The sequence below is a fragment of the Phragmites australis genome, chromosome 6, assembly GCF_958298935.1.
Source record: "Phragmites australis chromosome 6, lpPhrAust1.1, whole genome shotgun sequence".
In the NCBI taxonomy this organism is placed as follows: domain Eukaryota; kingdom Viridiplantae; phylum Streptophyta; class Magnoliopsida; order Poales; family Poaceae; genus Phragmites; species Phragmites australis.
In genome coordinates, this window is record NC_084926.1 from 19,017,325 (window position 1) to 19,089,345 (window position 72,021).

General features: G+C 42.1%; 5 protein-coding genes across 5 annotated transcripts; 3 read left to right on the top strand and 2 right to left on the bottom strand.

Moving 5' to 3' along the window:
- Nucleotides 1-214: 214 nt before the first annotated feature.
- LOC133922042 (protein BIC1-like) lies at nt 215-1,403 on the bottom strand. Its single transcript, XM_062367199.1, has one exon. The coding sequence runs from the start codon at nt 1,023-1,025 to the stop codon at nt 531-533; it is 495 nt and encodes a 164-aa protein (XP_062223183.1). The 5' UTR covers nt 1,026-1,403; the 3' UTR covers nt 215-530.
- An 8,009-nt stretch (nt 1,404-9,412) lies between these two features.
- On the top strand, nt 9,413-10,368 carry LOC133922045 (germin-like protein 2-4). The gene has a single exon (XM_062367202.1). It carries the CDS (start codon nt 9,540-9,542, stop codon nt 10,224-10,226), a length of 687 nt encoding a protein of 228 aa, XP_062223186.1. The 5' UTR covers nt 9,413-9,539; the 3' UTR covers nt 10,227-10,368.
- A 4,983-nt stretch (nt 10,369-15,351) lies between these two features.
- Nucleotides 15,352-20,364, bottom strand: LOC133922044 (uncharacterized). The gene is made up of 5 exons (XM_062367201.1): nt 20,094-20,364; nt 17,070-17,323; nt 16,757-16,968; nt 15,896-16,157; nt 15,352-15,803 (listed from the first exon to the last, which is right to left on the bottom strand). The coding sequence occupies exons 1-5, from the start codon at nt 20,170-20,172 to the stop codon at nt 15,507-15,509; spliced, it is 1,104 nt and encodes a 367-aa protein (XP_062223185.1). The 5' UTR covers nt 20,173-20,364; the 3' UTR covers nt 15,352-15,506.
- Nucleotides 20,365-28,051: 7,687 nt separating this feature from the next.
- LOC133920523 (putative potassium transporter 12) lies at nt 28,052-30,579 on the top strand. The gene is made up of 5 exons (XM_062365136.1): nt 28,052-28,958; nt 29,906-29,949; nt 30,036-30,152; nt 30,240-30,290; nt 30,519-30,579. The coding sequence occupies exons 1-5, from the start codon at nt 28,873-28,875 to the stop codon at nt 30,536-30,538; spliced, it is 318 nt and encodes a 105-aa protein (XP_062221120.1). The 5' UTR covers nt 28,052-28,872; the 3' UTR covers nt 30,539-30,579.
- Nucleotides 30,580-63,329: 32,750 nt separating this feature from the next.
- Nucleotides 63,330-64,729, top strand: LOC133920524 (CEN-like protein 2). The gene is made up of 4 exons (XM_062365137.1): nt 63,330-63,670; nt 63,756-63,817; nt 64,079-64,119; nt 64,320-64,729. Exons 1-4 carry the CDS (start codon nt 63,473-63,475, stop codon nt 64,535-64,537), a joined length of 519 nt encoding a protein of 172 aa, XP_062221121.1. The 5' UTR covers nt 63,330-63,472; the 3' UTR covers nt 64,538-64,729.
- The last annotated feature ends 7,292 nt before the right edge of the window (nt 64,730-72,021 follow it).

Sequence of the window (72,021 nt, forward strand, 5' to 3'; positions counted from 1 at the left end):
GCACGCATAGATGAACTAAAGATGGCCAAGCTATGAGTACATGCGACACCACTCGTATTTGGATTTCAGAGCTTATCTACAATTTACTCATCGCTAATCAAATTTGGCGACGGTTGATGGAACAGATAATTCGATTGAATAGAGTAGGATCAGATAAACACAATTCTAGCTAGCTTATATATATGCATCCAATATTAGCAAATTAGCAATCTCATGAACATGACAAAATGAAAGATGCCGATGGTTTAAACAACAGCTTGAATAATCCACTCAGCTGTCATGGAGTATTTGTTCGAACAATAATATTGTAACATGCCTAAATGGTGATCAACTAGTTAATTACATCCACCAGTACTAGTCAAGCATGAGTAGAGTAACCGATATTACTTCATGGGGTACCATCGACCAAATTTATACTCCGGCTAATAGATTCAAATAGAGATCGAGCTCGTAACGTACGTACGCGATCACTTGGAATGAGAAGAAGCAAAAACAAAGCAGTCTCAACTAGCACGCTCGAGGTTGATCGATCACGAGCAGCCGTTCTGTACCCGGAGCGGGCGCCCCGTGGAGCCGTGCGCGGGCCGAGGGCGCGCGGCGGCGCACTCGGCAACGAGCGCGTCGCGGGCGGTGAGCAGCCCGGTGGTGGCGGCGAGCGGGCGGTCGAAGACGGCGCAGTCGACCCAATCCTTGAGCATCCGCTCCTTGCCCCACATCTCCGGGATCCGCACCCGCCCCGCCATCTCCGTCCGGTGGCGCTTCAGCCGCTCCCGCGCGCTCTCCTCCCCCGCCGCCGGCCGCCTCGCCACCTCCACGCCGACGCTTTCTGCCGCTTCCGCTGCTCTGTCCTTCTTCTTCTCCGCCTCTGCCTGAGCCTGTCTGGCCGCCTCAGCCGGCGCCTGGGCGGACTCGAAAGTGCCTGCCGCCGGCGCCCGCTCCTCCGAAGCAGGGTCGCGAGCCATCGCCGGCTGCAGCTCCTCGGCAGGTGGCCGCTGCGTGCATGGCTCAGAGTCGGACGGCGCCATGCAGGCTCGCTCCTCGCTGCGTGGTTGATTTCCCGGCGCGATATAGGTGCTATGGTGTGGTGCAACTGGCGGGTATGCGAGGAGGAAAAGATCGGGGATCGGTTGGTGGGAGAGCAGGCGCGCGGGCGGGTGGAGGGGTTGTGTACTACTAGACGTTAAGAGGCGGGACGGGCGGGCGGGGGCGGGGGCGCGCGCGCGGGGCTCGAGATGTGATGGACCTATGGTGCGCGGGAGGAGAGCGTGGCCTCGCAGGGGGCGTGTGTGGCTGCACTTAGCCCAGCTACGTGGTGCGCGGGGGCAGGAGGATCGGAGCACGTACGTACGCTGGCGCGGGCAGAATATACATGGCTGCGCCGCGCGATGCTTGATTGGCCGGGGCGCGTCGTGCGTGTCAGCAGGTGGGCGTGGCGTGAAGCTGGAGCTGGACTGGTTGGCCGCACCAGAGCCATTGGGTTGATGCGAATAGCTCTGGATTTTTTGAAGGGTCCACTTGGCTACGCGGCTGCTCTCAGACGGCAGCCTCCCGCAGGAGCAATTAATAATTTGCTACTCTTATAAGCGACGACAATTCTACTCTCTCGAGAGTAACAGTATATGAATCATCTGAATCACTAACATTAGAACGATATAGTAAATTGTTAATTACTCAATCCCAAGAGTAACAAATTGTTAAATAACCTCATCGGCCGCCTTGACGTTCAGATTGGCAGCAAGTGTAGAGTCTCTGCTTCGCAGTCCGAGTCATCTCCGCTTGGTGCCCAGAAACTAAGGTGTCGTTGGTTTTCTTTGTGAAGTCTATGCTACATGTATCGAACCCACCAGAACATTGGGAGGTGCATCATTTATGTGCATACGTATATTGTAGTACTTTATGTTTTCAACAAAGCTCCTGGAGCAGGATTCTTGAGTGGACGATGTTAATGCCACAACGGATCGAACGTGACCCCTCCCAGCACCCTTTCTTCAACTTCCAGCCTATCGCTTCCTCCACCTCCTACGGTTTCCGCCGCCTTGTCACACCGTCCAATTTCCACCGCCGTCTCGACCCTCCCGCCGCTAACCACTCCGATGCTGCGCTCTCACCCTGAGTCCGCCCACGGTCCATGGTTAGCACCGGGTCAGGCGGCGCTCCCTTCACCTCGCCACCCCACCCACACACCACCGGGCTAGCCTCTCGTTGGGTATCTATGTTCGGAGGGAGAGTGGGCCTCACAATCGTCGTATTCATCTTCGGAGGTGCAATAGTCTATTAGAATTGGGTCATTCACTCTTTTAAATTTAAAAGAGTGAATAACCCGATTCTAATAGGCTATGACAGTTTCCAAAAAATAAATTTAGAGGAGTATGCAACACTTGGCTCTTCTATTATGACCCGTCACTAATGTGCCTTCTGACCAGCACCAGACATAAATCCGTCATAAATGAGTGATTATTAGTAACGAATTGTAACATAATCCATTACTTATGATAATGATAGGTCAAGTTATGACCCATCGCTAATGATTAGATTATCAGTGATGGGTCATCTAATCTAGTCATTAGTGACGGGTCGTCCTAAGTCAGTTATTAGTGATTGATCAAATTGTGACCCGTCACTGATGACCTGATCATTAGTGATAGGTTGTCCTATGCCAGTCATTAGTGATGGGTCAAGTTGTGACCCGACACTAATACCTAGGTCATCAGTAATGGATCGTCTTAGGCTAGTTATTAGTGACAGGTCCATCACTAATGACGGTATTCATTAGTGTAGAACTTTGGTAAGGGTTCTGCTTGTGGTATTTTCCATCGATAAAAAGATGTGGAAATTGAATCATACGACTGTTTTGTAACATGCTAGTCTTTGTCTACTCAACAAGTGTTCCCTGCTCAAATAAAATATGTTATTTTAGCCCTCTATTTAAATGCTCAGCAATGCAAATATGATCTTGAGTTATTCACAAATATATTTTTATTTTTTTCTCACTTCGGTAGCATTAGAATAGGAATCATTGTACATTTCTGCCTAAGTTTGATATAAGGGGTGGCGGTTATATACACAAATGCGCATTCTGAAACAATGTAGAAACTTTACAAGGCGAGAACTCAATCTTTCAGGCCAAATTTGGCCTCAAAAAATTTGCTGAACCCTATAAAGTAGGGGAGAAATGGATGTAACTTTTTCTATAGATATCTGTAAAGTAAAAAATATGAAAATCGGAGTTTGTATGCAAAACATATGCCTATTTTACCAAATGTACTCTTAATCACCTATCAAATTGTGATCGTTTGTATGAGATATTCAAAACTTCATCATATATTAATACAAATTTGGATAAAGATTACGACCCGTCACTAATATCCAGTCATTAGTGACGGGTCAAGATTACTAATATGCAGTCATTAATGAGGGGTTATAATCGTGACCCATCATTATTGATGAAACATTAGTGACAGGTTATGATTATAATCCGTTACTAATGATATCACTAATAATCTCTTATTAGTGATACGTTTAGAGTGATGAATACAAGACTCATTGCTAATTAACGATTATCACTTGTTATTAAAAATGTTTTTCCACGTACTGTGTTCTTGCTAGAGATATTACATTGCCTCACTCATTTTGTAGTCTAGCATCACCTCCTCTCTCTTTCTCATCTGCCTCGCTTGCCCACACCACTTCCCTCATATTGTCACCACTAGTGCCGGCTAATACTGCCTGTTGTAATCAACCGCGCTCGCCATTCACTACTATGCACCACCTAGAAAATCATAGAACTCATATCTACACCTTGTTATGGATCAATCTCTCGATCGCTATGACGGTTCAACAATTTTGGGACTACCCATCCAAAATGCTGATACTCAAAGATGACGAATGTATGTGAAAGTTATGGGGTCAATTGACCCCACACCTTTTTACTAACCCCATCTAATACAATAATACTTCAAATTAATTTTAAATCACATATAGTTTTAGATAAAAAGACCTAACTAATGATACTCATGATATATTGGCTCCGGCTCCTCCACTGATCGTCTGATCCTTGCTAGGAAGGACCCCTGGAGATAAGCTCGTAGGCGCAGTAGCAAATCGCAGGCACTTGTTAAAGCCCCAGAAGCCACACCCTTTGCGTCCTCACCAAACGACATCTGTAGGGGGTTTTTTTTTTTTTGTGCAAAGGGTGGCTTCGGTACTGCCCTAAGCTCAGGTGTGGCACAACTGTAGGCGTCCGCGCGAGACAGAGAAGTGGAAGAAACTATTTCTGATGCGCCCATTTTGCCTTTTTCCTGCGACAATGACCCATGCAATTTGAAGGGTGGGTGTCGCTTTTATATCACCGGCAACTGAATCACCGGAAAGTTGGAGCTGCCGGCAGCTCCTTTCTCGAGCCCCTGATATGGGCGGTCTATATGTGTGTGGTTATCAAGGCGCCGCCAAGGATGTGTGGCCTCTGAAAAATCGACAGCTGCACACATTTTATAGATGCAAATGGGCTAATGTAAATGTGCCATTTGCTTTTGGAGCTCAGTCACTCATATTGGCACAAAACCTTGATTGTTTGAGTGAGCTATGCAAAACCACAAATGCCTATTTTGCAAAAGTTACTAGCCCTTTCTTCCAGCTAAAGTAATAATATGCCTATTTCTAGAGCAAAGATCAAGATCCATTCATGACAACTCTTTTTTTTAGAAGTCTATTTTTATTCCTCAAATTATTTTGTTTGTTCATTTAACCCTCAGAAGAATTTTTTTGTCTCACCTAACTCCCTGAACTATGAAAACTTAGTCACAACTTCACTCTGTAACACAATTTGTCTTTTCTGTTTCTCCTTATACAAGTCATCTTTAAGTTGAAATTATGTGGGATGAGAGAAGACATCATACTCTATGTTACAAAATATTTTGAGAATTTTGTGTGACAATTTGCATTGGTTGGGAGCACTTGAGATCCTTTTAACCCCTTAAATATAAAAATGCATGCAAATTATCATGAAAAAATACGAAAATATTTCGTACCATAAAGTGTGAGATCATCTATCACCTCACAAAATTTCAACTTAAAAAATGAGTTGTGCAAAGAGAAAAACAGACAAATATCATTAGGGGTGAAATGACATGGTATTAGTAGTTTGATGGGTTTTGTGAGACAAAAAAGAAGTTCAGAGGGTTAAGTGGATAAAAAATAGTTTTGAGGAGTAAATGAACTTTTCCATTTGGTTTTTTTTTTTTTTTTGTTGAGAGAAAGCCCCTAACAACTTGAGGCTTCAACTTGGAGGAATTGGAAACTAGTGGCAAAGATCTTGGAAAATGGAAATGGACAAGGCTGTATGTATCAAGCCTGTTATTTCCGGTCCTCTCTAAATGCATCAACAGGAACTAATCTAAAATGAAATTGCATCAACAGGAACTTGACAGATACATCGCAAGTCCATACAAAAGCATTAGCTTAAAGAAATAAAACTACGATGGGTGGTAAAAGGATTTCGAAAGGCAAGCGAGCCATGTCATTCAGCCACAAAATGCTACTTGTTTGCATCAGCCAGATTGCCATAGGTGCAGCAACCAGCAAGTCGCTCTCGCTTTTCTTTCTTCGGTAGCGTCATTGAGATATGACTTGTTCATGTGCGAGCCGCCGAAGTCATTTGCAAATGGCAATCTCGTAAACAGACATCCACTGTTTTTTTAAGACAGGAACAGACAATAATTTTTTTATTTTTTTAACATAAATATTATAAATATATGTATCTATTTTGAAAAATTATAGATCTAAGACTCTTGTCGACCTTCCAGGCGATAGGTTTAAAAAATAAGAAATATTACATTAATTCAAAATATTATCGAAATCATCACGAAAAATTATGTGATTTAGAGGATGCTATCATCTAGCTTTTAAAAAATTTTAACCCAAACATTACTTGTGTAATGAGAAAAAAAGACAAATGCTCTGAAATTTATCCTTTTTTTTTCTCATTGTACAAGTTGTATTTTTGTCTGGCATTTTTTGGAGAGCTGGATAATATCATCATCTACACCACAAATTTTGTCATGACTATTTTGATAGTGTTTTAATTGAAAGCATTGGAACATAATATTTTTTAAAAATTTAAAATTATTGCCTGCTGAAAAGACGACACTAGTCTAGATCTGTATATTTTTTAAAATGGACACATATATTTACAATTTTTTATTTAAAAAATACAAAAATAAAAAAGATCGAACAGACAACCACTGCCGATACCGTGCAGGTTATAATGGCCGATGAGCCTACGAGACAAACCAGGCCCAGAGTGCCTGACCCATCCGTAGCCCCAAAACGAGGGAAAACATACATGGCCCAAACTGAGAGAATGTTTGGCCCATTGCTCCTTGTGGTGGAGTGGACCACTGTTGTACTACTGTGCTCTGATCCTCTGATCATGTTTCCTATTCATGTTCCCTAAAAAAGTTCTTTTTTCTATTCCTGTTATCTCTCATTGAAAAAGTTTCATATCGAGGGTTCTGCTTGTTCATTCCAAAAGTGTGCTTTTGCTGGAAGCATCCGCACGCGATGCCACTTTATTGTAGTATTAGTTAGGTACTTAGGTTTGATGAAGGCAGGAGAGTATAGTAACTGAACACTAATCACTATATATGCCTCACCTCAGTGCTCGCAATGATGCAGGAGATGGAGAGCGCCAGTTGCGTCAGTGGCAAGAGATATCCGGCGGCGGCCGATGCGGTAGCTCTCGGTCGGGAGCGGGCATGGGCAGTCTGCTACGCCACGAAAGCATCATTGCCGAGATGAGATGCTGGCATAATCGTAACTAACGAAAAGCGAGTACGTACGCACGGGTCACCACTGGCCCAGCCCGTACCAATATTACCTTGCAATTTGCATGCATGTCGTGCATGATTAAGTAGGATTAGAGCAGGTAAATAGAAATATTAACAAATATTTTTTGAAACTAATGGTGTTCTTCTATTTTTCCTATCTTAAAATTTAAGTTGAAGCAAAACAGAGACAAAGTTCAAAAGAAAAGTATCAAGACAACGTGACTCTATAAATGAATATGAACCTTGGATTCTATTTAAAACCATTCTATATATCTTAGTATTCGAAAGTTTGCACCTTGCAAAGAAACTAAAGAGAATAATCACCGGATAAGGAAACTTTTCAAGTTGATGATCTAGATGCAAGGGAACTTAAGACTCTCTCATAAATATGAATGAATGCGTTTTATACTTTTTGTAACAAAAAGAATAACTTCTCAAGGTGAAAGGATTGCAGCTCAAAGACAAAAACAAAAAATAATACGAAAATAGGAAAACTTGCAAGAAAGACAAGAGAACCAAAAGAAGGAGACTAGAAAGAGATAAACACGAGCATATGTAAGAAAATAATATTTATTAAGCACAAAAATCAACCATATTTTCGACAGATTACTAAATTATTTCTCTCACAAAAGGTCTAGCATATTACAAAGACTAGGTATATCCTCTCTTCTCCTCTAAAACTTATCACTAGGCTCTCAAATGGCTAGCTCCCCCTCTCTCTACAGCCATACTCATCTATTTATAGGCCTAGTGAGATGACTTGGTTCTTAAGTTTTCTTTTCTCAAAATATCATTCGCCGGTAATGCATTTCTACATACCATCAGGGTATTTTAGTCTATTTTTTGCTTCATCCATCGAATGACCACAACTTCTTCATGACTTACTTCGTCTTGCCGCAAGCTCGTGATAATGACACGTGACCCTCCAGTCCTCCCATGGTTTTGAGGTCAAACCACGAAACCCTAGCACGTTTCTCAAAGTGTGACTAGTCACCACTAACTTCCACCTGAAACAAGTGCTCCAATATCAACGTGTGTCCTCCGTCTTGCGATCTTGACCGCTGGCAAGTCCTTCATGCTCCCGATCCCTCATTTCATCTTATCACTTGTACTGACATCCCCTTCGCTTAACTTTATTAGCACGCCGTCTTCATCAATCACCTCATGCTTCGCTTGACCTCCACCTGTACCGCTAAGATCACCCTCGACTTCGCTCGGCCTTCTTGATCGTCTGGCCAAGAACCCGCTTGGCCCCAATCATCCCACCGTCGATCGCCAAGATGCATCTATCACCTGCACACCATGAGACAAGCAAACATATTTTTTCAACTCCAAACCACCATAAGTTAGTCCAAATCAAAATTCAGAATTGAAATCCTAACTTGTAGAAACTATGAATGTTGAATGGTGCAGTGTGTTCACCCTCTGAATACCGAACCATCCAATAAGTGTAGCTTTATTTTGCGCACTGAAAATTTGCTCTCTACAGAAAACACACCGGTGCAGCCTTCCAATGTGTTGGGCTTAAGTCATCGGAACATCCGGTGCATACAACCTCACTAGACTTGCCTTCTGCAGCCTCTCTATAAGAATTGCTCCAGCAAAGCCTCCTGTGTTCAGTGACCTACTCACTGGATCATACGGTTAGTTCAACATCACGTAACTTCATTATGCAGCCTCTCTACAAGAATTAATCCGGTGTAACTTCCGGTGTTCACAAACCAAAGATCCGGACTATCCGGTGTATCACTTCGAATTTGACGCCAAAACTTATCTTCGGAAGAAAATGATCCAGCGTCACCTTGCCCCACACACTGGACCATCCGATATGTAGTATCTGTTTTGTCTCCAACTAGAAATGCTCCGATGCACTTCACAACCCGAACGACGAACCATCTGGTGACTTGAAAATTCAAGCACCGGATAATCTGATGAGGCACAAAACTCCCAAATTTAGACAAAGTTTGCCAATTCCATTCTCCAACTCTAGTTAGTCAAGAACAAAAACACGCATCAACAAATACATACTAATCAAGGTATAACTTAACTCTAACGTTATCAATAGTTTATAAAAATCAAACCAAGACCTATCTCATCTTGTTTCTCATATTCCACCAAATGAAGCCATCATCAAACCATTCAAGTATCCATGAATCATGGACAGCAATCTGGGTCTGAAGGTATGGCCCTCCTCACACGACAGAATTACATCAAACGTCACGCATCTCTCTCTTTTGTTTAAGGACAATCCATTCAATTCCTGGAAGCCTATTCTATGTACAGTGGATGATAGTATGAAGAAATACTTTTCCGGTCAAGAATGGCGCCTGCCAGCTCCACGGTCTTCGTTGACTCTAGATCCTGTACTCCACGCTTTGTCCTGGTTCCATTCCAAGTATCTTGTTCCTTTCCTCTGCCCCCATCACCCAACTGTATTTCCAAGAAACCGGCACTTTAGCAAGTCACAATTGCACATTAACAGCATGGATAAAATGTAAGGTACATACTGCACGATTAAAAGTTACACGTAGGGCAGTGTGTTACAAATTGTAGCATATTGAGTTGTTGTACAACATGTCCCTATATATACATCACCTCTCCTGCTGTCCAGGCAAAACTGCATTTGCATCTAGCCGAGCCAGTGGTAAACACTGAGAGTGTGACAAGTGAGACCAGCTGACCCGTGAGAGAAGCGACCGACACTAGCAACCAAGAATGGCGGCGCATCATCTCCTCCTCCTGCTCGCCGCGCTTCTCCCAGCGGCGGCCACAGCGGACCCCGACGCCGTGCAGGACTTCTGCGTGCCGGACGCCGGGCGCAGCCGGCCCGTGGAGCTCGCTCTGCTCCCGTCCTACCCGTGCAGGAGCCCCGCCAACCTGACGGCGAGCGACTTCACCTTCTCCGGCGTGCGCTCTGCGGGCAACTTCTCCGCGGACACGGGCTTCGCGGGGGTGTCCGTGACCCCGGCCCAGTTCCCGGCGCTGCACACCCTCGGCATGTCCTTCGCCCGCGCCGACCTCTCCGCGGCGGGGGGCGTCAACCCGCCGCACTACCACCCGCGCGCCACCGAGACGGCGCTCGTCCTCGCCGGCCGCGTCTACGCGGGGTTCGTTGACTCGGGCGGACGCATCTTCGCCAAGGTTCTCGAGAAGGGGGAGGTTATGGTTTTCCCGCGGGGCATGGTGCACTTCCAGATGAACGCCGGCGACGAGCCGGCCACGGTCTACGGCAGCTTCAACAGCGAGAACCCAGGCATCGTGCGCATCCCGGCGACCGTGTTCGGGTCCGGGATCAAGGACGGCGTGCTCGAGAGGGCATTCGGGCTCACACCGGCGGAGCTCCGGCGGCTTGAGAAGAGGTTCGGGCCGCCCAAGACCAAGACGGCGGAGATGGAGGATTAGCTAGTTACACTACTCTAAGCTGATTGATCGGCCATGGCGGCCGTGCGCGATTAATTACTAGTTTACAGATAGACCTTGTGAGTTGGAATATATTTCTTTTGATTTGTTAATGTTGCATGAATTATTTGGCGGTGGTTGTTAAGGATCGATCGGGTGTAATGTTGGTAGGTACAGATTATAGACGCTACACAGACCCACACTCACAAACAAAATTCTATGTCGCGCCTGTGCTCATTACCCGTCATGGGTACGAAACCGTGCCTGTGTCCTCCATCCGTGGGCAGCAGCCCTGTGTTCGCCAGCTAACAAGGAGTTTATACAGGGAGTTTTTTACAGTAATACAAGTATATAATAATAATCTCATCAAATTTAAATATATAGGGAAAAAAAACAATTTCAAATTCTTGGTGCATCATACATTCCCACACATGTAGGATTGTTCAACAACACAATTACACAAGATGATTTCCCTAGGTCGACCTCCTCATATTTCCCTATATATACACAGTAGTCATCGTAGTTTAGACTCAGATTTAGCTTATATTATTCTGTTTTAGACAGTTTTACCGTTTATCAGTTTGTTGAACCCTAACTCGAGTGCTTCATTGGTAATTAGCAATATTCAGATTGCATCTACCTGTTCTTACTTGTATTCTCGATTCGCTTGCAGGAAAAACCTTCTTGCCGAAGTCAATCGTGTCTTGGTATGGTTGATAACCACAGAGTAGTAGTGTAGTGGTTGCGAGGGTTCTCGATTTGTTCTGTTCAGAGCCTTTGGATCAACAACATCGAAGCTAACTAATTGACTTATCATATCACCTTTCGAAAGATCGGGCAAATGCGTATCAAGTGGTATCAGAGTCTCGGTTGCCTATTAGGTAATCTCAGTTATCCCTTTTGTTTTATCGTTTTCCATTACCTAGAGTCTAGACAATTGCCCCCACAAAAATATCTAAATCTTAGTTTTTCCGCTGTCCAAACCACTTTGTGCCTTCGCAATTTTGTTTTCAGTATTCACGTTGTTCAGTTTGAGTCCACCGTCAGTGTGTTGGTTGCTAGTCGAGTCATCGTGATCTAGTTTCTAGTATCGAGTCTTGCTGTTTAATCGTTGTGTATCTCGATCTGGCCTTATTTACTATAGCCGAGATTGTGTATATACTTGAGTTCGACCACTAGTCGAGTCGACCATCAAGTCATGCTCGACCACTAGTCGCTTTAACTATCTACTCGAGTTCGATCACTGGTCGAGTCGACCATCAAGTTGTGTTCGACCACTAGTCGTTTTAACAATCTACTCGAGTTCGACCACTAGCCGAGTCGACCATCAACTCGTGTTCGACCACTGGTCGAATTGACCATCTACTCGGATCGACCACTAGTGGCTCCGACCACCCATTCGTGGTCCCGACCAGCCACTTTGACCACCCACTCGGGGTTCCGACTAGTCACTCCGACCACCTAGTCGGAATCGTCCACCTTTTCGGATCCGACCATCCTATCAGGGATCGACTACCTAGTCGGATTCAACTATCCACTCGTTTTTGCCTCCACAACCTAGTCGTAGTCTATCTATTCTGGCTGCTCTTGGACACCCTACGTACTCACCATATTGAGCATTGTCCGACAAAGTTCAAGTATCACTCGATAGTCCAAACAGAGGTAGCCAAATTTTAGAGAGAGAGAAGTTTGTGACCCAAGTACCTCAATGGTCTTAGAAAATGCAGTAGAAGAGTTTTTAAGTTTATGTCACATTCGGAAAAAAAAAGAAAAAAAGAGGAAAAAAAAAGCAAGCAAGAAGCAAAGAGTGCCAAAAAAAAACAAAGAGTGCAAAAAAGAGAGAATCAGTTTGTATTGCAAATTTTGTTTCATTGTGCTTGTGTCTGTTATAATTTTCGATTTTATTGAGCTAGTTCTAGGAACGTGTTCGGGCCAGCACTGTGATGAATACTGTGGACTTTTATTTAGCTTTGCTAATCTGATTTTAATTATTACCATTCCTTGCTACAAAATATTGCCTGTCCAAGCTATATCTTCTCTTTATCAGAATAGTTTCTCCCCTTGCAACTATCTCACTCACACCCGATAAGGTATCACGAACCAGCCACCGGTTGTGCCAACTGCGGTGATTGGTAAGAACACTTGCAAGAGCATGGTAAGACGTTTGAGAGTGTGTGACTCCACCTCCACCACCTAGCAGTCGATAGGAATAATTTATCTTTCGTTGTTTTCTATCTTCGACTAACCATAGCCGGAGAAGCATAGGAGGTGAAACAGTGTGTTTTGAGGGAAGAACTAACAATGTTGTTGGATGATCATCGACAAACTATTAATGACGACATTGACAAGAAGCTTGCAGGAACCAATACCGCATTGCAACGACTCAATGAAAGCATTGCAATGCTCAAAACACACTTTGATCGATTGATTAATCCACCACCGAATAATGGTGAGTGGATCCTCATGGTGCAGCCTATGAACAAGAGGAGTCCATCGCGAATGATGAAATTTTGAGACAAGAATGTGACGCTTTTGATGAACGACAAATGAACCGATTGAACTTCAACCGTCAAGGTATGAGAGGTAATAATTTTCAGCAGCATAACTCACATATTAAAAATGATCCATTTGCTAAGGTTAAGTGTACTATACCATCTTTTGAGGGTGCTTATGATGCTGAAAAGTATTAAGATTGAGAGATGATGGTAGAACAGAAGTTTAATACTCATTTAGTTCTAAAATGCATAGAGTTAAGCCACTAGAGAATTTAAATTTTTTGCAATCAACTGGTGGAATAGGATATGCATTGACGGATTAGCTCCTACTACTTGAAATGCTTTAAAGGTTACTATGCATAACAGATTTGTTCCACCCCTTTTAAACGTGATTTGCTTAGAAACATGGGTAACGATGATGTGCCCATGGCTCCCTCGGATACACACATGGTGATTCGTTTCTTATTGTTCATATATTCTTTGTAGAGAATAAAATACTATTAAGTTTTATGTTGTTTTGTTGCTTAGAAACATGGGAAAAGAACCATAACCTCATGCGGACGTCACCCCTCGAAGGCCAAGTCTACTCGGACTCGAGGCTGAACTCTAGTCATGGTCATGGTCGAGTCTCAGGATAGCACGCCAGTAAAACGGGTATAACTCTCTCATACGAAGTCCATTTTAGAGAATCTTGGACATTATGGTTAAAAAAATCAATAAAACAATATGTTATATTGCTATCAAAATTCAAAATACTATGCTAATAGTCATGAAAAATTCTTTAAAAATATTTATTATGGAAAATATTATAATCTATCTCCTCTAAAAAGTTTCAACTCAAACAATTACTTTTAAAATAAGAAATAAAAAAGACAAATTTCATTGTAGATAGAACTATGTACAGTGAAATTTGTCTTTTTATTTCTCATAGTAAATATCATATTTTTGTCTAAATATTTTTAGAGAGTTAGATTATAGTATTCTCTACAATATAATTTTTTTTTCAAAAATTTTCATCACTATTTCGAAAGTGTTTTGAATTTTTAGAGCCATGGAAGTAGTGTTTTTAACCTGTCACAATGGATTTTACATCTTTATATTTATAAATCTATCATCCCTTCAGCGGACGATAGTAGTGTAGAGAACTATACAAATTATATTTGAATTAAGCATTTGAATTATCATTTAAGAAGATGAGAGCTATCACACGTCCATCTCTTAACATGCTACATGTTAACTCACATCTCACAATAACAATCGTAGCCACAAAAGATTAACACGAATAGAATTCCGGTAATCCTGGCATCTGTTTTATACCCGAGATTGGAACACACGCCGTTACAATAAGCTTTATCACGTCAAGCATAATAAATAGCGAGTAATGTAAACATATTATAAGGATTTAGTTTATCACAAGTTCAACAATTTAAGATCAACAAATGGTAGGAGAACAAAATACAGCAGGTTCAACTCCTAACATGTTAGAGTTACTATGCATCAAAATTAACGTCTATAAAGAACAAAAGAGATGGTGTCACTTGCTATAAGTCACTATCGAATCACCACAAGTAGCCTTTCACTACTCTTGTCCGTCACCGATATCGATGACCATAAAATAACCATACACTATCTCATCCTCACATAGAAAACTCAACAAAGTAAGGTGAGTACGAATGTACTCGTGAAACTTACTCTATAGTGGGTATATATAATAGCCTGACTTTAAGGATTATACATTTGAGGATACATAGCAAGGAATTGGTCACAAGGTTAGATAAATTTATATACAAGAGCCATTTAATAACTCAAGAGTATGAGCATATATGAAACTTAATAACTTGTAACCTCCTATCAAGAGACTATAATCATAACCATAATTGTCACTTGAACGAACTCATCTCAACATACCATCACTAGCCAGTTCCTAACATAACATCGAAACTCTACGGTTGATGCAGATGGATATAAGCATACTCATAACTGAGAGCGTGACAATTCGAATTGATCTTACACCCTGTAGGGGTATATCTTTACCCATATAACTTGGATCCATCCACTTAGCCTCTGAGACAACATTCCTCAAACCCGGAACTACCCATTTACGCTTGCCCTATGGCGCCGGGGTTACCGTAAATGTGTCCCATCACTAATGACTGGTCTAGAATAACCCACCATTAATAAACTTATCATTAGTAACAGGTCACAACTTAACCCATCACTAATGACTGACTAGGATGACCTATAGTGATAGATCACAACTTGATCTGGCACTATTGTTATCAGTGACGGGTCTATATTTGGTCCCGATCAGAAAGGACATTAGTGATGCGTCTTTATTGGATCTATCACTAATAGAACATTAATGACGTATATTGAGCAGTCGTTATTAATATGATATCTCCTTTGCTGATTTCTTATGTAATGACTAGGCTGAGGCATCGGTATAGCACGGCCCGAGAGCTAGATGAGCCGTGCTTACAGTACCGGATCACATGCCGGGCCATTACGAGAGAGAGTGAAACGACGAGTTGTCTCAGATAGAGAATGAAACGACTAGTAGTGAAGTATGAAAGGGTACTAACTAGTATGCACCAGCAAGAAGTTAAGAGATCAAAGAGCGACACTGCTGCAACTTCAGTGACTACGATCATAATAATCATCATCATAAATTATTATTATTATTTCTCTATAGGACTCTGCTACAAGAGTGTAGTAGCAATCACTCCACTCCACTACAAGAGTGTTACTACACCGAAAAAACTCAGGGTGGACACACACATATACTATATCAGTCGTCCCCGAGCAGCAGCGACTTGACGATGACGTCGGCCATCCCGTCGGCGATGGGGAACAGGTGCCCGGCCGTGGGCAGCTCGTGGTACTGCACCCACGGGAGCCTCTCGGCGATGTACCGCGACAGGCCAACGGGCACGATGAGGTCCTCGGCGCCGTGCCACAGGTGCACCTTCGTCTCGCCGCCCGGGAACGGGTTCTCCATCTCCAGCGGGCTCCAGCTCCACTTGCCGAACCCGATCATCATGTCACGGTGCAGACTCTCGTGCTCCCCCTGCTGCCTCGTCTGGTGCTGCACGTCGCAAACAAAAACAAGTTGAGCAACATGTGCATCGTATCATCCTTATCTTCGTCTGAAAAAAAAAAACATGTGAGCTAGCTTACGGCGTAGGTTCTGTAGGCGAACTTGGGGAGGATGGCCATGTCTTCTCTGGACATGATAGCGGCGTTGAAGGCGATGACGCTGGAGGACGGGAAGAACTTCTGGGTGTTCCACCAGTAGGTGAGCCAAGGGGCGTGGTGCGCCATGCGGACGGCCCACTGGTCCTGTGGGATCTGCACGTACCAGGCGTCCCAGGACACGTTCGCGGGATACCCGGACCACCAGTAGTTGCCCACAGGGCCTAGGATGGCTACGCCGGAAAGCCTGCAGGTTTCACGATGCAGCCCATGATCAGATACAATAATGATCATATTTATCTGTGTATATAGAGAGAGGGGGAGAGGGTCGTGCTTCACTTTACTAAAATCGTGCTCGTTTTCGGTCGACTTTAACCTCGACTTTGTTTCGTCTCTCCGTGACACAGTCCGATAAGCTCTCTCATGGACGCCCACTTGTTCATCTCTAGCTACGTCCCTACTGTTGGATTTGCTGCCGCCTCCTCTCCCTCGCTAACTCTCCTGTTTTCGAGCTCCTTTGCCACCACTACTGTCCACCGGTTGTTCTCCGCAACCGGCGGCCGGTAGTGCTCTGCCCATCGTCCATCACCTCCGCTAGGCTGATCGCCCTCCCAAAAGCCCCCTTTCGAAGTCCGACAGCACAAAAACCAACATCGACAGCTCAAAACCTAGAAACCCTAACCACTAATCTCACTGGCGGAGTGGAGCTTCCGTTTGAAATCTTGCGATTTCCGTCAACTATAGCGTAGTAAATTGACGGCCTAAATGGCCTGAAGCATTAGCACATCAGAAGATGTCGCCGTGAAATGCTTGGCAGGCGGTGCAGAAACCGGTGGATGGATGTACCTGTGCGGGATGTACTTGAGGCAGCTCCACATGATCTCGCCGCCCATGGAGAACCCTGTGAGGTAGAACTTGGGGCCAAGCTCCAGACTGTCGGCGAGTTGTTCGATGTCGAACGCGATGCTCTTCTCGGTCCTACCCGGGTGCGGATCGCTCTCACCGTACCCAGGTCGGTCAAAGGAGAGCAGGTAGATGCCCAGCTCTTGTGCCAGCTCCTGTTACGGTTTCCAATTCAGTTCCCAGAACAGCAACCACTAGATAAGATTTTTCAGTCTGACAGATAAGCAAGGTAACGTCATCTCAAACGTATATATACCGGTGAGACTTGGAGCACGTCGTATCTGCACGAGTCGAATCCGTGGACGAAGATGATCTTGTACTTCGCCTCCTCCTTGGGGACGCCGGATTCGTGGTAGGCCAAGTGCCTCCCGTCCTCGAGCTTGATTCTAGTCGACGTCACCGGAGGGCCGCCCCGTGTTCCAGGGATCTTCGGAGGTGGAGCCTGGAGCTGCCGGTACAGCAGCGCCAGCAAGAACACGAACGCCAGGCGTGGGATCCTTTTGGTGATGCCTGTTAGACAAGAAAATACATTGCGTTACACTTTCGAAACCTTAGAAAACGAATAGCATGCATTTTTTATCTTTGGCGATTCAATCCTTGTGTGCATTTTGCATAGCATGTTGCTACGGGATTGTTAATGTTTAGCTTTGGATTTCGTATATGCTGTCCGATCCTCATGTGGGCACATGTGTGTTGGAAAATTGTTATGCTTGTGTCAGATAAGACAGAACAGAGCTAGCTTTCCAAGAAAAAACAATTTTTATATTATTACCTCCGCAATTAAAATTTAAAAACTTTAACCATTAATATACATAAAACTATTAAAATTTAATATATAAAAATAATAGTAATGAATTTGTTATAAAAAATATTCTATATCATCTATTTTTTATCAACTTTTACCAAGAGTTAGTTATTAAAAGTAATAGTTAAATGTGCTTGTTAGAGATTATGTTGGTGTCTTAAACAAGAAGTAAAAGAGAACGAATGTAATATTTTAATAAAGTTGAAGCTATTTTTCCACAGGAGAAACAGACAAATTGTTAATGTAGATGTGAGGTGTCGCCTAGACGCAAGCACGAGGAGATAATTTAAACTGCCGACATGGACGCTTGTAGCCATGCATATGGGCTAACTTATCGATGGTAAACTCCCATCCTAGCATCACAATGTGACTACGACATTTTTTAAATGCATTAACATACCATGTAGCTAGTTCCGCGAGAACAAGTATTCAAACAATTGAAAAGCACACTGTTGTCGAAAAAACAATTCTTTGTTGGAGTACGCAACTGGTGCGGAAGGCTTTTAACTTCCAGATTCGAATATGTTCACAGAACTAGAGAAAGTATTTGTATACAGACTCTGTTTTCAACTGGTTGACAATTTGAGCACAGCGCACGTACGTTACTAGGAAAACCGCGTGTTTTTGGACGAAACGTGTCCAATACACCCTTGATAATATCTCCAACGCAAACGGTGTGTTTTAGCCGCCTTCTTCTCTCTCTCTGAAGCAGTGTTTTAGTCGCCTTTCACCATCTTCACCGCCCGATAAACGACATGTTGTACAGGCTGCAGAGTGCAACGGGGATGCACAATTGAACACTAGGACTAGCACCGAGAGAGAGAGTATTTGTATACAAACTCTGTTGGGCGCTTGTGTGTGGGGTGTTTGAGTCATCTTAGATTTTTTTTCTTCATATAATGATATGGAGTTCTTCTACGGGTTCCAAAAAAAAAAAAGACAGGCACCGAGGAAGCGTGCCATTTTCGAATGCTCGATCTCGATTCAGAAGGAACAGTGGTTCACAAGTCCAACTTCAATTCGCGTGACCCTGTCCACGTATTTACCTTCCTTGGAATAAGGTCCTGTTTGTTTCAGCTTCGGATTGTAGCTTTTAGTTTCTACAATCCGAAGCTGAAACAAACAGACAGCTTTTGGTTATAGTTTTTTAAAATCTGCTAGTTGGATTATGGGAATCTGAGAAGTTGATTTTTCTCAACTTTTGATAGATTATGAAAGTCTATTTTACTAAACTGTCCATCAAAGTTGTTTTAATCTACAACCTAAATTTTTTTCACAATCTAGCTTCTATAAACTGCTTTTTAAAATTTCTAGCTGAAACAAACAGACCCTAAGAACACCCATAGATCCATCAAATGGACAGACAACATCGTGGTTAACGCCCGAGTCCGCAAGAAGCCAAGGAGGGCATAGTTGGTCATTTGCCTAAATCATCGGGTTCACACCGCACGCAGACAACAGCCTCGATGGCTCGATCCGGAGATCGAGCCAGCAGAAGACACCCGTGACTACGTGAGCGTACTTTCGGCTCTAATCTTTTCTCCTAGCACCTGAACCGTCAAGGCGTATGGCACTGAACAAGCTTGCAGCTTCGCGTACGAAAAAGAAGCTTGTAACTAGGAAAACCGCGTGTTTTTGGACGAAACGTGTCCAGTACACCCTTGATAATATCTCCAACGCAAACGGTGTGTTTTAGCCGCCTTCTCTCTCTCTCTGAAGCAGTGTTTTAGTCGCCTTTCACCATCTTCCTTGGAATAAGGACACCCACATGGACAGACAGCATCGTGGTTAACGCCGGAGTCCGCAAGAAGCCAAGGAGGGCATTGTTGGTCATTTGCCTAAATCATCGGGTTCACACCGCAGGCAGACAACAGCCTCGATCTGACACCCGTGACTACGTGAGCGTACTTTCCAGCCCTAATCATCCTCAATTATATTTTCTTTATTCCATTCTCTTTTCGATTTTTTTTACTTTCCTATTTTCTCTTATCTCTAACAATTTCAATTCAAGAGGAATCGTGAAGAAAAATGAAAGAAAATCCTGTCCTGCACGAAATGATCTTGAGAATACTTTTGTGACGGAAACAGTAAAGAAAAATAGTTGTAATGCCGAAAAAAACGAAAATCTCTTTACGACGAAAATCTGAATTATGAACAAAATCTGTTGGCCTTAGTCTAATCTTTGCTCCTAGCAACTGAACCGTCAAGGCGTATGGCACTGAACAAGCTTGCAGCTTCGCGTACGAAAAAGAAAAGTCAGGAGCAAAAGGGAAGAGAAGAAAACGAGAGCTCTTTCCATGTGGCACGATCCAATCCTGGCCATTGAGCGTGAAATCTTAATTTTACAGTAGCTGTCAAAATATCAAAGCCACCCGATCGCTGCTACTCGAGACAATCCCTTGTTCGTGGTGCGCTGATGAGGAAATCACGAGACAAAACACGCGAGAGGCTGGAGGGGGAGGGAGACGCGCGTACCAGAGTCGGAGGCCTTGGGCGGCGGCGCCTTGCTGCCGTCGGCGGTGCTGGACGGCCTCTTGCCCGAATCGGCCGCCATGGTCTCTCGGGCGAGAGGGACGCGAACGGGCTCGAGGCCGGCGGGACGGGAGGCAGCCAGCTGAGACGTGTAGGATTATACTTGACGAGCGAGAGGCGAGGCGCGCGCGTGCCATTATATAGCTAAGCCACCCCGCGCGGCTCGGCTGCGGGGGCGGGCACCTGCCGACCTGCTGCCTGCGTTGCTCTCCTCTGTCGCGCTGTACTGGGGCGGAGGCGGACGAAAGGAACGGGCGCCGCACGCCGTCCGCAGTCCGCGGCAGGTCCTGTCTCCTGTGGCGGCCCAACTAACACGAGCGAGCGTAAACGGACCGGAGGCGACCCGGTCGCCTCGTCCGGGGGCTGCGTGCGCTAGGGGCGGCACACCACGGATGCAGAGCACGCCGAGTCCAAGTGGAAAAAGAGCCCTCAAAACACGCGCCGCACCGGCGGCGTATCAGTTACCAGCAGCCGCGCGCTAGAGCTTCTTTTGAGACGGTGAAAAGTTTGTGGCGCGGGAGCGTGGGCCTACGATTTAGGACGCTCCGCGAGGCGACCTGTGGAGTCGGTTGCGCACATGGGAGGTACGGGGATTACGGGGAGCGAAGCGTTGAACTGACCCCGTGAGCTGAGAGTTGCGGTAACTTGCGACCGGCGGCACGAGTCAGGGCTATTTTGGTCTGAGTACTAACAGGCTAGGTCAGTATGATACTGTTCGTTTAAGTTTTTCTATTTTTAATTATTTTATATAATTTATTTATATTTAATATTGTATAAAATATGTGGTGTAATGGTAGTAAGTTCAATTCTTAAGCGAAAGATTGTGTGCTCGATTTTTGGTGAGTACGAATTTTTATGATTTTTTCCTATTTTTTTCAAGCTGATGGGCTGACAGGCAAAAAAAAAAAAAAAACCATCAGACTTGCTAGCCCGCTATCGTGCCGCAGAGCGGCATGACACGACCCAATCTCAAGTGGACCGTGCCTGGACTGGAGCCGCGGCACGTAAGCCGGTACGGCACGGCACGACCCAACACCTAATGGGCCTAGCCAGACCGTGCCTAAATGGGCATATGTCGTGCTGGGCCGAGCCGTCCATTTGGCCACCTCTGCGTCCAAGAGTGGCTATAGTGGCGTATAAAGCTGTCTAAATAGGCCGTGCCTATTGGGCCGGTTCGAGAATCGGCACTGTAGACACGACCCAGGCATGGCACGATGCAACCAGTCATGTCTAGATCGAGCGTGTGGCACGATGTGCCGGCACGACACGACCCGACTCAGTTGTGCCAGCATTAGCACAGCCTAGCCTGGGTTGACACGGGCATGGCACGGACGGCACAAGCACGGTTTGGCACACCTAGGCCCATCTAGGCACAGCCGGCCCGTCAGGCGCAACACGATAGTGTCCCGTCTCTGTATGGCCAGGCTGGCACGGCATGGCCCCCCAAGAGCCATTACGCGTGGGGCCGGCTCGGCAAGGCACGGTCGGTATGGGTGGTCTACGCTAGTGACCTATGCACTGTAGGGAACACGTTAGGGGCTCATTGACGGCCGGTGGTGGATGGAGCAGCGTTAGATGGCAGCTGAAGTGGGCGGTGGTGGTAGAGAAAGCTCGGGTAGTACCTCCCCACTACAACGAGCTTTCTCCCTGCAAAGAAAAGGGGCCAAGGGCACCCTGGACATCACGTCACGAAGGTCGACCTCACACACAACGCATACGCACACCGGCGACAAGCGATTGCCCGACAGCGGACACAAGAGCACGGCAGCTCACTGTTACGTGCTAACAGGGAGCGCTCGGGCAACTACACACTACCTAGGAGGATACGCGAGGGGAATGGGAGGCTCATCGAGTGTAAGAATGGCGATGGGCAGGGCGGCGGCCGGTGACTCGTTGCAGAGGCAGTGACAGCGCTGCTTGGCTACTGGCTCGGGTGAGCTCCCATTGGGCTTTCGGCAAACGGATGGTGGCACAGGGACGACAGCAAAGGTCTGAGTCTCCTTAGCAGCACGTGGTCGGCGGATCAACGGCGGCGAGCTGCGGTGGCGTACAATGGCGGCGACGGTGGTGGAATGGGGAAAATGGGAAAAAAGAGAGACTGGGGCTGCGCTATTTATAGAGGGAGGCGGAGCAGTGAGGCGATGCGGTGCATGATGTCATGCAGTCGTTGGCGGCAGCGCTGCGGTGAGATGGCAGAGTTGCGCCCACCATTTTTCCCGTGGCATAGGCGCCTGCGCCGGCCACGCGCGTGCGTGGGCGCGAAAATCGCATGGCGCAAAGGCATGGGTGATGCGAGCATGGGCGAGGGAGTGGAGGGGTGTCGCGGCTGACTCGGAGAGGCAACAGTCCCGGTGGCGCAGGACAGTGTGACATGGCGTCACGCTCGAGGGAGGAAGGAGAAGGCGCAGGCGAGCGGCATATGTTTCACAAGCGTACGACGTAGATCACGCACGGGCGAGCATGGGCGGCAGGCTTGCGCACACGAGAGCGGGCCGTGAACACGGGAGCTGGGCCTGGGTGCGTCGGGGAAGGGGGAAAGGAGGCCGGGCCAGTTGGCTGGGCTGTGCAAGGGAGAAGATCCGGCCCGAGGAAGAAAAGAAAAAGGGGAAAAATTGGTTTTTGGAATTAAATTCATATGAGATATTTGAATTTGAATTTTACTTTGGATTTGGATCATTTCAAATAAATATGTTTGAATTATGATTTGAACTTGAATCTTGAGCTTCCTAAGATGATTTGAATCAAGGAATTTGAATTTGAATTAAATTTTCGTCCAAAGTCCAAACCCCAATAAGCAAGTGAAATCTCAAGAATGCAGTAGCACAACACATCCTGATTCACGCCTGTACCCCAACTAAAACAACCTCCCAACCACCCCAACAAGCCAAAACCCACCGAATCTGACTACCCAGCACAAACCCTAAGCTAATCAACCAAAACTATTCCTTGATCCATTTCCTACCGCTGACACCCCTCGCCAAATCTGATGAAACGAACCAAGCAAGCGAGCCCTCGAGGTGCGAAGAGCTGCAGGAGGCTAGGGGAGTGACAGGCTCGGTGGGAAGGTGATCGGCGATGTGTGCCCGGATGCGACGACGCTCGAGTCCATGGGAGGACTCGCTGGTGTCGGGCCAACGGAGAACCCATGCACGCAAATGGAAGAGGAGGACCCCGCAGTGCTCACCATGGCTCAGATTGAATAGGAGGATCTCAGTCATGGTGGTTTTGTCGGTGAAGGGTGGAGCAACTCGCCGGAGTGGAGGAAAAACAGCGGCGGCGCATGAAATCCAATAGGAGACGGTGGGATTCGGTCGATGGAGCATCGTGCGACCTCCCCTTGGGCTCCTCTTTGCTCGGCAGAGGTAGATCTGTGCTTGGCGTCGTGAATTTAGTGGCGGCGCGTCAGACTTCCTCTGCGGTGGGCGGCTTTGCTCGCTATGCTCTGTGTGCGGCAGAGGTTGAGTGCGGAGGGAGATAGAGAGAGCACATGATGGGGTGGAGGAAAAGGAGCCAGGCCTCACTGGTGCTCGACGCAACACCACTGGATAGGGGAGGCAGCGAGCAGGGAGGAGGCGGCGTCGCTTGGGGCGGGGATCAGGGGAGGGGAGACGTGGGACGGTTACGGAGATCGGAGGGGAAGGGGATCGAACGTGATGTGCGGAGATGGGATCAAAGGACCACATGTTAGAGCGTAGGGAGGAGAGGCAGGACGTCATGCCTAGTACAAGAACCACTACATACTTTTAAGTAGTAGAGATATTTCAAATATATATTTCTTGGTTTTATATTGGTTTAAATAATTAGATTTTTTTTAATTTGGAGTAATTTTTTTAATAAATTTACATGCTAAAACTCAGGATGTTACACCAGCTGGGTTAACAGGTTGAATGGGCATCGCTTGGCCTGTTTAACCCGTTTATTTTGAATTTTGTAGCCTTTTTTTTTTTACCGTATGGCTCTACAAAATTTGAAAAAATATGCAAAAATTACTATTTTTTAGCTATAAATAGAGAACCACCGTACCCTTCCATTCCAGACCAGCAACAACATTTGTTCTTTTGTTTTCTCCTCTCATTCTTATCTCAAAGCTCCTAAGAATTTGCGATAATTTGACAAAATTAGTTTGATTATTGCCAAAAATCCGAGAAATTCCAACACCCTCATCCTGCTATCTTGAAGAAATATTGGTGATTTTTTAATTGTTTTTCTTTCTTGTTTCTTCCATTTTTGTTTTTTATTTGATTATTTCTAACTCCGAATATTTGAATTTTTTTATGTCATTCAACGTTAACCATGGACGCCGATGGTCATGATCATGATAATACGTTAATCGATCATGATTGTTTTTCTTCATGGACTCGATGGGGACTATGACTCCTTTGATAGCGGTGCTGCAGGTGACAGACCAAACGATGACTCTCCAGCAGCACCTCTATCGTCAAACTCTACAAGTGTACACATGTCAGCAAGCATCGGCTCTAAAAGATCAAGAGCCACTACTTTCAAAGTTTAATAAGACTTTAAAAAGATCTATATAGAGGAAGACGGGGTAAATATCAGGTATGCGAAGTGTTATATTTGCGAAGCCCTCAGGTGGAACGAGACACTTGAAGAGGCACACCACACCTTGTAAGCGAAAGAGTAGGGTAGCCATAAAGTAGACGGTGTTGCAGTATAACTCTGACGACTTTGTTTATCATTGAGAGTATGACTCCGACAATACTTAAAAAGAGCTACGCCGCTTTATTGCAAGAGCGGATCTACCACTCAACATTGATGAGTCTGCTGCATTTGAAAATTACATTAAGCAAACTCATAATCCTAGGTTCACGTATATTTCTAGACAGATAACTAGTAGTGATATGGTAAAATACTACAATACGTATCATAGCAAGCTTAAACAAATATTACAAATATGTATATTTTCAGTTGCTTTGACCTCGGATATATGTGCAGGTAGAGCTAAAGAGGATTATTTTAGTGCGGTTGCTCATTTTGTTAATAATGCTGGGAACTAGAAAAGAGAATAATAGGTTTTTGGTTGATTGACAACGCGTATACCGGTAAAAATGTTGCTGAAAAAATATCTCGAGTAGTTGAAGACTTTAGTTTCACAAATAAAATATTTTCTATCACTTTAGATAATGCCAGTGCAAACTCTAGAGCAATTGATATTCTTACTCCGTTATTTAATATATATGTTGATTTTTCTTATTATATCAACATTGTGCTTGTCATATTATCAATCTTATAGTAAAATTCAGTTTGAAAACGCAATACCTAGATAATTTTCGTATTGTAATATCTTTTGTAAACTCCTCTAACTAACGAATTGCAGCATATAGACAATACTATGTTGCGATGAGTGTGCGTCCAAGTAAATTTACTGTGAACATGTTGGTAAGATGGAACTCTACTTTCTTGGTGCTAAAAAATATTATATCATATAAGAGTATATAGTAAAAAACTGAAAATAAGCTGAATCACGAATGCAACACACTGCAGAGAACATTGAGCTTGAAGCTTCATTCAAAAATTTATATCCAGATGTTGATGATAATATGTAATTTTCAATTTTCTGAGCTAGGTTATACTCTTTTTTCTTTTACTAGAAAGATTTTTAATGAGACAACCTATCAATAAAGCTTATTTTTAGAATTAATTATATGCCCCTATTATTTCTATTATTTATTTTTTTATGATTTTTATTAATTCTTTTAGAACGACCGGGACTCGTCATCCACCTCTCAATCTCTCATCTTGGCCTATAAATAGCCACCATTTCAAACTCTTCCAGTGAACAACAAAGCTACTTGCTCACTTCAACAAAATAATTCTATATTTCCATTCATAGATCATGACATCGAGAACTCATGGGTATGGTCATGAGTGTGGCAATATTTTAGAAAGGTCTTTAGAGAAATTAACGAGGAACAGTTAAAATTTGCTAAGTGTAATATATACAATCATGAATTATATGCCAGATCTATTAATGGAACGAGACACTTGAGAAAGCATATTAAATATTGTAAGTGAAATTCTGGGGTTTCTAAAAAAAACATATAAGTGGTTGTATTTTTTTTCTTTTAGTAGAAAGGTTTTTAACGAGCTAACCAATCAATAAAGCTCATTGTTATCTATTTTCTATAATTTTTTGATTTTTTTTGCTATTTTTATTTTTGGAGTGTTGTTGGGCCCTCCGTGTTTTCACTGTGCGTCATGCCTCCACCGTGCCGGACAAATCAGCGTGTCGTCGTAACCGTGCCTAGACTGGCCTAGTACGGTACGGTAGTTGATAGACCGTACCGTGAGCCAATAACGTAGCACGCGGACCGATAGAGCATGACTCGTTTAATTAAGTAGGCATGTTAGGCCTCGTCGTAACTGGACTGTGCCAGCCGGACCCGTGCCAGCCTGATAGGTCCATTTGGACAGATTCGGAACTGGCGCCTTCCACTTAGATTGTCTATGTCAAAAATCTTCATCGAATGCGACCGCTTGATGAATGCTAGTGCCTATTCTGCGGTGAACAGAAAGCGACACCGAAGGTGAAGGAAAAAAAGAGAGAAAAACACAAACTTTTGCAGTTTTTTTCCACGAGATGTAGTAGAAGTCCTTGTTATAAAATTAGTGGTTAATGAAATGTACTATTGGGTTCCTTAAATCATGGGAGTACGTCTACTACTCCTGAGCTACAAAGCCTACAATATAGTCTAAATACCACAAATTTACAAAACCAAAAACATATAACGCGGTGAAATGGTTTTGGAGGTGGTTGTGCTATAGTAGCAGTGAAAATACGCTAGCCATTGCAAATGCATGGAAATCAGGTGTTGAACTTTTCGAAAGTTATCACGTGATAGGGTAAGATTTTGGCGCATGAATGAATGAAACTTGTACCAGTATTTTTTTTCTTCTGAAAACTCTAGTTGGTCCGAAGCCAACATAAAATATATTAAAGCCTTAGGACAGCTAATAGGGTAAAATTTTGGAGAAAGAAAAGGGGAAAATATGTTCAACTTCAATCAGGGCCTATTACAACAATCTTTCTAAAAAAATACAACAATCTACAATCCATTCCTTCATTCCTTGTCAACGCTGTTGCGGAATTCGAAAACCCCACAATAAGGTGTCATCTCGGCTATTTTTGATAGTGGCGATTTGCATGGAGAGTTAAAACTAAGCAACAGATCAATTCAAAGCATCAATACAAGCAAAATAAGGTCGTCAGTACTGAGTGTGACAGTATGGTATTCTCATTTCAGGCCTTCTGAAACTAGTTTTGAGTTTTATAGCAGGCAAGAAACTAAAAAGTAAGTGGGGCACCTAACAGTATAGTATATGACACTGCCTACAACTATTTATATGCCATGCATATATGAAATGGAAAGCATATACCTAGATTTCTTCTGTACTTTTAAAAAAATATTAACTCAAAAACACACGTACACACTCACATCACCACACGTATATCTCCCCTACTTAAAAAATGAGTAGTGCATGTACGATCTGCCAGAATATTCCTCTGTCGATTCCTACATCGTCCATCCGTCCGCGTGCGCCGACATGTGGGGCCGAGCCAGCGCCCACGCCCGCGCCCACAGCGTCCCAACCGCTCCCCCGCGCCTTCCTCGCCACCACCTCCCCCCGCGTCATCGCGGCCTGGGCTCCCCCGCTCTCCCGGGTTTTCCGCGCCGCCGCCGACTCTGCCACCGTTTGGTCCTGCTTCCTACCCCGCGACCCCCCCGCGCTTCCGCAACCTGTAGCCGGCACAACCCTCCCCCATCCTGCTGCAGCAGTCCAGATCTGCTGCAACCCACCCAGAAAAAGTCGTCGCCCACCTCCATCCACAGCAACACTGGTCGCCGCCTCCTTGGGTCCTACCTCGAGCAACAGCGGCCACCTCCTCTCTCCACCACTTCACTGCCCTCTCGGTGCGCCGTCACCACCGCGCCACCGTCTCGGTCCTCCACCACCGCTGACGACCTGCACAGAAAAAAGGGGGCACCGAAACCCAAGTCGCCGCCAGCACAGAAATCGCCGCCTCGCGCCTGCTGCTCGACCGCCTCGTCGCCCACTTCTTCGATCGCGCCATCAAGGCACTCGACCTCTGCAACGTTGTCTGCGACGGGCTCGACCTCGTCCGCCAATGGCGCAAGCATCTCGCCATCGCCGTCGCAGTACTCGCCCGACCCCGTCGCGCCGGTCGGGGAGGCCCAGATCCACCGCGCCCACAAGGCGGCATCGTCCCTAGCCGCCGCAAGCGGCAAATCCAGGCTGCCTCGAGCAGGCGCGGGCTCACGTGGCAGATCTACACGGCGCGGCCGTGGGATGGCTCGCCGTCTGCGCATACGTGGCGTGGCTCTGGGATCTACAGCACCTCGCCGTGCTCCATGCCGTGCAGGCACTCGATAAGATCAACACCGCCCTTTACCGTCTCTTCTCTCTCCCCCCAACAGCGGCAAGAGGGCAGATCGGCTCCACGCGGCGGCTACCGGCCAGGGGTCGAGTGGGTACATCACCGGCGGGGACGAGGCGCTGATTTAGTTCCCCGGCGGGGAGACACTCATGGTGGACGCGATCCTTGAGGCACCCGGGGAGGTTGAAATCTTCCATTTTTGGTCGTTGGAGAGTTCCCTGGTGTGAGGTCTTGAGGTTGGATTGTGACCGGGAGGTTGAAGGAGACTAATAGCTTCGATATCGGATAGCGAGATGACGAATCATGGGAGCATATGGGAGTTGGATCAGAACCTTGATAAGCCCATGGATGAGGAGGCTAGCAGGCTCAAAAACATGTACAGAGAAAAGGTCAGAGATTGAACCTTGCATGTTAAATTTGACCCTTCTTTTGTAAAAAAAAAAAAAAGCTTTCCTGGACACCTATCATGGTTTCTAGCTTAGTCTCTGCTTGCATTTGGAAGAAAAATGAGTAATTTTTTTTGTATGGATGATTCAATATGTGTTGATGGTTTGGGGAACCATTTCGATTTAAAAAAGATTGGAGATCGTATGATATAATTTCTGTCACTGTTGGTTTCCCTATGTCTTTTTGACAATGTGTATATATCGTGTTCTAATTAAGCTCAAGTCAAACTGAAATCTGTTTATTTTGTTCATGCAGAAGTTTTCATCAATTTTGTTACTACGGCTCGCATTTCAGAGCTTGTTGTAGTCCTTGGTGACTTAGGTACATCCCCGTTGATGTTTTCTACAATGCCTTCCCTCATGGAGTAGATGATGATGAGGGTGTTATTGGAGCTCTTTCCTTGATCATTTACACCATCACTCTCATTCCTCTGATGGAGTATGTCTTTATTTGTCTTGGGGGCAAATGATAATGATCAGTGAGACATCACATTCTGTCAAAGCTTGGAATGTGTTGCTTCCTTTTTATTTGTTTGCTGTCTGTGAGAAATATGAATACAATTGTTAGAAAAAATTGTATGTTCGTAAAATACCAGGATTTGAGTATGAGATAGGAATTTACAAAGATTATGCAATTTGCTATTTGATTAGGTTGGCAGAATCCCGTAATAGAACATTAATATTGTGTTTGAGTTTCTATTAACAGGATTTAAATGAGATGCCAGAGTGATTGCTAGAAAGCACTATTCTAATCATGAAATCTGTAGAAGGTGAGGTACTGAGTTCATTTTATGTTGTGCTTAGAGAACAGTTATTGAGACCTCATTCATTTGGCATAGTTTGTTTGCACATTTTTCAGATGATAACTTTGCTAAGTCTTTTGTTCACAGGTGGCACGTTTGCTCTGTATTCTTTACTTTGCCGGCATGCAAAGGTCAGCACTATTCCCAACCAACATAAGACAGATGAAGAACTAACAACATATAGCCGACAAACTTAATGAAGAGAATTCACTTGCAGCAAAAGTAAAGAGATGGCTAGAGGGACGTGCATATAAAAAGAATTGTCTTCTTATCCTCGTTCTCGTTGGTACCTGTACAGCCATTGGAGATGGTATCCTTACTCCTGCTATATCAGGTATTCAGCATGCAACCCTTTGGTAAAATCATAGTTTTATTAGTAAACCAAATTGGAACTTAACTTGTATATTTGTGTGTTCTGTAGTTCTCTCTGCATCAGGTGGAATAAGAGTTCAAAATCAGAAGATGAGTACAGGTAAATTTTCTTTCTTGTATGGTTATATTGGTGTTGGTGTTGTCAACACTGGTCAACTGCTAACTGAATTTAATCGCCATCTCTTTCACTTCCTTTATTTTGGTAGCTTAGGAAGTGGTAGATGTTGTGTTTACCATGATACTCAACTATTGTCATTAAAATTTCCTCGATACATGCAATTGGTTTCCTAAATATGTCAGGCCAATTATTTTTCATGTGTTTCACCAGGTCAACAATGTTATTTGTGAAAATTTTTGGCTCCTGTTGCAACGCACGGGCATTCAACGCATGTAAGTCTACCCGTTATAAATTTTTTTGACTCTCGTTGCAACGCACGGGCAATTAACTAGTACTCATTAAAAGAAAATTCCGTCTAGCCGATCCGTCAAGCCTCTAGTTTCACTGGGTTACGCCGTGGTAGGGGGTTTACGGGCGAAAGCCCTAACATGCATCATTGTCGATGACGGTGGCAGTCACGTGCATCATTACCTCCTGGAGGCGTCGTGTCGAAACTTCCTCCTGGGTTCTCTCTGGGTGGAAACCCTGTCAAGCTTCCCGGACAGATGACGGTGGTTCCTTTGTCGCTTTCTTCCTGAAGGCGTTGTTTCGGAGAGTCTCATTGTTCCTTATCGTTACAACTGGCAGCACCCTTTTGCAGGACACACTCTGTTATTCTTTCTCCTATTCGGCTGAGCTTCCCACCACCTTTCGACATTTCACGTCAGTGGTTGTGCTCTGACGTCCTAGGACCCTATCTGTTGTGCTTGTGGGTTGACGTGGATTCGTCATCTGAGTTGATAGTTAAGCGTGGGAGCAGGGCTCCGCCTGTTAGGGTTCTGGTCGAGGTGCTAGCTGGGCACGATTGCTTGCGGGATGATGTTGCTTGATGTGGGTGTCGTTGGTTGTTCAGATGTGCCGCTTGGCCAGGTTGTATGGCGTTATGTTGTTGTTGTGTGTGCTGGGTTGTATGCTGCTTTCCAGATCTTTATTGTTCGGTTACTTAGGGGATTGGGGATTTCTTTCTGTGTCTTATGTGCAAGTTAGCCTTCGCCGGTTGTAATGCTATAGTTAAGATTTTTGGATCCGATTTTTCTTATAAACTAGATATTTTCTTCTTAATATAATGACATGTAGAGCTCTTGTGTGTTCAAGAAAAAGAAAGAAAATTCCATCTCAATAAAACATATAAGAAACAAACCTACCTGAGATTTGATCATAGATAGGAGTGCAATCACCTTCACTAACCATTCAAATCAAAGCTTGATTCTCATATTCTTCTGTATTTGTATAGTGTTATCTCATACATCAAATTAAATATGTTACCTGCAAGTTTTTTTAGGATTTGAGCTTTATTTTATTTTATTTTAACATGCATCGGAGACTTGTAATATGCACAGCATCCTTTGATTTGCTTTCACGGCCGAACTACGGCATCGTACTGCCCCCTAGACAGACTTCAGAACACAAGCGTCAGACTATCTCGTGGTTTGTGAAAACATTTTTCTTTTCAGAAGCATGATTCCGTTGTTTTCTTGGTGGCTAATTAACTAGGTATATTTTCTTTTCAGTACCAACGAACTCATTGCTTTCTCTTCGTACGGTTTGCCCGTTACCTTTGCAACCGAATATACGAATATGTCACGAGCATGTACAATGGATGTTTAGAGTGAGTGTTTAGGAAAAAACAGGTTTTTTCTTACTGTAGTAGCATAGGTACTTAAACTGAGGGCAAAGTGCTTATTTAAACACCATTATTTATATTAATATTAATAAGATAGTTAAATATATTTAAACGTATGTAGTCTATGTTTATATTAAAAATTATAATTTTTAAGCACTCAGTTCTCGTTTACATTAAAAATTATAAATTTTATGTAGGTATTTAACACTATCTTTTCTTAAACATCTAATCATAAACACCTAAACCTAACATTATTCATGCCCTAATAGTCTCGAGACCAGACGATGAAAGCAACCGTTCTCTGTTCTGTTATGTTCTCTATTTCTCTCCAACAATTCAGACTCGTTCAAGATTTCCAACCATGTCTCACGCTTCTCAGCGTTCACCTTACAACTGTTGAAAAGTTCAGTTCTTTGCGCTGAACGTTGTGTCGTTCCGCCAAAGCACCGTCTGTCTGTTCTTCCTCATACTAGTCATATCACCAGATTCAACATCTTTTTTTTTTCTTTTGGAAAGAAGGATCCAACATCGTTGTACAATCGGTATTGTCCTTCTAATCCGACAGATTTGCATCACCACGAGGTGAATGTTTTTCTTTAGTCCTCTGTTACTTCAACGCTTAAGTTTAAAAATTAAAGTAGACTTTTCCATTTTTCAAATTGATGTGATCCATGCGATGGAAATTATCCCTAACAACCGGCTTCAAATGACCTGCTCTTAGGACTGATGTTGGTGACTGTTTGAACATGGGCCTTGCTTCTAGAAGAGCAAGGAGCATGAATCGATGCCGGTCTCCACGTTCCCTCCTGAAAGTCACAGGGTCAGTAATACTTACCATCGTGCTATGAATTGGTGCTGGAGTTCAAACTTCAACAACTGAAGAAGGGACTGAATCAATGCGGGATAAAAGACGATCTCAGAGCTGACGTATCAGCGACAGCTCTGCACTTCCTGTCCTCCAAAATTAAATTCTGATTAACCATTTAACCATGTAGTATATTACTTTCGTTCATCGTAACGAGTAAAGGGGCCCTCGCAAATAAGAACCGATGTTTTTTAAAAGTGTGAAGCAACGATAAGTGCTTCGTTCACTGAAAAGGAGGTCCGGGACGCCTGTTTTTCAGCAGAGTTTTACCCAATATTCTAAATGTAATTAAGAGGACCTGATGCTATTGTTCCATGCATTATGAGAATCTTCCGCTATATAGTCTAAACTTTGAGGAAATCATTCTTACACCAAAAATTAAGAAAACACGTCGCATTCAATAATATAGATCTATTTGACTATTAAATGTTACCTTTAAATTTTTTACAAAGGTGATAACCAATCACATAAACAACATAGCGGATGGTATTATCCGTCCCATCCAAACGATTTTTATGCGTGGTCGTAATATTCTGTGGTAATTCTACATGAAACAATACATTAACTCTATCAAAAGAATTTAAATTATGTCTTACTAAAAATTGATTTTGAGAAGGTTAATGACAAAGTTAAATAGTCTTTTCTGCTACAAAGCCTCCGGATTAAAGGTTTCTCACCGAAATGGTGCTCTTGGGTTGAACAATTCATATCTGAAAGAAGTGTGGCCGTCAAAATTAATGATTCAACCGGTCGTTACTTCCAAACTAAAAAAAGATTACATCGGGAAGATCCCCTTTCGCCAATATTATTTAATATTGTCACGGATATGTTAGTAATCCTGATTGAGAGAGCGAATAAGCAGGTCAAGTAAAAGGAATAGTTTCTGACCTCGTCCATAAGGGTCTATCTAGTCTTTAATATACTGATGATATAATTCTTTTTATGGAACATGACTTAGAAAAGATTAGAAATATGAAACTCCTGCTCTGCGCTTTTGAGCAATTATCTGGTTTAAAGATAATTTTTTATAAGAATGAATTGTTCTTTTTTGATAGATAATGTGACCCAATAACCTAATACGAAGATTTATTTGGATGTGCTAAGGGAGAGCTCCATCTGCGTTATCTGGGTATTCATATACACTATTGCAAACTTCGTAACTCAGATTAGAAAGGAGCTGAGGAGAGGTTTGAAAAAAGGCCGAGTAGTTGGATGAGTAAGTATTTATTGTCAGGAGGTAGACTTGTCCTTCTCAACTTTGTCCTTAGTAGCCTGCCAACATACGTGATATCTTTCTTCATGATCCTTCCAGGGGTACTCAAAAGACTTGGGCTACTTTCGCTCTAGGTTCTACTGGCAAAGTGACAGTCATAAGAAGAAGTATCGACTAGCAAAATAGAGTATCCTATGCCAGCCCAAGGATCACGGGGGGTTTAAGGATACTAAATCTCAATGTTCGCTCTACTTTGTAAATGGTTATTTAAATTAATTTTCGAGGAAGGGATTTGCCAGAACCTTGTTTGAAATAAATATTTGGGGTCAAGACCTCTTTCGTAAGTTAGTTGGAAGGCTAGGGATTCTCATTTCTGGACATGTTTAATGAAGGTAAAGTGATATCTTTTTCGCTTTGGTACCTTCATAGTTAAATGGCCCGAAAAACAGATTTTGGGAAGATACTTAGTTAGGAACAAACAAGACATAGTAGCCAACATTCTTCAATCCTCTCCACCAAATACCGCTTTCCTCTAAGACCTGAGTGGACCCAAATTGAATGTGTGGAACAAGATGCTCCATCGCCTTATCAATATCAATCTTTCACAAGAACCCGATGAATTCTAGTGGAATTTGAACAAATCTGAAAATTTCTCAGTACACTGGGCACTCATAAATAATGAAGAACCTGAAAGGAACAAGAAAACTTGGAAAATAAAAATACCACTAAAGATAAAAAATCTTTCTTTGGTACATTCGCAGAAGGGTTCTTCTAACAAAGGATAACCTAATCAAGAGACAATAGCAAGGTAGTCAAAAGTGTTGCTTCTCATAGAAATAAGACGATTAAGTATCTCTTTTTTGATTGCCCGTTTGTAAAATATGTATGGTTTATCATTCAAGTGGCTTTTAACCTTTACCCACCGTGAAGTGTTTCAAATTTGTTTGGCAATTGGCTTCCTGGGATTAGTAAGTAATGGAAAGATAAAATAATGGTAGCGATAGCAGTGTTTTGTTGGTCATTGTGGCTTTGCAAAAATGACATGGTTTTTAATAAAAATAAAATTAACTCTTCTTTGCAGGTTATCTATACATGTATGTGATTGCTTCGTTCATGGGCTGTGTTGCAACGACAGGAGCACCCGCATACGGTGGCATCAGTATGTATTCTTATGGAGCAGGCAGTCAAGGAGATCTTTACCCGGTTTAGATAGCAGTCTAGACTTCGGATTAAAGCTCCACTATAGCTCGATAGCTGGCCATTTTTTGGCTACTTTCTTTTTGTGACCGTGTGCATCTGTGCTATTCAGAAACCGAAAATAAACTCTTATGTATTTGTATCACCGTGATGTAACACCAAGTAAAACTTACTTTATTGAAAAAATGATAAGTGCTTCATTTCATGCCATCAGATGGCATAAAAAGTGGCATTGTGGCAGCAAGATTCTTTTTTTTTTTACTTGCAATCAAATGTAACTGATGCTTTCACGTTTCCTCGATATATGCCTGGAGATTAGTGCTTAGCTGTCTCGAAAAAGCTTACAAGGAAGGCTCGTTTTCCAGATACATTTGTGGCATTGATGCTTTTGTCTTGTTTATCTCCACAATGATCACACTAATTTTATCCTGAAATGGTTCTGGATGTCTAATAAAAAAAACAAGATTGTGATTTGCAAGGAGTTAAAATTATATAACTCGGATATGATTCTTGTGAACACATGGGCCTCTTTCAATGATCAAATACTTCAAATAATTCATCTATCTCCTGTTTAGCAGACTTGTTAAGATATTAATATGTAATACCCAAATATTTTTTAAAAAGGGCGTAGACTACACGACCTGTGAGAGTGCAAATTTTTACCTTTTATTTCGTTACTCGGATAGACGATCGGAGACCACATATATGTAGATTTGTCGAGTCGATTCCATTTTACTATCCAAACGTCCCGTTTGGATAGCCAATGAATCCATAGCGAGCCTAATAAATTTTAACCGTTGGATGAAAAACAAAAAATAATAAAAATGGATAAGTCTTGTGTTGGGATCGGTCACCACCCTATCCCACCCATTCTCACCCCAACGCCACCCACCTGCACCCCAAACCCTAGTTGCCACCACCCTCTACTGCTCATCTACCGCCACACCGTCGCTTGGCCGCCCCACCATTGCTCGGTTGCCCTGCCAACGCCCGAGCGTCACCAGTCAGTGAGGGCAAGGGCAGGATAGAGAAAAGAAAGAAGGAAAGAATAAGAAAGAAGAAAGAGAAGAAGAAAAAAAAGGGAGAAATGAGGAAGAAGAGGAAAAGAAAAGAAGGAAGAAGAGGAAAAGAAAGGAAAAAAAGAAATTGTAGGTCCTGTCGTCCTTTGGCGTTGGACTTGTCCATTTTGGTTTAGCAGCCTAAGGAGTAATTGATGAAACAATATTGTTGTCCGATGAGCTTTAGTCTATGCAGTTCTCTGTTCACTAGTCTTTGACCTAGCTAGAGTAAGTTCCTGCCCAACGTCATGGAAGCAAACTAGTAGATAAATTTTATGTAACTTTGGTAATGTCTTGTATGCAGGATTTTTGGGTGTAGAAAGCATGTATTGTTTTGTGCAATGTTGCTATGTTTTGGTGCGGATAGTATGTTTGTATAGGGGCAATGCCTCCAATCGTGCTTAGGTGATCTTTCTTCATCGTCTTCGGTAAAAGACAAGTAAACATAGTGATGATTGCTATAGCTATGACTTGTTATTTTTACTATCTCCACTTATAAAATGAAGCACGCATAATGATCTTAATAAATGGAAAATGATAAGTTCCTTTTTCTCTAGCATGGTTACTAAGTTAAATAATGTTCTTAAAGTTAAATGTGAGTGAAGTACTTCTCATTAACGTGCCTTTGCACAGAAGATGGTGCTTACTTGTTTGTCTTACATATGAAATTGAAATTCAAATAATGTGATAGTTATGGTTGTCAAATACAACATACCTTGTGTATAGTATCTATACTTGAGATATATGCCTTCATGATGTCTTACATAGAGTAGGATGGTTGTCGGAATTTCGTTCTCATGACGTTCAAAATATGTAATACTGAGCACCACTAAAATGAGCATGCCATAACACTTGCATAGCAATTGCATCACGATGCAAGAAGTCCATGGGTTGTGCAATATGGTGAATCATTTGTATTGTTTTACCATTGTCGTATTAAAAAGAAAAATATACCTTAAATATTAATGTTCTGAACTATCATGGGTCTATATTGTAACACCTCGGGACCACCACAAGCCCGGAGTGCTACTAAAACCAATCTACCGACCAAATCACTAAACCTTAAAAAATTCGGCAGCACCTCCCCTCAGATTAAGGAACATCATATGAATGCGTATGTATGCACATGTCATGCTCTTCCTCACTGTAGCGAAAATGTCCTATCAGACCATGATTGTGATTTTGGTGATTAATGACAACATAGTTATTTGGACTAACATGTTTGTCAAGTATATGATTTAGTAGGTCTCATGAATGCAATACATAAAGAAACCACCATAACCGGGACAAAGATTGACTGAATTAGAGAAGTCCCAAGAGAATTGCTCTCACCAGATGGTCCGGTGCTCTGTGCGTTGAACTCAATGGAGCATTTCTAAAAAAAAGTGAAGAGAATGCTAAAGACATCATCGGAAGGTCCGATGATTAGCAAGTGTGCTTACAAGACCAATTCTTCTAGAGAAAGGTGCTGCACTAAAGAATAGAGAACAGTTGATCGGATAGTACGGTGCTTGGCTTGTGCACACTGGAGGAATTGGCTTGTGCACACCGGAGGAAGTGCACCTAAGTATGTTCCAGTGCAGAGGAAAAGCTGAAGGCCTGACCGGATAGTATGGTGCTTGGAATGTTCACATCGGATTGTAGCACCAAAGCATTTCTTGCAGAGGTGATGGTAAGCGTTGAAGAATGAAGAACAACGCACCGAAAGATCCGTTGCTGTGAAGATCAACACATCATAGCATTTCTTGCAGAAAAAAGTGGCGTGGTCTGTCTCAAGTGAACTCATCGGAAGGTCCGGTGATGGAGTTAAAGATCTCACCGGAGTATCCGGTGTTCAGGATGACTTTGAGTGGGAGTCCAACAGCTAGTTTCCGATGACGTACACACCGGATTGTCCGGTGTTTGTACTACTGTAGTCACCGGATAATACAGTGTTAACAACTTCTCTAAGCCATTGTGACGTTCGGGGTTGGGATGGATACTCATAGCACTCTATATTTCGACAGCATAAATTTCCCCTGATGGAAAATTCTAATGTCTTGTTATTTGCAAACTCGAGATTTAAATATTTGGAGAGTCACCGAGGAAGGGATGAGACAACGCATCACCAACAAGGAGAGACAATTAGATGCATTGGCGAAGAGTATCCTTTTATCATCTTTAAATATTGATGCATTTAATCGTGTTTATTCTTTCACCAACGCACATGATATTTGGACTAGTCTCATTGAAATACATGAAGCCACAAAGAATGTGCGTAATGAAAAATATCATGTGTTAGTTACTAAGTTCAATGGCATCAAACAACTACCGTATGGAAGTGCTAATGATATGTACTCACGTTTGAATATTCTTATCAATGAAATAATGGGCTAGGTTTGACGCCAATTGATGATGATCAAGTGGTGAGAAGAATACTTCAAGCTCTTCTTTCAAAGTACAAGTTGATAGTTTCCATCATCTATGACAAGAATGACATCAAGAAGATGACTCCAAGTAAAGTGCTCGGCAAGATTACCTCCCATGAGATGACCATGAATATAGGGGTGGAAGCTTCTTCCTCATCTGACACCAAGAATATTGCTCTCACAAGCAAACAAGCTCAATATCAACACATAAAGGTAGGGATGAGGAGGCAAGAGTAAGAGTCAAGATCAAGAGAAGATGATGGTGCAGGATGAAGAGAGCAATGAAGATGATGATCAAAATACATTAAGTGATGAAAAAATTGATCCCAAGATCATCAAGCTCTTCTAAAAATTAGAGAAGAATATGAAGAGAATCAATGCAAGATTGATCATCTAATGTCCATTAAAGACTTGGTCAATACAATTGATCATATCAAGAAGGAGAAGAAGACCAAGAATAAGAGGGAGGCAAGGGAAAGAGACAAAGCATTCACAAGTATAGGAAGATGGATGAGCAACGATGAAGAATCAAGTTCAAGTGATGAAAGTCCCACCACCCCTTTCAAGAGAGGCTCTTTCTCAAAGTCGTCATCACGCAAGTCATCTCACAAAGTGCCTTATGACTAAATATATGGATAGCGATGTAAGTGATGATGAATCCGATGATGATCTATCCTCTCAAGAAGAACTCCTTCATTTGATCAATGAGCAACAAAAGGCCTTTAAGAAACAATCAAAAGAGCTTAAAAAATTCAATGCAATTAATGATATTCATGCTACCTTTGTTTCTCATTATGAACAATTATTTAGCAAATTTAATTTGCTAAAAAAGGAGCATGAAGAGCTTAAGGCTAAATTTAAGTGCATTAAATATCAAAATAAGGTCCCTTTAAAATAATCTATCTCACTCTTTAATTTTAAGCCTAATGTAGATGCTTTTACTTCTTGTGAGGTTTTAATTGAGAATGTTGTTGTAGAATCATCTAACGAACTTTTTGCACAAGAAAATGATGAGCTCAAGTAAGAAGTGAAGAAGCTTAAGAAGGACTTGGTAAGATTAAAGGGCAAGAATCATGTCCAACCTCCTCAAGATAATCATGCTACCATGGTGACGAAGCTTGCAAAGGGGTTCATCGTGACATGCTTTAAGTACCATCAAGAAGGCCATAAATCCTTCCAATGCAAACAAGTTAAGAAGGAGATCAAATAGAAGAAGAAGATCATGAACCTCTCCAACAAGACCTCCAACATCTACACCAAGTCCAACAACAAGAACAAGACTAAGAACAACCACTACAAGCTCAAGACTAAGGAAAATGACAAGATGGTCACATATATGGTTGGGAGAAAGGACCGAGGGTAGAACCAACCCATTTGGGGGGCCCAAGGAAGTCATCACCAATATGAAGGGGCATCAATCAGTTTGGGTTCTAAAGAAGACTTAAGTCCACAAGTCAGCTCAGAGATTTGGAGACTTGACTCACAAGATAAAGTGAAGGTTCAAGCAAAGAAGCCAAGCATACAAGATTGGACGCATTAATAAAGATCATGATCTTCGTATACCCAAATCTCCATCCAAAAATTAAAATACGTAATGGAGCTAGATGCATAATCTTTCAACTATTATAGCTCATTTGTCTTGTCTAGGATTGCATGTGCATATTTTAATTTGTTGTAATGCCTACTGTAGGTTTTCATATGGTAGGTTGCTTGTATTTTTCTCTTTCTTATGAGCAACCTATATGATTTATTAGTTGTATGTTTCTTTCATAGCACTAGTTTTACAGTTGGTCTCTTTAATGTGCCATGATCCAATCTATAGGATAAATCCTCATTGTTATCAACAGCAAGTGCATATCTCTCACAAGTAATTTAACATTTGTATATATAAATTTAGGAGAAGCATATCCTATAAGTTGTGATGTTGATACTAACATGTGTTGCTAAATGTATCTTTTGTAGTCTCATGGTGCAATCAACATGTCTCCGGAGGTATGCAATGCTAAATGCTATAATTGGTATCATTATCAATTTATTTTTACATTTAAGCTACCTCTATGTATGATATGACTTAAACTTTCTATTTCTACTTATTGTCTAGATGTTGTCATATCCCAAAATGCTAATTGCATAATTAAGCATGATAAGCATCATGGCGCTGTAAAATCGTGTTTTAAGTGTTTAAAATATTTTTGGAAAAGTATGTCTTTTGCTTATAAGCGTTCCACCATATGTGTAGGGTCTTCCTAACCAATCCAAAACCCTTTAGGAAGGAATTGGGAAAAGACCCCCCTGGCAATCCAACCGTACCACCATTGGTCTGACCACTAGACGCGAGTAGAGCCACTTTGGCCTCTGTCCTGGGGCGATCTGATTGCTCGAGCTTGCGGTCTGATCGCCACTGTCCAGAACCATTACTAAAGCCATCAAAAAAACTCTTATCTACTCAACCACCCTGTCGGCTGTTCTTCTTATCTACTCAATCACCCTGTCGGCTGTTCTTCCTCATCCGAGTGAGAGAGAAAGAGAGAAAGGAAAAAGAAGGGAGAGAGAGGAGGAGGGAGAGGAGATCCTCCACCCGAGTTTAATGGAGGCTGGAGATCAAAGGAGGAGATCATCCACGAGTCCCCCACGTCGTCCCTGAGGTTGTCCCCAAGCTTCCCCTTCGCCGGAGCAAGCCCCAAGCTGGAGGAGAGAAGAGAGCTCCACCTTGACCACCACAACATCTAGAGATCGATGGAGATGGCTTCCCTGAGCTCCCCAGATGCTTCCATGAGTTAATCCCTGTCATATTCTCACTGGAGAGTCCTCCCACATCTTTGTTCACCTTTTTGGCCGGTCGAAGCATTCCAAAGCCAATCTCCAAATTGGACCCCTCTAGATCGAACCAATCTGATAGGAAGCTCCCTCGCACCAAGGTGAGACATCCCCTATAGTTTCCCTGTCATTCCCAAGCTCGAAACGGTCCTTATTTCATTTAAGACCCAAGTTCAATCTTAGCTTAGATCCCATTCGTGGAGTTTTCCAAGTTTGGATTGGTGAAAGTTATCCAAACCACCCTAGAAACACTCCACTAGTTCCATAGAGTATTTTGCTACCTTTCATAGTCGAAGGTTTCACCGGATCCTTCACCGACAACCTTGCAAAGTGGTGTCGGAAGGATCTCGTGGTCTGATCGCCAATATGGCTGGTCTAACCACCAAACAGCGGTTTGACTGCTGACATACAATTGGTCTAACCGCCAGAGGCCAAAACCTTCTGCACGCTGGCAGTCAGACCGCCACTTAAAGCTATATGCACTTGGGTTGTCTTATCCGGGGTTACAAACTTTGGAACCCTAATCATTTGGTTGTCTTTTGCAAATGTTTTCAAACACGATGCTCTATTATTATTTAAGCATGTATCGTTTGCACATTTTTTCCATCGTTCATTTGTTTATGCAACGCATTCTTATTTTTTTTTAGACAGTGTCGCACCGGCCATCCAAGCGAGTGAAGGCGACATCGATCTACCGGAGTTCTATAAGTGTTGCGCCGGGAGTATCAGGCAACTGCCAGAGCAGCAAGGCAAGCATCTAAGCATATTACCCCCTTTAGTTGAATTGAATGAAGTCTAAATTGATAAGTTGTCACTGATGTATGTTTGCCTATTTAGTGATGTCAATGTTGGGTTTATATGGGTAGAACCTACATTGATTTGCATTACCTCTACCTTGAGTTATTGATTATCCCTATACTTGTAGCCTTCATAACGTTGTTGGTGTCTAACTTTAGAGTTATTCAAAATTCTTAGTAATGCTTAGGTCATCGATAGAAAATGAGCAATGGTTCATTCGTTGTTCGTGAGTTTAGGGCTTACTTATGTTTTACAAACACAATGACGATGATATGGGTTGTATGAGATGCGAGGATGAGGCAAGATATGGGCGGTGCTAAGGGTATTTTCTTCACCGGAGGAGTTCCTTGGTGTAGTTCGGGAAAGGAGCCTGAATGCTATAGACTGCTTGTATCATTTAAGCATCGTCCGTCGGTGCCGTTGGCTTTAGCACTTTTCGTAGAACCACATATTCAAATAATGGACGAATGAGCCGAGTATCATATGTCGTGTGAACGCTTGCCATGCGTCCCTATGACGTGTAAGAAAAATAAAAAAGAAGCAAGGTGGCAGGAAGCCGGAGGTATCCAGGACACACTCGCAGTAATCCCGGTACCATAGGGGCATGTGCAAGCGGGTAGTTCCAGGTATGAGAACGGTTATCTCGGGGGCAAAGAGGATGGGCCCGGGTCACGTGGGTAAAGTTGTATCCCTGCAGGGTGTAAAAACAATTCGAATTCCCGTGCTCTAGGTTATGAGCATGTTGTTGTCCATCCGCATCGGTCATAGAGTTTCCGGAATTGGGGGCGTTTGGTATGGTTTCCTGGCATGGTTGGTGATGGTATTAGTTAACATGAGTTGGTTTCATTTACATTTATGTGCAAGTAGTTGGTTACAGGGTAGAAAGATATTTTTTTGGTTAAGTATAGGTGCTCACACATAGGTGGTAAGGTTGCTTATGCATAGGAGTTTACTTAACCTTGTGGCCTACACCTAGCTAATGACACATTGCATAATCCTTGGAGTCGTGTTATCTATATGTACTCATTATGGATTAGGTTTTGCAATTACCTTCATACTCAAGCAGCTCTTTCAGGTCCTACCGGTGAGGAGGAGCTCGTGTTTGGCTACTTTACACCCGTCAATGTAGGTGGCGGGAATGAGTAGTGCAAACTACTCGTGTGGCGTATTTTTGGGTGGAGCCTAAGGGCATATGGCTTCACGTAGCTTTTGGTGTTCATAGGTGTTACTTTTTCGCTACGTAGTTTCTAGTTTTAGTTAGGAGGTGATGTTTTTTTATCCTCCTAGCTTTCTTTTCATGTAAATTATTGTAAATAGTTGAATACTTAAGAATCTGCAATATAATTTAATTACTCTTTGTTTCTTAAACTTTGTTATGATGCTATATGTTGGAAAGGCATGTGCAATCTTGGGCACAAAACATGTGCCGAGACTACCGGATTGGATTCTGGTTAATCTTTATGGATGTGATTATGTTATAGATCATTTCTGATGATTAATTAGAATACAATTTAGACGATTACTCATAGATGTGCATATATTGCAACATTTCTACAAGTGCTATTCACAAGTGGATCTCATTATATGTATGGACACATATATAGGGAGTCTAGATTATATCATGTGACTTTCATGAATTATGATCATTGTTTGTCTTTTTCAATTAATATCAATGCCTCCTATCCTTACAAGTGGTATCCTACCTTTACAACTGGTATATCTTTTCAATTGGTATCATTTCATTAGATCATGATTTATAAAGCTCTCTCTCATGTGCTCTAACGCTCTTCCTCGAGTTCAACATGTGTTTGTAGCCATTTTTGAGATTGTTGACAAAGAGGGAGTAGTTTGATGACCAAAGCAAGAGGTATGCCTAGTGGGGAACAAGCAAGATGCCAAGATTGACAAAGGAGGACTCATCTACATTTGGTATCAAAAGCATGCAATGGAGAAGCTCTTGCATGTGTCAATCAATGGAGATAGTGACAATAGAGAAAGGAGGAGCCAAAAAAAGGGGGAATAAGTGGTAAGAACATGCATCCAAGTAATGTGGTAAGGATTTATGCTCTCTACAATTTATATCATTTATTATTTGCCCCTTGCTTTGGTTGTGTTGTCATTAATCACCAAAAGGGGGAGATTATAGCGAAAATGGACCTATTAGGTTATGATTGTGATTTTGGTGATTAATGATAATATAGTCATTGAGACTAACATGTTTGTCAAGTATATGCTTTAGTATACCTCATGGATACAATTCATAAAGAAGCCACCATAGTCGGAACAAAGATTGACTGAACTGGAGAAGTCCTTGGTGAATTTCTCTCACTGGATGGTCCGGTGCTCTATGTGTTGAACTCACCGGAGCATTTCTGACAAAATAGGAGAGAATCCTGAAGACCTCACTGGAAGGTCAGGTGATTAGCAAATGTGCTCACTAGAGCAATTCTTCTAGAGAATGGTGTTGTGCTAAAGAATGAAGAATAGTTGATTAGATAATCTTGTGCTTGGCTTGTGCACACAGGAGGAAGTGCACCGGAATATTTTCCAGTACGGAGGAAAAATGAAGGCCTGACCGGATAGTCCGGTGCTTGGAATGTTCACGCCGGATTGTAGCACCGGAGCATTTATTGCAGAGGCGACGACAAGTGTTGAAGAATGAAGAACATCGCACCGGAAGGTCCGGTGCTCTAAAGATCAACACACCAGAGCATTTTTCTAAGAGAAGATGTGGCGCGGTCTGGCTCAAATGAACTCACCGGAAGATCCGGTGATGGAGTTAAAGATCTCACCGGAGTATCCGGTGTTCAGGATGACTTCGAGTGGAAGTCCAACCGCTAGTTTCTAATGATGTACACACTGAATTGTCCGGTGATTGTACTACTATAGTCACTGGATAATCCGGTGTTAACAACTTTTCTGAGCCGTTGGGTTAACGACTAGTTAGCGAGTTTGAGGCTATAAATACCTCTCCACTCGGTCATTTGAAGGTGCTGGAGTCCAAAGAAACACAGAGACACTTGAGAAGACATCTAAGCCTCCCTGCCATCCCCGTCCACATCGCCAATGCCTCCTCCCGGCCATCCCCATCCCCATTGCTAATGCTACCTCCCCGCCATCCCCATAACTATCATCCAAGGCAATTAAGCATAAGATTAGTGCTTATAGGCCTAGAGAGAGTGTTGCTAGATGATTGCTGCCTAGAGAGTGGATCAAGGAGTGATCCTAGCTTGTACCAAGTGGTACACCGATGCCTTGAAGTCTTAGTGACTTGTCGGCAACTTGAGCCGGAGTTGCTCAAGTTTGTTGACCTTCTGACTTGGTATGAAGTGACGGCAAGACATGTGTACAAAGACATAGAGATCCTTGCCTTGGTGGCTCAAGCTCCGAAGTGATCACGATGGCAAACCGGAAGAGAGGCTTGTGGTGAGGCCTTGCCTTGGTGGCTCATCCAGCTTGAGGCCTTGGTGGCTCAAGAGCCGTGATCAGGTGTCATCCAAGAGCATATCCTTGGTGAAGCTCTAGCATGGACTATGAGTAGTATTTATGCTATCGATACCATGAGATAAAAATCCCTTGTGCCGAGTTTTCTCTCTAGCTTATTTAGGTTTCTGCATTTACATACTTGCAATCTACCTTTGCAAATCTCTTTTGAACGGTAGAGTACACACTAGATAAACCTGGTGCATATTTAGATAGAAATTGATATAGATTTATCTTATGTAATTTTTGGAGCTTAATAGATTCTAAGTGTTCTAATTCACCCCCTCTTAGGACGTCACCGATCCCTACACTCACCCTTACCTTTCTTAGGTAACGTAAGGGTGTGCACCAAACCTTTTCTTGGGTAATATATGATGTTATACTTAGTGCGGTCGCGGCCATAAGACAACGATAAAACTTCCAATGCATGAGATGCATTGTATAACATATTTCATGTATAAATAAAATATAACTTCCAACATATGCATAATACTTGCAAGATTTGCATACCATAATAAATGAACAACTGCAAAGCGACAAATCTCGCTTCTTGACTTCATAAGTTAATAATCAAGTAAACTTCAGAAAGGTAAATAATAGGGTAACAAGCTCATAATCAATTAATCAGATTAGTTATATGCATTTCAATTAAAAAGATGAAGGTAATCAAATAACAAGTTAAAGCATAGCCATATGCTACATTCACTTTCCTTCATCGGTGATAAAGACGGGCATTAGCTACGACCCGAAGCGGTAGCACTTGAACAAGCATACAATTAGCACCATGACACCGCAACAACATAACAAAAGAAGGCACACGCTTTTACACCTAAAAACCCTGCAAACATGAGAATCGTGGGTTACAAAAAGACATCTACCACTTAGCTTGCAAGACGCCAAGCGAGAACCTCCTCTAGCTAGGTCAAAGACCGAAGAATAAGGCAACGACGCACGGAACTAACCCTCGCCGGACAACAACACCGATTAGCCAAAAACTCCTAAATCACTTAACAAAAAGAACAAGATCAATGCCAACAAAAGCTATTGATGAGGCACGACTTTCATTATAACCATATGATCGAATTCGACATCGGTTAAACCTCAATTTTCAATTTAAATCATTGCATGCAACGGATTGACCAAAACACTAATCTGATGACAAAATTGACTAATCCCAACTATGTAGAATCATCTAAAGACTACGAGGTCACATTTGGATTAGAATTGCAAATCAATGAGAAAATCTGGTGAACTCGTGAAAAACCCCACTACTCCTCCTCCTCCTCCTCCTCCTCCTCCTCCTCCTCCTTCTTCCCCTCCTCCTCCTCCTCCTCCTCCTTCTTCTTTCTTCTTCTTATTTTCCTTTCTTCTTTCCTTCTTCTTTCCTAGCCATCAGTCACCCCTTCTCCTCACTACCCCCTCCCACCCCCCGCTCCCACCAGCCGATAGCACTCTAGCTAGCGACGGCAGGCACGATGGTTGGAGGCGGCGATGGCAGGGACCTGGGCGGTGGCTAGGGTTAGAAGGGGGTGGGGACAGAGGAGTCAGGCAGAATGAGTGGGATCGGGTGGGAGCCAATCCCGCCCGAGCCTTATCCTCATTTTTCTCTTTCTTTTTTTTTCATTTTTATCCAATGGTCTAGATTCATTGAGCTCACCATGTTTTCACCAAGTGTACAAACAGTACGTTAGATAGCAAAATGGAATCGTCTCAATGAGATCTACGCATCCACGGTCTCCAATCATCCATCTGAGCAATGATTCAAAAAAAGCAAAATCACACTCCTCACGGGTCTTATTGTCAATAAATGAATTTGCACATTTTCGGGTATTACATATGTTTAATGCATTGCGATGGTGTATGTATGGTTTATTGTGATTGTCACTTGATGACTCTTTGTTATGCTTTTTCTTTGATTGCATTGAGGTGATGATTCGAGATAAGGGGCTATTTTGCTCTTTCATGTGACCATGCTAATCGTGTCCTGGAGGTATTTCATACTTATGGTATCTGTTGACTTATCTCATTTATATACAAAACCACAAAGTATGCAATTTAAGTATGTTGGAAGTTATATTTTTTTTATGCATGAAGGTCATATGCATCTCATGCATTAAAAGTTATGTTGTGCAACGTTCGCGACTATATCGGTACAACGTCGTATGTTACCTAAGAAGGGGTATGGTGCACACTCTTATGTTGCTCGAGAAGAGATAGAGTGAGAAAAAGCATGATATATGTATTTATATGGAAGTACTTACTTTAACCACATAGATGCTTTTCTTCATACTAAAAGAAGCTATTTATTAATATTCCAGAAGTCAACTAATTGTGATCAGGAATTGCATGTAAGTTGTTTGAGTAATTTTATTTCGTTGAAGATATGTGGCTAAATGTTGTTAACCTTGTAGAACTGTTCTTATGGTCTGATGATGATTCTAATGTAGTTTGTGATATCTTAAGATGATGATGTTCAATATAATGGTGTTGTAAGCTTTATAATTATGATGATGTTGGAACTCATGTTTTTCATCGTAGGAGTAGCTTTGGGTAATTATAGCATGCAATCTATAAAAAAATTACTCATGCCTCTTTTTGAATCATGAAAACGCTTAGCGTGATACTTGAGTATGTGTTGATGTTGTCTTTAACTTGAGGTTAATATAATGATCATAATGTTAATGGAGCCAAGATGTATTTAAGATTATGTTTAATTAATTTGTATTTTAAATAACTTGTTATAGCAGTTTGCTCCCTGATATTTTTCATCTCACTATTTTATCTCGCTCCAGGTTTATCTTGAGCTGTCAGACATCAGGATGGGTAGCAGCACGTCATGGTGGTGATGTATGATGAAGTCTTTTCCTCTGTTGCTAGTATGATTGATATACTATTAATGTGATGATTCTTACATATCCATATATATTGAGGTGTCACTTAAACCCCTCAAATTATTGAGGAAGTGCTGTCGAGATTTTTCTGTTTAGCGGACTTATAGGTAGGTTAGTAGTACTTCTGGTTTGTGATGGTCCCTGAGATGTTATATTATACTTGTGTTGGTTACTGAGTCATCATCTTTGTGCACACTTTTCCATAGTTCGCTCCACACGCAATGCCATTTTACACGCAAGCAAATTGCGCATTTGCTGTTGAAAACCTTGCTCCTAAATACTGACACCAGTTGCTATTAATAGGCAGAGAATGCCCATCCTCTCCAGGTAACAGCAGAAGTGGAATTTGTGTATCCTGATTCACCTCGAGAACATCAGCGTACAGATGCTACGCATCACGTAAATCCTACAAAGAGAAGACATTATGTAGACATTCAGATTGTTGTTCCATGTATGCCTGACAAAAAAATGTATCCCACTGAGCAAGCTTAATCTCCAGGATTCATGGAAGCCATGGAATCTACTGTTGAAACGTTTGGTAATTAAAACATATTTTTTCTGTGACAAAGTGAACCAGCCATAATATACAGACAATTTTTCAGAAAATAAAAAGGAAATGGTTAGGAACTTTAGCATCCCGACAAGGATGGACAGATACCCATCAACTGAGTTACTTGGTTCCATAATATAACAAGGGTAAATTGAAAGCATTATCAGCTTTCAGTGGTAATATTTATAGATGTATGATAGGTAACATACTAGCGAGTCTCTGAGTGTAGTACGTGTTGTAATTAGAAAAGAAAACAAGAATTACAAACTTGGATAACGACAGACTTCAACAAGCTTAAATAATAGAAAATGCCAAACTTTTCTAGCATCGCAAGTCCCTTTTTTTTAGAAAAATAAAGTGATTGGTGAAGAAGTCTTTTGATAGTCTGATTGGATGGTCGCTAAAGACGGCCCAGCTTAGAAAGCAGGCATTGTGGTTAACAGTTAACAGGCCCAGAGAAGCCCAGCATGCAAGACGTAGGGAAACAAATCAATGCTTGAAGAGCCCCTAAACAGACACGCAGCTCCAGTTACTGACAAGAAACATAAAACAACCATGTTCCTTGTGGCTTCATTACATCCTCGAGTCCCCGTAATACTTCAGTAGGGAACAGTAAAGATCCTCTTAGGATCTTGGCCATTGAACCAGCAATCCGTCCTCTGCTACAAACTGAATCCAAAAGCTGGATGCTAACAGTTTGGTTAGCTGCTTCCAAGATTTTCCAAACCCATCTGATCATACGCCCAACATATATATGAGCTGCCAAGCTAGAGGGCTTTTGAAAAGATATGCGCTAGATAGCTTTAATCTTCAAAAAGACATGGTGTCCATCAACACAATCTGTGCTTTGTAAGTACATAAGCATACAAATGGTGCAAGTGTCAGTACTGAAATGGGGAGGGCGGAACCAGGAATTACCAATTGTCGAATATCTACGTGCTGGCTTTTGACTGGAACAATGCTTTCTTTTCTATACCTCGTTTTGAATTGTAGGCATGAGCTGTAACCTGACCCCTGTATTGCAACGAATGCCCACAAGAAGAATAACAATTGGGCTCTTCACATCAGCTATTCAGCTCCCCTTCTCCAATTCCGAATAGAGAATATTCTGCAAATCTGACATATCTGCAGACACGATAAATGTGTCAGTGATACTTCTCCACGACCACTATGGTAAAAGCTAGATTGCGACCAGAGAGATAAATAGATATTCTAATAATTTTTTTACTAAATCGATGAACTTCTTCTATTGGAATCATTCAACGCACCTTAAAATTCAAACGGAAGTAAAAATAAAGATAAATTTTAATAAAAAAAATCAAGACAATACGATTCCATAGATAATATATGAACCACATGTTTCATTTAAGATCAATTCATATATCTTAGCACTCGAAAGATCACAACTTATAAAGAAACAAGAAAAGATAAATACCGAGCAACGAAACTCTCCAAGTTAAATGTCTAGAGGCAAGGAATTTCAAGACTCCATAACATAAGCGTATGTATGCGAATTTTATGCCTTTTGCAACAAGAAGAATGACCTCACAATATGCTAAAATTTTAGCACAAAAATTAAAAAAAAAATCTCAAAACCGAAAAACTTACAAACTTGCAAAGAAACCAATAAAGAAACTAGAAGGAGATGAGCACAATAACATAAAGAAAAATAAATTTTATTGCAACACACCCATATTGTAGACATATTACAAAGATTTTTTCTCATAAAGCTCTCACCTAATACATAGACTAAGCACTCCTCTACCTCTCCTCTAAAGCCCTAGCACAAGGCTCTCATATGGATGGCACAATAGGCTCAAAATGGTTGGTTCATATCCTCCCATAACTCTACCCCTCTATTTATAATCCTAGTAATTGATCACTAAGTTTCTAAGGTTTTTTCCAAAATACCCATCTCATATAGTACATTCCTATCTACAACTGAGGATATTTTAGTCTATTTTTTCATGATTTATCGGACGGCCGCGGCGCTTTCAAGACTTAGTTTCACCTCGACGCAAGCTTCGCGATGGTGACACGTACTCCTCCAATCCTCCCACGATTTTGAGGCCAAACTGCGAAACCCTAGTACACTTCTCAAAGTGTGACTCCCCACTTTCTTACACCTTAAGCAAGCACTTCGATGTCAACGCGTATAATCTGTCTTGCGATCCTAACCGCCGACAAGTCTCTCCCGCTCTCGATCTCTCGGGTCACCTTCTCATTTGCACTACCATCCCCTTCGCTTGACTTTGTCAACATGCCGTCTCTATCCTCCTTTCATGCTTTACTTGACCTCCACGTGTTCAACTAGTATCACTCTTGACTCTGGCCGGCCTTCTTGATCGTCCGGCACCAAGCACTCTGCTTGTCAAGTTGTATCAATCGTTTACACACTATGAGACAAGCAAATACATATCTCCAACTCCAATTCCAGTTAATCCATAATCAATATGCTCAAATAAAATCCGAAATCAATTCAAATCATATTAAAGCTTATACAAGATCTAAGATCATCAAACCAAATAAATATCAATATCAACCACTCATCATAAGTAAACTAAGGCACATTTCAACTTTGTTTCTCAATCTCCCCCTTAATAAGTGCATTGACAAACATCAAAGCATAAATATTTTAGTATAAAGAAATTAAAACAAGATAAGCTAATCCAAGTGACAAAAACTCAAGAAAAAGCAAAATATGTTACTTGCCATAATAAAGGTTGCAAAAACACTAAAAGAGGTAAAGACGAGGCAAAGACGAGTCAAACCTCAAAAGAGCAAGAAAAACTCAAAAATCTAAAAACACATGCTTCTCGTTGATGATTGAATATTTTATATTTTTTCCCCTTTCATTTCTAGATAAATGCAATTTCCTCCCTCTTTGTTGAATATTTGTGCATAATATCTTTGGACATATTTTCTCTCCCTTTAGAAATACAAACATCAAGGATACAAAACAATGCCAAAGATATGCAAATAAAATGCAAGTCTACAAAGCTTCACATATAGATCATAAAGCACTTGCAAGGACTAGAGATGTCAAAGCACTATGATGAGTAAACAATATAATTTAAAGGCACATAAAGTCTCGAAGTGAGGTCATGTTACAAGCACCGGGAGTGAAGCAAGTTTTGATCATGTTGTTTAATTATCCAAAAAATATCACCACAAAAGCATTCACAGTTTTATAATCAGTGCAAAGATTAGATAAACTAATGCGATGCCAAGTTCAAACTAGGCAACCAAGTTTAACCCAACGGGCTATGCAAACACCCACATATTAATCCAAGACTTACTTTGACAATATGAAAATTAACATTATTAGCATATGAAAAAGCACAAGTTAACTTTCTCATTTAATCATTTAACTATCCTCAAGTGAGCTTTAAACTACCATGGGTTCACTTCTTTGGTAAACCATATGAAGCATTAAGCCACCATATTAGATTCAGTTTTTTTCAAAACTTGATCATTCATTTTATTAACTCAACATAAGATTCAAGATATGTAATTTTTCATAAAGCCAAAATAAGTTGTGCCTTTGCGACACAGAAGAGCACATGCTCTCCTAAGGGTTAATCATGGACTAAATATTTATATAGAAAAAGTTCAAAGACCCCTAATCCGCTGAATTGAATAAAGCGACCTAGCACAAGGTTTTTCATAGAACTTGCCCTAATTTAAACACTAATCAGGCTAAAGCAAATACTCCAAGGTGACAAGAGATTATATTCACATTTCAAGTTCATTCTGAGAAAAGACAAGCTTGTTCAACAGATTTTATGTCATGTTTCAATAAGAGCCTAAGCTTACACAAATTGTTATACATTCACTACACTTAGCACAAATTCATAATTAATACAATAAAGTGCAAAGAACATATAGGTGAAGTATGGTAACATGATTATCTTACAAAATTCTATACAATGAAAATGCAATTAAAGAAAGGTAGAGTATGTATAAAGGTAACTTCTCCTCACACAATGTTATAGGGATGGCAGACATCAAGTTCTCCCCTCAGAAAGGTAAATCTTGTTACATCTAGAGGCTTGATAAAGATGTCGGCTAGCTAGTGTTGGGTATCTATATAACTCAACTCAATGTCTCCCTTCTCATTGTAGTCTCTCAAGAAGTGAAATATCACATCTATGTGCTTGGTTCTGAAGTGTTAAATTGGGTTATTGGCTAAGCTTATAGCACTGGTATTGTCACACAAAAGCAGCACACTCCTAAAATCTAACCCAAAATCCATCAATGTAGCAACCATCCATAAAATTTGTGAGCAACAACTAGCAGCAGCTACATATTCAACTTCAATAGTAGATTATGCAACGCTAGACTGGTTGCGAGAAGACCAACACACAAGAGAAATACTAGTGGTTCTTTTCCTGTCAATTCTACAACCAGTAAAATCCACATCCGAAAAGCCACGAAGAGAAAGCGAAGAGGATGCAGAAAACCAAATACCATACTCGAGAGTGTGCTTGAAATACCTTAGAATATGTTTCACTGCTTGGCGGTGAGACGTCCATGATGAAGCCTGGAAGCGAGCACACAAGCATACGACGAAGTGGATGTCGGGTCTTATCGCCGTCAGGTATAGGAGGGAGATGATCATGCTCCTGCACTCCCGCTGGTCCACCTCCTCGCCATCTTCATCCGGATCAAGCATGGTCGAGATAGCCATCGGTGTCGCCAATGGTTTTTCATCGCTCATATCGGACTTCTTCAGCAGATCTTTGGTGTACTTCGCCTGATGGACGAATATGCCTTGCTTGCACTACTTAATTTGAAGTCTAAGGAAGAAGTTGAGCTCGTCCATTATCGATTTCTCAAACTCCCTGCTCATAGTTTTTACAAACTTGGCCACAAGTGCATGAGAAGAGCCACAAAAAATGATATCATCTACTGAACAAGTAAGAAATAATTGACATACCTAAGAGTGAACAAAGTTTTATCAGCTAACTCTATCACATACCTATACCCTAGCAAGAAAGATCAAACCATATCATACCAAGCTCTAGGTGCATGCTTAAGCCCATACAAAATTTTCTAAACCTCGTATACTCTATGAAGATACTTGGGATGCTCAAAGCCTAGGGTTGCTTGACATACACCTCTTCCTCTATGAAACCATATAGGAAAGCACCCTTGATATCCATTTGATATAATTTTAAACATCGGGATACCGCAAATGCAAGGAGGGTCCAAATAGCTTCCAGTCTAGCTACTGGTGCAAAGATCTCTCCAAAGTGTATCCCTGTTACCTAAGTGAAACCCTGAGCTACCAGTCTAGCCTTGTTTCTTACTATAGACCCATCCTCCCCCTATTTATTTTTGAAAACCTATTTGGTGCCTATGGTGTGAACATTTGAGAGTGGCTCTACAAGAACCCAAACTTAGTTTCTCTCAAAGTTTTCTAGCTCTTTATGCATGGTATTGACCCAACTCGAATCAGGTAAAGCACGTCCAACATTATGGGGCTCAAAAGAAGCAACAAATACAGAATCAGTGAAATGAGCATAATGAGCAGATTTGGACCTCGTTACCCTTTTATTGATGTCGTCGATCATCATCTGTGGAGGATGTCGCCGTTGAATATGTTGAGGAGTTTCACACTATAAGATGATTTCTTCGTCAAACACTACTGGTTTAGGCTCGAAAGTAGCTGAAGTGGAAGTAGAGGCTGCAAGACCCTCTACCGGTGTAGAAGAGGCAGGAACCAGCTCGGGAGCAAGTGTGGTAGTAGGAAGTAGTGGATCATCCTCATCATCCTCGAAAGCTGGAGGTCACCATCTACAAAGATTCTTTCGCTCACCTTCTAGTCACCTACACACTCAAAGATAGTGCTAGCACAAGGGGTTGATTCATCAAAGGTAACATCACATGACTCCATGATGGTGTTAGTGTCAAGATTAAAGACCCTGTAAGAATGACCATGAAGAGAATATCCCAAGAAAATACCATTGGAACAACGTGACTGGAACTTATCAAGATTGTCACACTTTAGGATGAAGGTCTAACACCCAAAAACTCTCAAATGTGAAACCTTCAGCTTCCTTCCAAAACACAACTCATAAGAAGTCAAATTCAAGATCAAGTGCAAGAAAATTTGATTAGAGATGTAGCATGCCATGCTAATGGTCTCAGTTCAAAACTTCATATGAGTCCTATTCTCATCGAGCATCATCCTATCCATCTCCACCAAAGTGCGATTCTTCCTCTCAACCACGCCATTTTTCTAAGGAACGCGTGGGGCAAAAAATTGATGCTCAATATCATACTCAAGACAGAAAGCATCAAAGAGATAGTTCTTGAATTGGGTGCTATTTTCACTGTGAATTGCTTTCAATGCACCAGGGAGTTCTTTGATCAATCTCAAAGTCAAGCTCCGAAAGTGTGAAAACACTTCATCCTTGCTCACAAGAAAAAAGATATAATATTAGTGAGAGAAGTCATCAACAATGACAAGAACATATCACTTCCCGCCCACTGAACAAACCTGGGAAGGACCAACAGTGTCTATATAGAGAAGTTCTCCCAGTTGTTTAGTCATCACCAGATTGACTGATGGGTGAGGAGCGGCATCCTTCTTGCTATGTCGACAAGGAGCACAAATAAGGTTCTTCTCAAACTTGAGCTTAGGTAATCCTCGGATCAAACCTAGGGCACTTAATCGAGTAAGGAAATCAAAGCTCATGTGTTCTAGTCTCCTATGCTACATTCAAAGCTCAGAAGAAGGTTGTGCAATTAAACCGAGAAGAACCAAGATACTCAGAAAAAGCAGCTCCAAAGACTCTCCCAACTCTGAAAATTCAGAAAATTAAAGCGCTAGAAGAATCAAGAACTCGACAAGTATCACGTTTGAAACGCACTTCCAAGTCCTCATCTAGCAACTGAGATACAGAGAGAAGATTGTATCCCAGATGTTCCACTAAACCAGCTCTTTGAGAGTGAAACTCTCATTCACTCTTACCATACCTTTGGCATTTACACTTTCTTTCTGATCATTCTCGAAAGTGATGTACTCGTTCTGCTTCATCGAAATAAGGTTGGAGAATCATGATTCATCTCCGGTCATATGGTGTGAACAATTGAAATCGATGAGCCACTTGTTCTCCAGGCCTCGACCTGCCACCTATATATGAGAAGAATAGTAGGTGGATGGCTCAGTACTAGGGTTAGACAGAAATCCCTTGGGAATCCAGAACTGGGTTATCCACCCTAAAGCAGTGAAAGCATGTGAATGCAGATCAACACTCGCACATTGGGGGTAAGAACCACGACGAGGAAAACGTGGTCCGCCAAAGCGTTGGGACTCAAAGCCTCTTACATGTGGACCAAAATCATATGAATCATGGTAAAATCCATACCGGGCACAACCTTTGGAAGAAAACTAACGAGCCTCTAAGACTCATGGGTGAGAGCAAGGAAAAGGCTCATGTACACCAACAGAGGGCCGGTACATGTCCTGAATACTCTACTCCCACTCACGCCGCTTATCTCTCCTACTATGAAAGCAAAACCCAACAAGGTGATCCTCTATCTGACAGTAGGTGCAGCGGTAGCGTCTCTTGAGAATTCAACTGTCGGTCATTCTAGGCTCTCTTACTGGGGCTGTCACCTTAGATTGTGGAGCTTTCTTAGGTTGTGGTGCTGGATTCTTCTTGGTAGGCTGTGGTGTGGATTTCTTCTTGATGGGTTGTGGTGTGACATTAATTTTGGACGTCTCAGCTTTTAGGGTAGTAGGTGTGGTGAAAACAGTCTTACTATCCTCACTGTAAGTAACCATCTCAAATCCCAACCTAAGATCCAAACCCGCCTTGTCAGCACACATCTTGGTCTTGGCCAAAATCAAATTCATTTTTCCTTTGCTCTTCGAGTACTTCTCCACTAGAGAAAGGAGATACTCATTATCATCCAAGAGTTTCTAAACTTACCCTCTAACCTAACTGAGCTTGTCCTGAAAGACTATGCAAGTGGAATAGTTTGGTTGTACATCCTTCAAATACCCAGCACTTGCCAATCTAGATTCTAGCTCGTTAAGATGGTCTTTCAGTTCAACATCCTTTGCAAGAAAAGGGTAATTTTGCAAGCACCTAAAAGAGTAGGCCTAGACTCCTTCTCAAGGAGCTTCTTCTTGGCATTCTCAAGCCATTGGCAACTTGAACATTCACATTCTGAAGCTTGGCAAGTTCAGTCATAACCAACAAACAACTCTCACACTCCTCATCATCAGACCTAGACCTAAGCAATGCAAGCCCAGAAAAAAACAAACTCATACTTAGGCATGAGCTCCCTCAACTCACGCACAGCTTTCTTAAGTAACCTATCCTAGCTAAAGAGGGTATCATTCAAGGTATCAATTTGGATATAAATCTAGTCGTAGGAAGGTAATACCTTGAAGAGATCAAGATCAGGGTCGCTGCTGTTGTTGTCATCCACCATGAAGCAAAGACCGGTGAAATCTTTGTTCTTCTTCTTCTTGTCCTTCACTGGAAGCTCCTCCTCCTCACTAGAAGAGGTGTCGATGTCACTGAGAGCATCCATAAACACCCTAGAAGCCGTCTTGGCCACCTTTTTGGCCATCTTGTCGTGGTTCTTCTTGAAAATGGCTTCTTGTTCCTCATCTTGTGCTTGTTGTGGTCGTGATCGTGGTCTTCTCACTTCTTGAGCTTGGGGAAGTCTGCCTTGAAATGGGTGGTATCACCACACTCAAAGCAGGCACATGAACCACCCCTCCTCCGGTCTCGGCGATTGTTGTAGAAGCGGGTGAACTTCTTCACAATGAGAGCAAGGTCATCATTATCCAAAGTGTCTACTTGCTCCTCTATGATAGAAATCAAAGAAGACAAAGCAAAATCACTCGATAAAGTGTTAGCACAAGGGAAGCTAGCTCCATCCTGATTGCCACTAATTGATCTGGAAACCAACGCCATGTTCTGAGACAGGGGGTTTTGAAGACCTATCCGAGCCGCTTTGGCTATCTCAGTGGACCTGAGCTTGCTGAAAAGTTCATCATAAGTCAATATGTCATAACTTTGTGACTTTTTAATGCTCGAGATCTTCACTTTCCATATGCTACGGTCAAGAGCATACAGAAGCTTGATCGCTCTCTCGTGGTCAGAATAGGGCAGAACACTAGTGGATCAAAGATTGGTAATGATCCCATCAAAGCAATCAAACATCGCATCCATAAACTCTCTGAGGCCTTACACAAACATTTAAAATTATTGGTTGTATGTGCTTTAGCATCTAGCCTTAATCAGATTAGTACCTTCATAAAAGACACTCAGAGTAGACCAGATCTCCTGGGCAGTACGAAGGTGCTAGACCCTATCAAACTCATTCCGACTCATACTTGTGAACAAAATATTTCTAGCCATATTATTGGTCTCATACTATTCGATTTAAATCTGAGTCGTGCGAGCAGCAGGAATCATATAGTAGAAATCAACTATTTCCCAACTTGAACTTCCTTGACTTAGAAGATAGGCCTCCATGCATACCTTCCAGTACGAAAAATCTTGACTATCAAATAGAGGAATCTTCTCACTTCTCTCCATTGTCGCCTACGGACCACAAAGCCGGTAAAGGTCAACAAGTGATCAAACCAGCTCTGATATCAATTGCAGAAACAAGATTGATGAATAGAGGAGGGGTGAATAGACGCCTCGACAAATTTCTTATGAAATCAATGACCTTCTCCTATTTGGATCATCCAACGTACCTCAAAACTCAAGCGGAAGCAAAAATAAAGAGAAGTTTTAACAAAAGAAAATCGAGGCAACGCGATTTCACAGATGGTATATGAACCATAGGTTCCATTTTAGGTCAATCCGTGTGTCTTAGCACTCGAAAGATCATAATCTGCAAAGAAACAAGAAAAGATGAATACTGAGTAACGAAACTCTCCAAGTTTATTGTCTAGAGGTAAGGAAATTCAAGACCCCATCACATAAGCGTGTGTATGCGAATTTTATATCTCTAGAAAGCTTTGTTTTGGCTTAAGCGTGTGTATGCGAATTTTATGTCTCTAGCAACAAGAAGAATATCCTCACAATGTGCTAAAATTTTAGCCCAAAAACAAAATGAATCAAATCTGGAAACCGAAAAACTTACAAACTTACAAGGGAACCAATAGAAGAAACTAGAAAGAGGTGAGCACAATAACGTAAAAAATACTTCAATGCAATAAAGATCAGCCATATTTTAGATAGATTACAAAGATTTTTCTTCACAAAGTTCTCATCTAATACATAGGCTAAGCATTTCTCTTTCTCTCCTCTAAAACCCTAGCACAATGCTCGCATATGGATAGCACAAAGGGCTCAAAATTACTGGTTCATATCCTCCCATAGCTCTATCCCTCTATTTATAAGTCTAAGAAATTTGAACCCTTAAGTTTTCTAGTTTTTTCCCAAAATATCTTTTTTTTAGTACACTCTTACCTACCATCGAGGGTATTTTGATCAATTTTCTTCTTAATTCATGGGACGGCCACAGCGCCTTTATGACTTAGCTTTGCATCAACACAAACTCCGCGATGGTACAACGTACTCCTCTAGTCCTCCCACGGTTTCAAGGCCAAACCACGAAACCCTAGCACGCTTCAAAGCGTGACTCCTCACTTGCTTAGACCTTAAGCAAACGCTCCGATGTCGACGCGTGTACTCCATATTGTGATCCTGACCGCCGCTCCCGATCCCTTAGGCCACCTTGTCACTTGCACCGATATCCCCTTCGTTTAATTTTATCAATACGTCGTCTTCATCCACCTTCATGCTTTATTTGACCTCGACGTGTTCATCTAGGATCACACTTGACTCCGCTCGGCCTCCTTAATCGTCCGGCACCAAGCACTTTGCTTGGCCCGATCATCTCGTTGTCGACCGTCAAGTTGAATTTATCACCTGCACATTATGAGACGGACAAAAACATATCTCCAACTCCAATTACAGTTAGTCCATAATCAATATGCTCAAATAAAATCCCAAATCAATTCAAATCATATTAAAGCTTGTGTAAAATCGAAGATTATCAAACCAAATAAATACCAATATCAATCACTCATTACAAGTAAACTAATATATATTTTAGCTTAATTTATTAGCTACACTAATTACAGGACAACAATTTGATAATATGGCTCTTCGCTCATCTTTGCTTTTCCATTTGGGAACAAGAGAACATTCCACATAACTGCGTGTGCCAGAAATGATAAAGCATTTGACATGTTCCTTCCAGATTGACGCTTTGCATGGCGGTGAGTTCAACATCCTGCATAGGTGTCCTTAAAGTAGTGTTAATTGAACCTACGCGTCCTTATAGGCAACAAAACTTTTCCATTTCTAGCACACAGTGATGAAACCCCTTTTTGCCAAGTGAACAATTTGAATTCCTTTCATATATTAGCTATTTTATACCCGGCCTCATTGCTACAAAGCAGCTCACCATTCCAACAAGAACACTTGGATCTAATTATAAATCGTGTCTTTGCTAGCCCAAAAATGCGAAGTGTTTTTTTAGGAAACAAATGTAAACTGTCTTAATATAGATTAGTGTAGGATGATTGTAGCATTATTAGCTTAATCAGAGTTAGATTAAACTCCTACCGTATATGCATCACATGCCTCCCTTTCAAAGAACATGACTAGGCTTGTAGCTGTGTTACACAAACTATAATGCCCAAACACTGAATCCAAAACAAAACTTTGTCAGTTGGTCGTGTTCTCGCTAGTTTAAGAGTTCCATTTTTAAGGAAGTGTAAGAGAGTCTGGTCTTATAATTGTGTATCTGTTCAGACCTAAGAGTGAGTAACAAACTAGCCAAACATCAATTAGACAACTAACATATACTCACAAAACTTCCATCATACACTAGTGGCAATATCACAATCCATAATTGCTGCAGTCTTAAATAGGCCACAGCTCCCCCGTGGTTCGGGAAACCATTTTGAGGACTAAAATTGCAGCCTGGCTAGTTCCGTGTCTCATCATAAAATCTGCCGGTTTTTTATTCCAAAATGACCAGGTTTCTTAGTTTCAGTTTCCACTTTTTCAGAATTTGCTGCTTGAATCACAAGAAACAAGTAAAAATACACCAATTCTACAAGACTAGTTGAATGCGCGTTCATTGCTACCGATAAAATGAAGTCACATTACCTTTCACGTCAAGCTGCATCTGTTGGGTTCGGCATGTATGGCACCTCTGCCTATGCTTGGCGTACACTGTGGCCTTGGCTCCGCTGCTATGTTCACCAGAGTTCGTTTGTGGCATGGCAATGAATTTGAAGGAAAATAGTGAACCATAGAAAAGAATTTGAGAGATACGAGGACTAGAAATTACTACATTTGCTATGGGTGGTGGTCTTTTGTTAAATGTTCTCTTCAAATACGGTTGGGAGCTTGAGATGATGTCAACTTGTTAAGAGCAGATTTATTTGGGAGTTTGTTGCATAATGCTTTTCTTTTCAGTTTCTTTAATGATGTTTTGGCCCATATGTTGCCACATAATTTTCTTGTGAGGAGAGGGGACACGTGAATGAACCACCACCATCAACTCCGTCTTGCATATTAGAAGCAAGTAAGCATGCATGTCAGAGAGGCCGATTAGAATGCACAAAGAACATGCATGTACTTGGAGATGGCTCCACCATTTATGGAAACAAGAGCACTAACCTTTGCCTAATGAAGAGCTCATAATTGAGTATCTCCTTTTCTCTCAAAAGAAGTGTTACGAGCAGAGCACTTTGCCACAGGGCCACTTTGTGAAGTAGTGGAGGAAAACCTAGCCCACTCGAGTTTAGTTTATGCTCTCCTCTTGCATCTGCCTGGCAGGAATAATCACCAGGAGTGGCAAGTTCGTGCAAGTGCAATGCTATTTAGGGCACGATCTTTGCAACCCATAGCGCAGCAGAGTGTGGTGATTCAGCATGCCTCGCTTTTTTACCTCATGAGAAAAAGATACATGTGGGTGGAGTTGTGCAGCTTTGAGAATACCCAAGCTCACTCCAGCTGCAAAAAGTAAAATAAAATACAGGTTTTCAACGCAAAATAAAATGCATGTAAATAAAAAGATAATCGACGGAGAGAATTCACATTAACATAGTATGCTTCTTTATAAAAGGATGGACAAAAGATACAACCAAAATAATTAGCATAATTAAGCTGCAATCTTTGACATGGATTGTGCATTCACCACCACACGTCTCGAGGGGTTTCTGAAGAACAAAAAATGAGGTGCACGTTTCATTGAAGATTCTTTGGTACTCTGCTAAGCATTTTCTTAACTGACCACACAAATTAACTACATACTTTCAATTTTTTGCCAAAAAATTATAGCTTTCATGAGGTAGAACCTTAGCATGTTGATTAACTTAATGTTTCTTGGTGCAAGGTAGACATAGAGCTGAATCTCTAAACGACTTCACCTCCATCAGTGAAGTGTGTCCTGTATATGAAATCGTAAAGACTGCATAGATTATTTGGTCTTGTTTGGCACAGCTTGTGCTTCTGTATAATCCGCTTTCTAGATTCTGCTTCTCTAGATTGTACAGTTCATTCTTAAAATTCGCTTACTGATAATCTGTTGCAGAATTCTGTCGTTTGGTATAGCTTCTGCAGAATTATCTGAATCCACAGCAGAAGCTGTGCCAAACAGGTCCTTCAGAGGATGTGGGTCTTAAGGACTTGTGTTGTTGATCTGTGTCAACTTGGAAACTATAATATGGACGGCAAGGGCCTTTTCTTTTTTTGCCAAATGTGGATTCTAGGGACATAAATATTTTAGCTTCAATAGCAATAAATCTTTTGCAGAGAATAAATATCTTTAAGATACATGTGGAATATATTGGATAATAAGGTACTTTTGTGCCGCAAGTGCCTTTATTCTATAGTCCACACCTGGAGGAACATGACCGTGGAGTATGGGCCTAACAATCTAACATGTTAATCTGATAGCCACCGTACGTGACGATAGAGAAGCTCCAACCTGAACTTTTTCAGAACTTGTGTATCAAATGTGTAATTTATGATCCATGACACTCACTCTGAACATAGCTAGCCAGCCAGATAGATAAGGCTCGTCCCTTCACATCTATAAATAGGGGCCAACGCCCTGCTCTCTCAGCAACACATAGGCCACACTTCATCATTCAGGAGGCATACAACAACACCCACTGATCATCATCAGTTCAGCTAAGATTGAAGGGCTAGACATGTCAAGGGTGTTGGAGCCTCTCGTTGTGGGGAAGGTGATTGGTGAGGTGCTGGACGATTTCAACCCCACCGTGAAGATGATGGTCACCTACAGCTCCAACAAACAGGTCTTCAACGGACACGAGCTCTTCCCCTCGGCAGTCGCCGCCAAGCCGCGTGTCCACGTAGAGGGCGATCTCAGGTCCCTCTTCACATTGGTGCGCAGCTATATCTATCTCATTCGTTCTCACCAGAGTTCAATTACTTTTCAAGGGTGTCTGGCTAATTGTTGTGTTTCTTCAGGTGATGACTGACCCTGATGTGCCAGGACCTAGTGATCCATACCTGAGGGAGCACCTTCACTGGTAACCAAATAACGAATACGTGTTGCTCAATTTAAATAAGTTTATCATAGAAGATTAAATAAGATAACCCACCTAGCTAGGTGCTAAGTAGGCATGCATGCAGGTGTGTGGCTTGATTTGGCCATGATTATTGTTCACCAAGATTCGGGCATGCAAATAACATGTAGCATGCATGGCCTCTATGTTCATATTAATTTCCAGGCATTCATAGAATAATATATACAGCTAATCAGGTGATTTTTTGTTGGACCACCCTGCCAGGATTGTTACTGATATTCCTGGGACTACTGATGCTTCTTTTGGTAAGTCTTTTTCTTGTACATCTTGCTTTAGTTTTTGCTAGTTCTGATGGGGGAGAGTACAGAGATGCAGAGGCAAATAAATGGATAAAAAAAATGGTGCTGGACTGGTGTATTAAGTAATCATCATTCTTTTTTGTCTGTTTGTTTTCTTCTTCGTCTCCCTTTGTTCTACTTTTTATGCTTGCCATGCACACATGCAGGGAAGGAGCTGGTGAGCTACGAGAGCCCAAAGCCAAACATAGGCATCCACAGGTTCATCTTCGTTCTGTTCCAGCAGGATCGCCGGTACCCGGTGAGCCTGCCGTCGTCGAGGGACCGCTTCAGCACCCGCCAGTTCGCCGAGAACAACAAGCTCGGCCTCCCCGTGGCCGCCGTCTACTTCAACGCACAGCGCGAGACCGCCGCACGCCGGCGCTAACCGCTGACGAGCTACAGCTGAACAAAACCAGACCACCCAACGATCCTACGTACCTGATCTTGCATGGACAAACGAACTACGATTACTTAATTAGTTAGCTGGCCAGTCTTTTCTTCTTCATGCTTGTTTGTTCAAATAAGATGTGAGATTTAGGGAAAATATCACTCTCTAGCTTGTTCTCATTCCATGACTACGGGGGTGTATATATATATATAGCCCAACACTCCTCCTCAAGACGGGTGATAGATATCTATCATTCCCATCATTACCAAAAAAGAGTCCTCTATGCTGACTCATTAGTGTCAGTTAGACCAAAATCGATACTGATAGTATATCAGTGCCGGTTCGTAACATAATCGGACAAAAACCCATCCATTCAGGTAAAAATCGACACTGATAAGTATTATCAGTGTCGGCTTATATAAAAAACCGACACTGATAATATCAGTGCTGAGCTTTTATTCTGAACCGGCATTGAAGGGGGAGACGGACCTGAAATTTGTATTAGATTCGTTTAGAGTCGCATCTGGCTTGCATCTGGCTCTATCTCGATCCCCCCTCTCTCTCACACGCTCACATCTCTCTCACACACACACTTATCTCTCTGTCTCTCTCTCGCCTCGCATCCCGGCCTCCTCGCCCCCTCGAGCTCGTCGGCCTCCTTGTCTCCACCCCCTCGGCCCCTCGTCTCCTCCCCCCTCACCACCCTCCTTGCCCTCCTCGTCGGCCTCCTAGCATGGGGGCAGCGGAATCCAGCACGCGTGTGGTGGGATCCAACATGGGGATGGCGGGATCAAAGCCAGTGCCTAGGAGCAAGTGGGAGGACGAGTAGAGCTTCTTCGAGCCATCTCAGACCCGATTCCGGCATTTCCCTCAGCGAATCAAGCTTAGCAACGACGTCTTCTCCAAGTCTGGCCAACCCTCCGCTCCTCTCCACTGTTGTGTCGTCGACTCACCTCCTTGCCGCTCCTCCGTCCGATTCCTGTGAATGGTGAGACTCACTGGCTCTCACTCCATGTTTTGCGCACAGCAGATCCCGCCGTCCCGATGCCAGCCCGACTGCCCACGGGAGCCCAGCACCACCATTGCTCACACCTCATCATCGGCCGACCTCCTGCCACCGCAAAGTCGCCGGATCCAAGCAAGAAAGCGCCAGTGAGGCATGCACGATGTGTTGTGATGTGTGTGCTAGTGTGGTTGTATGCGATCTGTACGATGGTGTTTAGAGAATAAACTTACGAGTACATGTTCTTGTGTGTTCTTATGGATGTACATGTTCTTGTTCTTGTGCTAGTGTGGATGTATATGATCTGTATGACATTTGTGTGTTCTTAGTTTTGTTCTGTAAATTGGTCGGTGACTCATCGGATCAGGGTAGTGGTGGCGATGGTGGTGGCAGTCGAGCCGGCTCGTTTATTTTTTTGGCTTCGGGAAACTTTTCAGTGCCGGTTGAGAACTGTGGACCAGCACTAATACTCATTATCAGTGCCAATTCACAAACCTGATAGTCACGGACCATCTTGAACCAACACTGATGAGCCTTTCTATAGCATGCTACGTTATACTCTTTTACTCATAAACCCTTCGTTAAACAATTTGTCACTTGATCACCTAAGTTTATATAGCTTAATTCTAGTATACCATCATCTAACTTCTCCTGAATAAAAAAGTGACCTATCTCCACATGCTTCATTCTATCACATTGAACTAGATTGTTAGCAATGTTAATAACTAATTTGTTATCACACCAGACTCTCAAGGGGTCTTTCCTTAACATATTTAACTTGGATATGAGATTTCTTACCCATAACATGTTACTCACCACATGAGACATTGCTCTATACTCTGCTTTTGTAGTTGAACGAGATACAACTGATTGCTTCTTGCTCCTCCATGATACCAAATTCCCTTCAACAGAAACACAATAGCCTGAAGTTGATCTTTTATCATGAAGACAACTATTCCAATCAGCATCACAATAACCATCCATGTTCAAATCATCATGGCTCCTTAAACAAAACCCTTTCCCAAGAGCACTCTTTAAATATCGTAGGATACGATAAACCACATCCAAATGTCTACTCCTAGGATCATGCATATATCTACTCACAACACTCATTGCGCAAGAAATGTCAGGCCTTGTATGACATAAATAGATGAGCCACTCAACAAGCCTCTAGTACCTCTCCCGATTCATTATATCATCTGATTCAACACATAGTTTGTTGCTCTGATCAACAGGTGTTGATACAGGATGACACCCAAGCATGACAGTCTCATTGAGTAAGTCTAAAATATACTTCCTCTATGAGAGAACTATGCCTTTTTTAGATCGAGCAATCTCAATACCAAGAAAGTATCTAAGCTGGATTAGGTTCTTCACTTCAAACTAAAAGCTGAGATTCTCCTTTAGACATTTGATCTCCACTTCATTATTATTTGTGATGATGATATCATCCATATACACAGCCAAAATTGTGATCTTACGCTTCGGATATCGATAGAACACAGTATGGTCCCCCTTGCACTGTTTATAGCCTATGCTATATAGTGAACGTATGAATCGGTCAAACCATGCTCATGGAGACTGTTTGAGCCCAAGCAGTGACTTCTTCAATCTGCATACATTTCTAGCTATTTTAGGATTAGAAAAAAAACCGGATGAAATCTCCATATACACTTCCTTCTGAAGATCTCCATGCAAGAAAGCATTCTTGACGTCCAATTGATGGAAGGGAAAACCGAAGTTAGCTACACAAGAGATCAAAGTTCTTATCGTGCTCATCTTTGCGGTGCGAACGTCTCATCATAGTCAATACCATATGTCTAATAATATCCCCTTGCAACAAGTCTTGCTTTGTACCTTTCCACCTTGCCTTCTGGGTTTTGCTTCACAATGAAGACTCATTTGCAACTGACAGCTTTCATCCCAACTAATAATTTTACAAGTTCCCAAGTTTTGTTCTTTTCAAGAGCTCTTAGTTTCTCCAACATGGCATGACGCCACTTAGAGTCCTACTTTGCTTTTTTTTCCAGTATTTGGGAATTTCTACAGACTATAATGATGCAATAAATGCTCTATATGCATGGGATATGGATGCTTAAGAAACATAATTACTAATGTCATGCTCAAACCCATACCTTGGTGGAGCTACTCTAGCCTTAGGTCGTGCACCTTTCTATAATGCAATGGGAAGATCATCTAAGGAGTCATTTTCAACCTCAATTTCAGAGGCTAATGACACATCAACAATCTCTGGTGGGGCTGGTAAACCTTGTTTAAAGGTTAGTGATGGAGTCACTGTTGGAGCCTCTGCTTGAGATCTAAACTTTCATCTTATAAACACTTTCAAGGTTCCTTTATCTCGTTGCTCCTCAGTTGGAGTCGAGCCACCAGCCACCACCTCTATTCTTGGTTGAGTTGAGCCACTTATCACTGCTTACATTCTCCTCGGTAGTTGCTCAATTGAACTACTAATCGCATCATTGTTATCCCCCTCTTGACTAACCACATTTGTACTTGCCGAGTCAGATTCAAACATTAAACTTAGGTTAGTCTTCTCTGCATAATAGGGCACTGACTCCCTGGAAGTTACATCCATGCTTAGTAATAAGCATCGCTCACTAGAACATCAGCACTTGTATCCCTTCTGTCCTGAAGAATACTCCACAAAGATGCAATTCACTGCACATGGATCTAGCTTTCCCATTGAGGGTCTATAATCCCTCACAAAGCATGTACATCAAAAAAATTTAGGTGGAACAACAAACTCATTCTTGCTTAGCAGCATCTCACAGGGAGTTTTCATCCCAAGTACTTTTGATGGTGTACGATTGATGAGATATATAGCTGTCAACACAGCTTCATTCTATAGAAACTTAGGCATATTCATAGTAAAAATTAGTGAGCGAGCAACCTCTAAAATATAGCAATTTTTTTCTTTCAGACACATCATTCTTTGGAGGTGTGTTTGAATATGAAGTCTGATGCAATATACTATTTGTCAATAGAAATGCATCAAATTCCTTGTTTACACACTCAGTCACATTGCTTGTTCCTATCATTTGAACCTAAGTATTAAATTGATTCTTCATAACAGCACAAAAATCTTGAAATACTTAATTCTTCATAACAGCACAAAAATCTTGAAAGCATTTTAGCACCTCATATTTGTGCTTCATAAGATATACCCATGTCATCCAGAAAAACAATCAATAAAAGTAACAAAGTACTTCATTCCACTAATAGAAACCACATGGCATATCTAAACATCTGAATGAACTAGCACAAAAGGGGAAACACTCCTAATGCCCCTATTCCCATAAGATGTCCTTGTGTGTTTTGCAAACTCACAAATAATATCTACCTCACATATTACATCAGGAAAGGCTTTGCCTATTTTATGAAAGAAAGATGGCCTAATCTACAATGCAAAAGCACCACCATAGCTTCATTCTCTCCCACCGTTGATGCGAGTACAATACATAATGTATTTATTTATTCACAATCCATGTACCACAACCCACTACGCCTAGTTGCACTCCTAAGGTGTCTCCATGTTTGTCTCTCTTGAATTAAATAATTTTTATGGTAAAGAATAATTCGATAATCTAATTGATCAACTAAAGCACTTAATGATACAAGATTGATCAGAAAAATTGGCACATGCAAAATTAATTATAATTAAATAGATGGAGTGCATTGTACCGTTCTAACACCTCTAATAAGTTATGGTGTACCATCAACAGTAATATAGTTCAACTCTAATATACTATCACCTAACTTCTCCGTAATGAAGAAGCGATTTATCTCCACATACTTGGTTCTATCATGTTGAATTGGATTGTTAGTAATGCTAATAGCTGATTTGTTATCACACCAGACTCTCAAGGGGTATTTCCTTAGCACATTTAACTCGGATAGAAGATTTTTTATCCATAACATCTCACTCACCACATAAGACATTGCTCTATACTCTGCTAGTTTGCTTCTATAAATTAAAGAGATACAAATGATTGCTTTTTGAACTATCGAATCCACATCCGGGTATTAGAGCTGAAAACAAGAAGGCAGCATCTATTCTTGACCTCCTTTTTCGCATCATTTCAATCATTTAATATATACTACCTCCATTTTCAAATAATTGACACCGGTACTGTAGCAATCAGTAACTTTGACCAATAATAATTTTAAAATATTTAAGCAAGTAAAATGAAAATAGTATTGTTAGATTTGCTATAAAAAATAGTTTAAGTATGTTGTATATTTAGAATGATTTACGTGTGTATTTGTGAAAAATTGACGATCAAATATTGATTCTCGAAATTAATGGTGACAGTTATTTGAAAATGGAGGTAGTATAATCTTGCAATGCTAGATCAGTAGCATATGTACCTATAATGGCCGTCAGGCCATTTGGATCATAAGCGCATTTATATCTGAATAAGTTTATGAACAAATACTTGTTTTAAGATATTAATCGCTTCAGACACCAGCAGTATGGTGTTAGCCTCAATGTCATCTCAGTTACTCTTTGTAGTTGTCTTAAAAAGCAGTGAGAATCTCTTTCTTGTGGGGTTTCTTTTTTCATATGTGAGGACAATCCGTACGCTACACATGGTCATTAGCAAGAGAAGGCCTCTGCAGTTGTAGTTTTTCGTTTTGAATGAAAAAACTTAACTAATAGAAGATGAGAAGACCATATCTTGCAAAAAGGTTGTACTTCAAGCTCTGGCAAATGCCGCACATGTTCTTTCAAAATTTAAAAAGCTATTTCCGAAGATTGGTTCACGATCCCTATCATTCACTGAAGGAGATGGGCACCCCGCGCCCGGGACAGTCGCAGGACTCAGGTGTAGTGTGGCTACACAGCCTTCCGACCACCAGGCCACTGGTTTGTTCCCAAAAAAATTCAAAAAAAAAATTGCACACAGGATCTAATGCAGCAATAGATCGACATAGGTACCTGTGTAAACTATTTGTTAGAAAATTAGTCATGAGTGAAAGTAACGAATGGATCTATCGAGATAATATACACGATTATAGATGACATTCGAAGCATGATATTTGTTAACAAGATTCAACCGAAATCTATATCCTCGAGACGTGACTACGGACACTCCTCCTTAACTAGCAACACCGTCTACTTCCCGGAGTTCCAGCAGAACCGCTGTCATCCCTAGCGAACCTATCACTATACCGTCATAACAGCAGCCCTCCTCTCATACTTATGAGGCCTGCTTACAGGAGACCTGCTAAGATTCCACCTGAAGTTCTACTCTTACTCCACCATGTACCGCTAGTCATATATATAACCAATTTTGTACAATTATTCGACACGTATCTAACAAACTCCACCTTGACGAATAATCTGCCACCTTAAAGCCATCATGCGTGAACTTCTCAATACACCGGACTTGAGTTGTCACCTTTGCACCTCAACGAGAGCTGTCCGATGAGTTTTACTTAGATTCACCGCCTTCCAGAGACATTTTTATCCATGTGCAACTTCAGACTCAATGACTCCACCTGCAACTGAGCATATTTCTCTTCTATTAACATAGTCTATTCGAGTGAAATCAGATTCTTCTTTAGCCTTGAAACATGCTTGCCTCCTCGAAGCACACAACTCCATTATATATCTTGATTTTGATAGTACCTTGCTTTAACAATATGGTAGCTCGCGTCGTCACATAAGTAGATAAAACCAAAATTAGTAGATTTTATGAAGACAATGACTCTCTATTGGGTGTCACATGAAAAAGCCAACTGAATCAGACATTCACGCTCCCAATTCACTGCTTTTTAATATTGAGAACTTCAATATTGCTTTTCAAGTCACATATAAAAATTGCTACATTAGCATTGCTCTATCATCTAATTATTTAGGTTATAATTCTTCGAAGTCTTACACCATAGCCTCCTGCAGTCCCAGATCAACCAAATTATTCTAGTTGCAAGTAGAGAATATCTCTACTTCCTTCCAATTCAGCACTTGAAGCTTCTTCACGCCTTTCGATCCACACTTTAGAAACATACATGTGCAACTTGAATCGATCTGTACCCTTACTGATTTGGAAGTGCACAAGCCCTCTCCAATGAACCTACATCCTGACCTCATACCATGTGTTGCCACGCCACAGAGAATAACCACCACAAGCTATCACGCTCCTATATCATCGTTGCCAATGTTTTCATCTCTGCCACCTGCGATATAACTAGCATATTGCCGCCAGCCTGTTCACCCTACACCATGGTATGTTCACCCTTCAAGTAAACTATCCGTCAGCCTTCCCTGTACTATTTTTCATATACCCGGAAACTGTCTGGTCACCACCATAGAACTCTTTTCAGTCGCCATGCACTTCACGACCAAACACCATCGACAACCCTCGTTGACCAGAATGCACCACCAGCAAGCAGCACGCGCACGTTGTGTCCCGCTGACGCTATCTGTTAAGCGCGCCGCTAAGGCCCTTGTTTG

Coding starts and splice junctions, on each gene's coding strand:
- LOC133922042 (XM_062367199.1), bottom strand. CDS start 1,025: ATGGCGCCGTCCGACTCTGAGCCATGCACGCAGCGGCCACCTGCCGAG.
- LOC133922045 (XM_062367202.1), top strand. CDS start 9,540: ATGGCGGCGCATCATCTCCTCCTCCTGCTCGCCGCGCTTCTCCCAGCG.
- LOC133922044 (XM_062367201.1), bottom strand. CDS start 20,172: ATGGCGGCCGATTCGGGCAAGAGGCCGTCCAGCACCGCCGACGGCAGC. Junction 16,969..17,069: donor ACGTGCTCCAAGTCTCACCG/GTATATATACGT, acceptor AAACCGTAACAG/GAGCTGGCACAAGAGCTGGG. Junction 16,158..16,756: donor CTCAAGTACATCCCGCACAG/GTACATCCATCC, acceptor TGAAACCTGCAG/GCTTTCCGGCGTAGCCATCC.
- LOC133920523 (XM_062365136.1), top strand. CDS start 28,873: ATGGGAGCATATGGGAGTTGGATCAGAACCTTGATAAGCCCATGGATG. Junction 29,950..30,035: donor TACTTTGCCGGCATGCAAAG/GTCAGCACTATT, acceptor ATTCACTTGCAG/CAAAAGTAAAGAGATGGCTA. Junction 30,153..30,239: donor CCTTACTCCTGCTATATCAG/GTATTCAGCATG, acceptor TGTGTTCTGTAG/TTCTCTCTGCATCAGGTGGA.
- LOC133920524 (XM_062365137.1), top strand. CDS start 63,473: ATGTCAAGGGTGTTGGAGCCTCTCGTTGTGGGGAAGGTGATTGGTGAG. Junction 63,818..64,078: donor CTGAGGGAGCACCTTCACTG/GTAACCAAATAA, acceptor CCACCCTGCCAG/GATTGTTACTGATATTCCTG. Junction 64,120..64,319: donor GACTACTGATGCTTCTTTTG/GTAAGTCTTTTT, acceptor GCACACATGCAG/GGAAGGAGCTGGTGAGCTAC.